The sequence below is a fragment of the Alosa pseudoharengus genome, unplaced genomic scaffold (assembly GCF_046254945.1).
Source record: "Alosa pseudoharengus isolate Yale_2024_CS ecotype anadromous, Long Island Sound unplaced genomic scaffold, YU_APseudo_1.1 YU_APseudo_1.1_scf_8, whole genome shotgun sequence".
Lineage (NCBI taxonomy): Eukaryota > Metazoa > Chordata > Actinopteri > Clupeiformes > Clupeidae > Alosa > Alosa pseudoharengus.
Genome location: NW_027468870.1, coordinates 21,514,556 through 21,586,644, shown reverse-complemented (window position 1 = coordinate 21,586,644; position 72,089 = coordinate 21,514,556). Strand labels below are relative to the sequence as shown.

At 40.7% G+C, this 72,089-nt stretch overlaps 3 protein-coding genes and 1 long non-coding RNA gene across 4 annotated transcripts; 3 read left to right on the top strand and 1 right to left on the bottom strand.

Annotated features, from left to right (window-relative positions):
• The first annotated feature begins 709 nt into the window (after positions 1-709).
• On the top strand, positions 710-3,750 carry LOC143111831 (ependymin-like). Its single transcript, XM_076274089.1, has 6 exons — positions 710-802; positions 1,845-1,879; positions 2,095-2,229; positions 2,844-3,030; positions 3,366-3,453; positions 3,614-3,750. The coding sequence occupies exons 1-6, from the start codon at positions 724-726 to the stop codon at positions 3,735-3,737; spliced, it is 648 nt and encodes a 215-aa protein (XP_076130204.1). The 5' UTR covers positions 710-723; the 3' UTR covers positions 3,738-3,750.
• Positions 3,751-9,996: 6,246 nt separating this feature from the next.
• On the top strand, positions 9,997-17,429 carry panx1b (pannexin 1b). Its single transcript, XM_076274662.1, has 6 exons — positions 9,997-10,177; positions 11,273-11,409; positions 12,154-12,356; positions 13,735-14,254; positions 15,068-15,233; positions 15,906-17,429. The coding sequence occupies exons 1-6, from the start codon at positions 9,997-9,999 to the stop codon at positions 15,989-15,991; spliced, it is 1,293 nt and encodes a 430-aa protein (XP_076130777.1). The 3' UTR covers positions 15,992-17,429.
• Positions 17,430-37,186: 19,757 nt separating this feature from the next.
• LOC143112462 (uncharacterized) lies at positions 37,187-38,724 on the top strand. Its single transcript, XR_012984757.1, has 4 exons — positions 37,187-37,314; positions 37,955-38,022; positions 38,267-38,377; positions 38,508-38,724. It is a non-coding gene; the product is annotated as an uncharacterized LOC143112462 (long non-coding RNA).
• An 11,633-nt stretch (positions 38,725-50,357) lies between these two features.
• Positions 50,358-64,609, bottom strand: LOC143112645 (G-protein coupled receptor 83-like). The gene is made up of 6 exons (XM_076274923.1): positions 64,517-64,609; positions 64,032-64,132; positions 52,344-52,614; positions 52,088-52,213; positions 51,300-51,433; positions 50,358-51,063 (listed from the first exon to the last, which is right to left on the bottom strand). The coding sequence occupies exons 1-6, from the start codon at positions 64,607-64,609 to the stop codon at positions 50,358-50,360; spliced, it is 1,431 nt and encodes a 476-aa protein (XP_076131038.1).
• Positions 64,610-72,089: the final 7,480 nt, after the last annotated feature.

Genomic DNA, 72,089 nt, shown 5'->3' with positions numbered 1-72,089 from the left:
ATGGCCATCTATTTTGTTTCCAGTTTAAACATAGGCCTACTGTATTTTCAAGTAGACTTACAGTTCGGAGGAAACAGTGATGGAAAGTAAACTTTCTGTTATGTTGTAGATTAAAAATCCATTGTAAAGTCTTTCTGTCAAACTTGTTGTAGATCTGCCCAGTGAATGGACATGATCTGTAGGTAGCCCATGTATTGTATGTAGCCCTACATAGGCTAATATTATTGCCGTTTAATTTGAGCGGTGTGATATTCAAATATTTTTTTTTCTTATACATATGACCTGTAGTATTTAAAAGTGAACTAGTGGTTCGAAATTGAGCACAATATAGTGACCAATCTTGCTGGTTTACGTTGGCATGTTCTGATTGTAGTCAACGGCCATAGTGGCATGATCAGTCCAAAATGGCGAAAGCGCGACAGCAGCGCCAACTAGCGATTGTTGTCAAAACTGCAACAGAGTTTCGCCTCTTGTTACTTCTATACTCTTTGTCAGAGCCCGTCTACGGACATTCTCTGCCAGTATCATAGAGTATGCATTGCGTCCATCCCAGTATGCATTGTGTTCAACCCAGCATGCATCACATCAAGTCAGATCTGCACAGATCTGCCGCAAGTCGAACTCCCCTATTGGCTGATAAAGTGGGTGGGTGTTTTGAGAGGCATAAATGGGGAAAGTTTGGACCGTTCCCTTCTAAACTGCAGCTCAGTTAAGAGGGAAACAATGTCTAAGTTTGGACTCCTTTGTTTGGCAGCTTGGTGCATCATTGTTGTGGGGTTTGCTGAAAGTAAAAATCCATGTCGTAAGTACATTGTTTCACCATTTTGTCTGATTTTGTTGATTTTTAGGGTTAAATATATACTCTAGTTAAAGGGGTGGTTCAGGATTTTGGACATAAGACCTCATTTCCAAGTAAGCAAGTGTGATATTTATCAGTGGAGACCGTTTTCAACACGTTTCATCCAGTCCTTCTAATTGCAGAGTTCGCAGGTGCTAGGCTAGCGCAAGTCAACGGTATGTGCTAGCCTGCCACTAAAGACAGTCTTACCCACTCTAAACTACACCTGAGGCAAATTCCAGACAATCGATGTAAATGTCTGTGTTGATAGAATAGTGAAAGAAATACAACTACCCTTGCATCGCGTTGCAATAGTTATACTTTGGTCCCTGAAGTTGTTAGTAGTCATTTTGCAACTCAGCGGCGGACTGCTATTACCAAGGCTACTACTAGGTATCCCCATTGGAGTGCGCTTTATTGTTTACTTTTCGGCGCAGTACTACTAACCGGAGAAGTATAATTCCGCCGCTGCTAAGAAACTAGTCCCTCAAAATGTAATGCGATCGTTGAAATGCAAGGATAGAATAACGTTAGAAATAACACTATCAATACAGACATTTACATCGATAGTCTGGCGTTATAATTTATTTGCCTCGGGTGTACTTTGGAGTGGGTAAGACTGTTTTTAGTGGCAGGCTAGCACATACCGTTGACTTGCGCTAGCCTAGCACCTGCGAAATCTGCAATTAGAAGGACTGAATGAAACGTGTTGAAAACGGTCTCCACTGATAAATATCACACTTGCTTACTTGGAAATGAGGTCCTATGTCCAAAATCCTGAACCACCCCTTTAAGCTTAGCGTATTATACTCTAGATAAGCTGTGGTAAAAATGTACTGTATAATTAAAATAAGATGCTCTTTGACTGAGCAGATGAGTATAGGTGTGTCTATTATGGATGCCACTCTATTCCAAATTACTAAACTGAATGGAAGTTCAAGTGTAGTATTTAGGCTTTGCTTATTATGCATGCAGATTTACTCTTGTCAACATGCTTTTTTGCCAGAGCCACCACCATTAACTAGTGGAATTCTTTTTGTGGTGAGTATTTATTTATTTGTAGGGCACATTCTTTGGAGACACACAAAGCAATAATAATATGAAATTGGTGCTCAGTAAGCTGCCGCATTGCTCTCTTGCCCCCCCCCCCTTTCCCCCTGTGACCTTTCCCACCACTTACACAAACACACGTGCACACACACACACACACACACACACACACACACACACACACACACACACACACACACACACAGACTGCTGCTAAAGGATTGCAGGCAGGAGGAGGCCAATTCAACTATGATTCTCCAGGGAAACGAGTTCGATTCACAGACAGCGAGAAAATTGTGAAGAAGGCAAAATACCTAGATGTCCTGTTTCTATTTGAAGAGGTAAAATAAACTACAGGTACATTGTATGACTGTCACACATACATATTCATGTATGGACCAACTGGTCTATATCTTGATTTTCGTTCTCCTGCAAATAGTGGAAACTATTTAGTAGGAGCTGTCAACACGTTGTTTATACAGTATGCCGTCATGAAACAACAACTGAATATTTGTTTTGCCGTCCATATTTTTTCCACATTCTGAAAGCACACAAACACACAATAACACCTTTGAAAAACAATATTTATGCTGCAAACTTTTGAGAGGCAGTGCGATTGGCCAAAGAAGTCATACATCTCACAAACTGGCCATTTAGACATGCTATTATGCAGAACGTTGGCATTATATCAGTGGCATTAAACTGTCTAAAATGACAATGGTATCGTTTAACATTATATTGTCCAAAAAATAATTGTGACAGGTTTTGTTCTCCTGGTGAACTGCATGTCTCTCCTCAACCTTTCCTCATCGATCCTCATATGTCACACTATTCTCTCTGTCTATCTCTCTCTGGGTTTGTCTGTCTGTCTCTCTATCTCTCTCTCTCTCTCTCTCTCTCTCTCTCTCTCTCTCTCTCTCTCTCTCTCTCTCTCTCTCTCTCTCTCTGTGTTTAGGGCATTTTCTATGAGATCGACAGCAAAACCAGCACTTGCAAGAAAAGGCCTTTACAATCAACGCTTCATCCTATGGAGATCCAACCAAACATGACAGACCTCGGAGACATGTATATGGGCAGCAGGATAGACAGTGGCCAAGGGCTCAGTATGAACAACTGGGTAGAGATGGTACCGCAACTTAATGGTGAGTGAATCCATAACTAATGACTGGGATAGAGAAGGAATAAGAGACTCTGTGAGAAATGATGAGTGTGTGTACTGTACTCATATTCCACAAAGTGTATGATTTCACACACATTAGTAATCCTTTTATTTATGATATGTTATACAGGCATGTATGCATGTTAGAAGAATGGGGTGGGTGGGGGGTTATGGATACCTACTGGAAATGGGAGGGCTTCCTCCTTGAAACGACTTTCTGCAGGTTGGGGTGTCTGTTAGCATGCAGATTTGTCTTGATACTGTGTGCCCGAGTGTTAGTGTTGGTGATGTTCATGTCTCTTTGTATGCGATCCACAGGTGCCTTTTCAGTCACCGTTAGCAAAGTTGGCTGCCTCACTCTTAGCTCAGTGCTGTTCACTCAATCAAAGGACCTGCTGATATTCAGGTGAGCAGATTTACCTTTCAATTTGTATTTATTTGAGATCACATTTTACATATATGGTACAACATACTATTTAGCAGTGTTTTTGTCACTACATGCATTTGTTATGGTCTTGTTGTGCAGCTCTGAGTATATGTTTCCCTCTCTTATTGTCTCTCTCCAGTTTTCTTGAGGTTGTTAAAGAAGTGAAGGACCCACAGGCGTTTGTGCCTCCAACATTCTGTGATGATGTGCTTTTGGAACCTGAAGGAAATACCTTTTTTGGGTTCTTCTTAAACCAAGCATAAAGACATAATTCCTGTTTGGTTCACAGTATGTTTGCAGTCAGCTCAAACAATCTAACCCATAGCTTTAAGGGAAATGTTTCATATTAGTTCTTCATGCAAATAAATAAATTATGCATTTTACAACACATTGTTCATATACATACATACACAGATATATATACATATATCTGGCATTACAATCTAGTAGAGTTAAGTTTTAATGTACCACATTGTTCATAGAATAATCAATGATCCTTCTCACCCAAGCGACCACTTTTTCCAGCTTCCAGCCTTTTAGCCTACTTTATTTCTAAGAATAAAATTCTACAACAGAAGCCTAATAAAGGCCTGCCTCGAATATGACCCGGCCCCAAATAAAGACCTTTGCGCAGTTTAAGTAAATAAAAGACCCCGGTCACAATTTCAGGATTTACGGTAGGCTATCTCTATCTCTATCTCTATCTCTATCTCTATCTCTATCTCTATCTCTATCTCTATCTCTATCTCTATCTCTATCTCTATCTCTATCTCTATCTCTATCTCTATCTCTATCTCTATCTCTATCTCTATCTCTATCTCTATCTCTATCTCTATCTCTATCTCTATCTCTATCTCTATCTCTATCTCTATCTCTATCTCTATCTCTATCTCTATCTCTATCTCTATCTCTATCTCTATCTCTATCTCTATCTCTATCTCTATCTCTATCTCTATCTCTATCTCTATCTCTATCTCTATCTCTATCTCTAGTCTTGTAGTCGACTAATAGACTCCTGCCACAAAACTATCCGGGAAAGAGTTGACTTCTTTGTTCTATGTAGGCTAGGTCAGTGTTTTTCAACCACTGTGCCGGGTAACACTAGTGTGCTGTGAGAGATCATCAGGTGTGCCGCAGAAAATTACCCAAATGTCACTCACTGGTCCAGAAAAGCAACTGTTGCATCAAAGAATTTATAACCACATGCTCTCATTGATTGTATGTTTGCACTATTTGTGGTATGCAGGCATTGTACAACGGGGGCCCCATCACAGAATCATCACATATCCAGTTCATAACAACAATTAAATTAGATATAGTCACCTACAACAACTTTATTGAGCAGGTCTTGCATAGAAGCCATAATAAGGCCATATCTGTGTATTATTTGAAATTTTAGGCTATGGTATGTTTATTTTTTCTTCACACAGGATGTTAGTGTGCCGCGGGACATTTTAAGTGTCAAAAGTGTGCCGTGGCACAAAAAAGGTTGAAAAACACTGGGCTAGGGCAGTGGTTTTCAAAGTGGGGGCCGCGAGGGGGTGCCAGCGGGGCCTCAGAAAGTTGGAAGGATAAAATATATATATATATATAATATAAAAATAAAAGCAACAAATAAATACATTTGAAAATTTTTAAATATACCTATTACTATGAGGGTTGTCATACAATGCCATTTGAGAGAAAGTGGAATAGAACATTATGTCCAATATTCCAATATATGGTTTAATGTTCTGCATTATGTCCAATATTCCAATATGTGGTTTAATGTTCTGCATTTCTCATTAGTGGGTCACTTTGATACTAAAAGTATGATTCTATGTAATGACTGTATGATATCTGTACTGTCCCTGTGTATATCTCTGTGTGACTGTGTTTAGAGATAAGCAGGAATATTATGACTTTGCAGTGTTTCACTGTTCTGCATGGCTGCGTCAGTAGCTATCTGCTCCGGATTGCCAGGCTGCCACTAATCAGGGTCTGATTCAGTGTAGTCCACGTGAGATGGGATGACCAACGCCATCTCCTGTCAGCCTGGAAGGATAGTTAAACTCTAACTATTTCCTTGTCTAGTTAGAGCAGCTGATGGATCTTTAGGTGAAGTCATGCTGTCTCTCCCTTGATGCGCATCATTGTAAATAAACTCTGTTCCTGATTTTTCATACTATTGGTCTGACTGGGTCTCTATTAAATCTATGGTATCAAAATTACCATCACATTGTAATAATTTGTTGCATATCTGAAGATTAATTTTCCATGATAATGACTGGGAATAAGTAGAGTGATAGCTCTCGTATAGCAGAAAGCCCCAAATGGTTGTGGCTAAAATAATTATTTAGGTAATAGGTTTAGTCAGATTTGTTTTTATTTTTTTCTTTTTTTTCTTTTTCGCATGTCCAAATTTCTGTCAATGATTCCCGGGACACTGAAAGACCGGGGTAGACGAAACTTGGTGGGCATGTAACCCCATATGGATAGCATGGAACCATCGTTTTTCGTTTTGATCTGTAGCCCCCCCGCTGGACTGCACCCCCCGAAAGGAGGGTAGGGCAGACACAGTTTTCTGTGAATATCTCGAGAACCGTAAGGTTTAGGAGGACCATTTTTTTTTTGTATGTTGATCTCAAGGGGCCATGTCAACCCATTCCATAACCACTCATTTCATGTATAGCGCCACCTAGTTAAACACAAAAAAGTAAAAATGAGGTGTTGTAATCGCAGGTATCTGTGACCTAACATAGTCAAAACTGCACGAAATTGGAAGTGTAGGATCATTATGACACCCTCTGAATGCACGCCAAGTTTCGTGGAATTCCGTTCATGGGGGGCCACACAATAAATTAATTTATGTTACTATACACCAACTGGCCTGTAGGTGGCCGGAGACAGTTTTCTGTGAATATCTCGAGAACCGTAGGGCCTAGGAGGTCCACCTTTTTTTTGTATGTTGATCTCAAGGGGCCATGTCAACCCATCCCATTACCACTTATTTCATGTATAGCGCCACCTAGTTAAAAATTAAAAAGCAAAAAATTAGGTGTTTTCATCACAATATCTCTGGCTGACATGGTCAAAACTGCACGAAATTGAAATTGTAGGATCATTATGACACCCTCCGAATGCATGCCAAGTTTTGTGTACTTTCGTTCATGGGGGGCCTTACAATAAAACAATTTATGTGTACATTTAGTGACGTACACCAACAAGGATTCCCGGGACACTGAAAGACCGGGGTACACAAAACTTGGTGGGCATGTACCCCCACATGGATAGCATGGAACTGTCATTTTTCGTTTTGATCTGTAGCCCCCCCGCTGGACTGGACCCCCCGAAAGGAGGGTAGGCCAGACACAGTTCTCTGTGAATATCTTGAGAACTGTAGGGCCTAGGATGACCATTTTTTCCGTATATTTGCCTCCAGGGGTCATGTTAACCCAGTTCATGTGCACACATGTGCACAAACAGATACACACACACACACACACATTCACAGTAATCATACGTATGACCAGGGCCGGCCCGAGGCATAAGCGAACTAAGCGGCTGCTTGGGGCCTCCTGGCCACCAGGGGGCCCCCAATCGAGTTTTTTTTTTTTTTTTTACATAATAAATAACGTAAACAAGTGACATCAATGAATGAATAAATGAAACAATTATCATTCAAATCAAGAAAATTATGATTTCATGATCAATATGCCTGCCTACTGCTACTGTGTCTGCCAGCCTTTGAGTCACGCGCATAAAGTAGACACCTCGGGTGCATATACAATTCGTGCAGACACTGCATCAAGTTCAACAATCGGAAGAGACGGTAATGTTAAGACAAGTCACAAAAAAGGACGTATCTCTCTGGTGCCGAAAACAGAACGAAGAAAATGACAGAGGAGGAGAAAAACGAGCAAGATACAGGTATGTTTTGCATGATTATTTACAGTATGTTTTGTGCTTGAGGTAGCTAGCTAGTTGTCATGATCTAATATAAGCCATCACCAGAGCTAAATCTCCGCCATCAACAGAGAAATGTCTCCCATTAATATATATTTATCTAGATGTATTTCAGATGTCAAGGATATTGGGATTGTTTTGGATGTTCAATCAAGCATGTACCCTTGCTCTAGGTGGGCTTATTATGTCGTAAATTAAAGTTAGCTAGCTGACTGAAGTGGACATTAGCACTACAGTAGCTACATGAAAACGTAGCTGAAGGCAAATTTACCACAGAGGGATTGTTTCTGATTTCGTACCTGAAAGTGTTGATAGTTTATTACTGCTCTATAATATGTGACATAGTGGTAAGTCTGATAGCAACAACAGACTAAGCCCAGGCTCCCAGTCCCAACCCAACCCACTGACTAGCGCGACTCTGGGCATCGGTAACGTTCCAGCTTCATAGGCAAAGATGGAACAGCAGTGCGCTCTGCTCTAAGATCTTTGGAGAGAGATGGTAGTGTTTGAGAAAATATACCATGTTGGGTGGGGAGACTTCTGTGATGAAAATAAACTTACATTTGATTAAGATAGTGGCAAGTGATGTAGCGGTGCTACCCTAATATTTAGGCTGCAGTAGATCACCATGTTAAGCGTTCACCATACTGCAATTAAGTATACTCTTTTGATTATGCCTCATTTGCCAATAGAATATGAATTGTTACATGTGGAATTGCTTGTTATTTGAGTGTAAGTAATGATAGCAAAATAAATCCATTCTGCTCGATCAACTATGCACTTATGCAATATTTTTTTTTTTTCAGAGACACTGTTGAAGTCCTTTGGAGCACATCTCTACCTCTACCTAACTCTACCTACCAGAAGGTGAGGTTTTCTTGATGGCAAATGGTTACATAGCCTGTTAATATGACACGACACATTTAACATCGTTTTTTTATTTTTTTATTTATGTATTTATTTAATCATTGCAGGTTCGTCCACTGCAGAGTTGCAGATGCCTAAAAACCAGGAACGAAGTAGGAATAATTATCTATTTTTTGGGACATTTTATTTTTGATTATTAATGTTTGTCTATTTTGTTTTTATTTTGTAGTTGAAAAATGCTCATTTAATGCACATTTGCGGATTTGTTCAGCAAATCTGTTGAAAAACAAGTCATTAAACTGATGTACTTGTTTACAACAAATACAAATGCTGTTGTATTTTGTTATTTGTCAATTCAACTTCAGTAAACCACCCTTAGTGCTTCACTTTGAATATGAATGTTTCAAATAAATCTGTGATTTTAGTACCCTCTAAGATTAAAAGGTGACAGGGTTGGTGTAAATAACAACTATATTAATACATTGGTTTACCAAGCACATGGGGCCAGAAGTCTAGATTGGAGCCCCAAAACATTTTTGGCATGTGAGCAAGGATGGATTACTGAATGAGCCTACCGAGCCCAAGAGGTCAAGGGACCCTGAACCCCAAGTAGTTGTGTGAATTCACTACCAATAAGTCAAAAAGCAAAAGGCTATGAATCTGAACAAATTTAGGTACTGCCCTTCTCCAGCTGACCATCCCAAAAATGCACCAGAATACAGGAAATCACATCTAACCCCCCCCCCCCCCCCCCCCACACACACACACACACACACCCGTTTGTACCCACATTTGCACAAACAGGGTAGGGGGAGAGGGTCCTTATGCATCTGTGTCCAGGGGGACAGTAGTTCATAATCAGTCGCTGTATTAATACATAACCTCACTGAATTAATTTATAATATGACATTATAGTGTGAAGTTGTCAATTATCGCCAAGCACAGGTGACTGCGTTGTGGGAGGGGGCCCCCAAATCAAATTCTGCTTAGGGCCCCCAAAAGGCTTGGGCCGGCACTGCGTATGACACATACTCACACAGTAGACATATGTACGCTTCCATGCACAGGCACATACGCAGGCACGCACACACACACACACACACACACACACACACACACACACACACACACACACACACACACACACACACACACACACACACACATAACATAAACATAACACAAACAATCAAGAATTTCTCATAATTATGAACAGGCAAGATGGAGGTGGGGTTGTATAAAATGAATTTTACATGTGAAATCTATGAACTAATCATGTTTTGGTACTTGTTGTCTAGCAGATACCAGTGAGAATTGAGTGTGGATAATGCAATTTAGTGAGACAGTTAGAATCATATAGGCCTTTCAGCGTGATTTCTTTTTGTGGAAAAAATGTGCTGGACTGGGCGGCGGTCATATTTTGTACCGCTCTGCGGTACATCTAGTTAGGATTAGCTTAATGTATTTTTACATTTTCCGTAGTATTGTCGATGGGTTTAATAACATATCAAGGGGGTTCTTGGCCAGAACCTTGTGGTATTTGGGGGGCCTTGTGGAAAAGTTTGGGAACCCCTGGGCTAGGGGATTGGGGTGTGCTCCATAGCCCACTATGCAAGTCACTTATCTGAGCAGCTTAGGCAACGCTAGACCCAGCCTTACCGGAACTGACCTATAAGGACTCCCACACACCGGTTGCTGTTTTCTGGAATCATGGCAATAGCTCACGTCGCAACGGAATATGTATTTTCTGACTTTTTATTAAAGGAACCCAATGAATCGAAGTACAAAGGGGTGCGGCTCGAACTGGCGGTGGATAAACTTGTCACGTTCATTGCGGTCGGCCTCCCTTTACTGCTCATATCTCTCGCTTTTGCTCAAGAGGTGTCAGTCGGTAAGTATGACATACCAATGAATGCCTGTGTGACTGTTGGAATCAGGCTGTAGCCTACCACAAAAATAGTGAATGAGAAAATTATAGCCTAGCCTACTGGAGGGAAAGCCTGAAAGAAGCCTAGCCTATGCATGATATGCAAATAACTGTCCAAAGTGGACTAAAACTGGCACCACCATACTGTGCTTATTTTTAAATAAAAGGCAGAACATAGTCTGACATGCAATAAACGCGCAACTTCGTTGAGAATTGGCTACCTATAATTGTCTCGTTTTCCAGTGCGTTGTCTGTGGTCCTTTGTTATCCAAAAGACAAAAGATTATGCTTCAAAACGGTACAGTATGTCTGTCTGAGGAATACGCACACAATGGGCAGATATGTGTCTGTCTGATAGCGGGTTATAGGCTACCTACGCTCTGTGTCGTTAGGGAGCGCATCTGTTTCTATTCATTGTTTTACATGGGAGGGTTTAAGTAGGCGAGCTGTTGAGACAAATAGCCTAGGATGATGGTGTAACAGTCCTGAAATAATGAAGCCGGAGGATGAATCAGCGTGGCTTTGTTTGTCGCCGGCTTAAGAGCGTAATTCAGTTTATGTCCCCAGTGACAGAATAGCCTAGGTTAAGTTACACATTTTACGTCGCATTTCTTTGAGTTGAGCAAATTAAATGTAGACACCGTGCCACTATTTTTGTTACACTATAATTCTTATCGCTTCTCCATACGTTACTTGGTCCTTGTGTTTATCTGTACAAGTGCATGTGCACTACTTGGTACCCATAATGCATTACGGCAACATTCTGGAGACCTGGCATTTATCCTTTTCCTAATAGGTTAGGCCGCGGTCAGGCCACTCGATATTTGTTATTAGGCTATTGGGTTATTTTTTCCGGATGTAATACGAGGTTAACAACTATATCAACAACATTCTACCTTAATTACACTCACAGGCTTGCACATAACGCTCACTTGTCTCTCAATTGTATTCACTACTCACACAGACAGCAGCCTTGATAATACACTGTAAAAAAAATAAGAGAAACAGTAAGTAAACTGTGTTGACTATGTTCACTTTTTCTTTATCGCTCTTCTACAGGGACGCAGATAAGCTGTTTTGCACCAACCAACTTTTCATGGCGCCAGGCATATTATGTAGACTCCTACTGCTGGGCGGCCGTGCAGGATCAACAACCAGAAAATGGGCCCAACAGCTCACCCCTGTGGTTGCATAAGGTATTACATGGCCAGTCAATACATCTATCACTGTTTAGGAATTTCTTTCCCGTGCTGTGCTACATTTTCCGTTAACACTTGACGGCGGCTTTATTAGACTGATTGTCCATGTCATAAACATGTAATGAAAATGTCATAGTCCTACACAACATGAAGGTTGGTGTTTGACAATATCGTTCTATCACCATTATCAGTGGTCCAATTGGCAGCTCTCTTCATGTCCAACACAAGTATAGTATAAGTATATATACTGTTTTGATCCCGTGAGGGAAATTTGGTCTCTGCATTTATCCCAATTCGTGAATTAGTGAAACACACTCAGCACACAGTGAGGTAAAGTACACGCTAATCCCAGCGCAGTGAGCTGCCTGCATCAACAGCGGCGCTCGGGGAGCAGTGAGGGGTTAGGTGCCTTGCTCAAGGGCACTTCAGCTGTGCCTACTGGTCGGGGTTCGAACCGGCAACCCTCCGGTTACAAGTCCGAAGCGCTAACCAGTAGGCCACGGCTGTCCCCGTAAGACCTGTCACATATAATTATGTTTATATAATTATGTCACATATAATTAAGCTTACATAGATAACATCATACAGTCATGACCATTATCAGTTGCATCACTGAATCCAGATTGTTATTATGTATTATTATTCATAGATTATAACAGCAATCAATTATAACATAAAATGTTACATAGCCTTATGAGGAATGGCTCAACTCATTTTCCTTTGTGCCGCTGTTCCCTCCAGTTCTTCCCGTACATTTTGTTGTTGGTGGCGATCCTCATGTACGTTCCTGCCGTGTTCTGGCGCTTCACGGCAGCGCCACACCTCTCCTCAGACCTCAGCTTCATCATGGAGGAGCTGGATCGCACCTACAACCGAGCCATCCGATTGGCCAAGAACTTGGCCTCCAGCCTAGAAGTACAGGAGTCTTCAGAGGATGCTTACGGGTAAGAACTTTCGGAAGAATATTGCAATGCACTTTTTACTGGTTTCCCCAAAAAGCGTATAAAGAAATTGGAACTCATACAAAACTCTGCTGCTAGACTTTTAACTAAGACTAAGAAAAGAGAACACATCACCCCTGTGTTAGCTGAACTGCACTGGCTCGCTGTTTCCTATAGAATTGATTTTAAGGTTAGGTTAATTACTTACAAAGCTCTGAATGGCATAGCACCTTCATATATCTCAGAGCTTTTAATATCTTATCAACCACAAAGAAAACTTAGATCTTCTAATGCTAATCTTTTAATTGTACCCAAAGTGCTCCACAAGCAAAGTGGAGAAGCTGCTTTTATCCATTATGCCCCAAAGCTATGGAACACCCTGCCTCCTACATCAAACAGGCAAGTTCAGTGAATATCTTAAAAAAAGACCTGAAAACATACCTGTATAAGAGAGCCTTTAGTTAACTCATCTTATCTTGTAGACTACTGGATTATTCTACATTTGATTGCTGCCATTAGAGCTGCAGCCAGCCAAATGCAGATGGGCTCCCCCTATTAAGTCAGGTTCTGCTCAAGGTTTCTTCCTGGAATATGGGAGTTTTTCCTTGCCACAGTTGCGTGCTTGTAGGGTGTTAAGAGTTAAGGCTGCCAGTCTTCCGGTCGTTGTGTTGCTTAAACGTCTGTATATAAATTCATATCACAACACATACTAAGAACATACTAAGGCAAAGCGCAAAAGAGTCCACATCAAAGGGGCCTAAGCATTTGTTAGCCTAAGCATTTGTTAGCAAAGCTTATATATACAGTATATATACTGCTAAGTATTTTTGACATGTTGGTGATTGGATCATAAACGGCCACAGCAACGAAGAGGGATGACTGATAATGACTGATAATTTTACAAATTATTATTATGTTACATGCTCCAAATGTAAAGCACTTTGAGTTGCATTCTGTGTATGAAAGGTGCTATACAAATAAAGCTTATTATTATTATTTTTATTATTATTATTATTATTATTATTATTATTATTATTATTATATTATTACTGACTAGGGCAATGGAGCAGCTCTGATTGGCTAATGATTTAGTCAGGATTCTGCAAACTAAGGAGACCGGAATAATAGAGACAATCCTTTTTTTATACCTTTACTTTACTCTTCACTTTCTTTACTCAATCATTAATATTATGGCCACGGCAGACAGATGTTGTACTTATTGTTCGTTTTGAAAATGACATGTGACTAGAAAGTGACTAGAGATTGGACAAAAGGATGTTAGTTATACAGTAAACAAATGTATGAACTGTTTTTTATGTTCAATCTTACTTCTCCTCCTCACCATTTTCACCATCGTCATCATCGTCAATGTCATCATCAGGGCTCTGGACCTGACGGAGGGCTGCTTTAAGTACCCTCTGGTAGAGCAGTACCTCAAGACCAAGCGCTTCTGCCGGGCCCTGGTGGTGAAGTACGTGCTGTGCCGGGCGCTAACCCTGGCCACGTTGCTGCTGGCCTGCCTCTATCTGGGCTACTACATCCGCTTGGCGTCGTCCGCCCGCAGCGACGAGTTCTCCTGCGACATCCGCTCGGGCGTGCTGCGCCAGCGGGATGCCAACGACACGCCGCTGCCTGCTGCCGTGCAGTGCAAGCTGGTGGCCGTGGGCGTGTTCCGCCTCCTCAGCTACATCAACCTGGTGGTGTACGTGCTGCTGGTGCCCGTGGTGGTGTACGCCGCCGTGGCGCCCGTGCGACAGGGGGCGCGCTTCCTGCGGCCCTACGAGATGCTGCCCGCGTTCGGGTCACTGGACCTTGCCACGTCTTTCTACGATGACCTCAGCCTCTACCTGCTCTTCCTGGAGGAGAACCTAAGCGAGCTCAAGTCATACAAGTGTTTGCAGGTAAGATATGAGTGAAAGAGACCATACTCTAGAAGGCAAACACCATTGTGTAATGCTGGAGAGCTGTGCTTGTGTAACTTCCATTTCTGAGATCAGGGGGTCCTTGGGACTTCCCATAGCATTGTGGGTTTATTGGGTTAGGGTATATGTGAGTGTTTTTACAGTAACGTGTATGTATGTGTGTGCGTGTGTGTATATGTATGTGTGTGTTTGTGCATGTGTGTGCGTGTGTGAATATGTATGTGTGTGTGTGTGTATGTGTGTGTTTGTTTGTTTGTGTATGTGTGTGGCTGCGTGTGTGTGCGTGTGTGAATATGTATGTGTGTGTGTGTGTTTGTTTGTGTATGTGTGTGGCTGCGTGTGTGTGCGTGTATATGTATGTGTGTGTGTGTGTGTTTGTTTGTTTGTGTATGTGTGTGGCTGCGTGTGTGTGCGTGTGTGGATATGTATGTGTGTGTGTGTGTTTGTTTGTTTGTGTATGTGTGTGGCTGCGTGTGTGTGCATGTATATGTATGTGTGTGTGTGTGTGTTTGTTTGTTTGTGTATGTGTGTGGCTGCGTGTGTGTGCGTGTATATGTATGTGTGTGTGTGTGTGTTTGTTTGTTTGTGTATGTGTGTGGCTGCGTGTGTGTGCGTGTGTGGATATGTATGTGTGTGTGTGTGTGTGTGTGTGTGTGTGTGTGTGTGTGTTTGTTTGTTTGTTTATGTGTGTGGCTGCGTGTGTGTGTGTGTGAATATGTATGTGTGTGTGTGTGTGTGTGTTTGTTTGTGTATGTGTGTGTGTGCGTGTGTGTGCATTGCACTTGCTCTCAGGTGTTGGAGCTGCTTCGGGAGGGAGGTGGGGAGGCGTTTGACACCATGTGTCTCCTGCGGACGCTCGGACAGGTGAAGACGGATGTGGTGGACGTGGTGGATGGCAAGAAGCCCTCCGCCAGCAAGTCTCAGTCAGAGGCAGGAAATAACACACAAGAAGACAAAGGTAAACAGAGATTACACTATTCATACAAAAAAAAAATTGATTTTTTTTTTACTGTGGATTCTTAGCATTTTTTGTAGTGCATATGAAATGTGGGTCAATAGATCAAATATCATGTTCACATAAACATGAATAGAACACTATTCTTCACTATAACAAATACATTATCATGTTCACATAAGCCTGAATAGAATGCTATTCCTCACTATAACAAATACATTGTCATGTTCACATAAGCCTGAATGGAATTCCATTCCTCACTTTTGCTATGGATATTTAGCTCTTATTATGCAGTTACCAACATATTGCATGTATTAGTAATCAGATTGATTTATCTTGTCTTAAAAATGGCATTGTGCATCAATACATAAATACAAATGCCTAGACACATATTAAACCAAAAGGGGAAAAAAATAATTTGTAATGTTGCATCATCCAGCTACTAAGTCAGCTTTATCCATAGTTAATCTACAATGGCTTTTATAGGAATACCTTGTCAAATTGAAAGAAAATTATTTTGATTTCCAAACTTAGAGGTCCTCTCTTGACTCTCTTGAAAGATATCATTGTGCCTTTGTATTACTGCAAAAATAGAAACCAAAGACACACGTAGGAAAATGAATCAAAATGCAAGCTCAAGTGACTTTTCTTCATAAATATCTTTCCTTCATCTAGACGCCGCGCCTCGACTGAAGGAGGACACCGAGACAAAAGGCACAGCGTGTGACTGCAGCAGGGATGTACGTCAGAGGCTAGTCTGAGTAGAAGAGTCTGAATACATGTCTGTCTGAATGCATGGACCCGTCTGAATTTAGATGACTCTGTGTGTATGGTGTATGTGAGGGACAGAGTTGAAGAGAAGGCTATATGTGCTGGGTATTTTGTTACTCTTTAGAGTTTGCTGACACTAATGATGCTGCAGTCAGTGTTTGGATTGAAGGAAAGGAACAGGAACAGAGAGAGCATGTGTGCCAATGTTTACAATTAATTCTGATTCTGATTCTGGAATTAGTCGATGTGCACTGTTTAGGTTTACTGTAAGAGTTCCCTGCTACACTTGACGACGACAATAATAATGATAAGGAGGAGAGAGAGAGAGAGAGAGAGAGAGAGTGTGTGTGTGTGTGTGTGTGTGTGTGTGTGTGTGTGTGTGTGTGTGTGTGTGAAGGAGAGAGACAGGAAGAGAGGGTGAGAGAGAGGAGGAAAGATTGTCTGTCTAGTGAAGGCTGTTTTAGGATGTGTGATGCCTGTATTTATATTTTACGATTGGCTGTAAGAATTACCTCAGGTACAGGATAGTGTACCCGCTGCAATATATTGTATTTTTAGGATGTTTTTATTTCTGGTGTGTAAGTATTTCCATGTTAGTGTTTTAAAGTATGTTTTTTTACATGAATTTCTATTTAAATTACCGGTAAGTGATTGTTTATTTAGTATAAGGGTATCAGGTGGATTGTTCATGAATATGAATCATCTTTCTATCATCACTCAAATATTCTTTTTCAAACATTTTTGCATATTATTTTAATCTTGAAAGTAGCATCACAAAGACACAAAGACATTAGATGAATATGGTAAAAATTTCATTACAATGTAGCAGTTCAAAGAAAGTGATAGTCCAGCAATTTAAAGGATTTGGAATGCTTTGAATATGTATTAAGAATCTTTTTTGCATGGGGCGGTGGTAGTGTGATTAAGGAGCTGGGCTAGCATGCAGTAGCCTGAAAGATTTGGGTTTCATTCCTGGCATCCACCGCTGTGCCCTTGAGCAAGGCACTTAACCCCAAGTTGCTCTGGGGGACAGTGTAATCCCTGGTAATATAGTTGACATATGTAAGTCACTTTGGACAACAATGTCTGCCAAATGAACAAATGTAAATGTACTGGCACCAGAGAGGGTTGAAGTGGAGCAGTAATTAAGGTTCTTTGCTTGCATTCTGTTTGCCCAACATTCTGTCCAGTGCTTAAACTATATGGTATGCATGCTGGAAACTAACAAATGATGTAATTGATCTATTTCCCGGGAAATATAGCTACTTATCTGAAGGCAGATGTTGTAAAGACATATCTGATTATTATGCGTCATGACTTACTAAGTGAGACACATGAAGTCATTGATTTGATGCTCTCATGTTTGGCAAATATATGCACTTGTCCCTTACACTAACATCATAATCACTAACAATGAAATAAACTTTTTAAAAGCAAGGCATTTTGCTGTATTGCCTGTGTCTGACTCCTTTGAAATATTTTTGATGGATGAGTGAAATGGCTTGGTGTTCAAGTACAAGTACAACTGCTGTAAAAAAAAGCAAGCAAATAATCTAATTCCTAGACCTAGGCTGATACATCTTTTTTTGTAATTTCGGCAAACATCATAGACAGACATTTTTCAACAGTTTTGTGTCTGCAGCAAATAAATGAAAAAGCAATCAAGCCTACTTGTTTTCCCATATGAACGTAAGATGCCCGAGTGTGCACTCTGGTATGGGAAACCTGAAGATAATTATAACATAATTATGACAAATTAAACCTGCATCAATAATTAAACTGGTGATAAAAATATGCTGTGCTGTGTAATTTGAAAAAAAGACGATGAAGGACCTGCCCTCCAGGTCTTGCTGTGAAGCGCTTTCCACAACGATGTGGCTCTGCTTGGCTTAGTGATGAGGGTGGATTCTTTTGGGTCTGATAGTGAGTGGGGACATCAGAGACAGAGAGGTGCAGGACAGACGTCGTCTGCCTTGCAATCACTAAACCCAAGCCTTTGATAAGTTTCAGGCCGTCTGACCTTAGGGCATTTGTCTGATTTTCTTTTTATCTGTCTGTTTAAAGCCTTTAACATGTTCTCTCTCTCTCTCTATCAGTCTTTTTCTCTCCCTCGCTCCCCTTGTGACTCCCTTTATTCTCTACAATCTTTAATTTGTTGTTTGCTTGCCTTGTCTGTTTCAAATGAACAAAAACTTCTGAGAGTTTCTCGCTCTCTACAGAAATCCATGCGGACCCATATTCACTGCTACTTTGACACGCTGTGAAATCAATGAAACAAACAAAGAAATGAAATTGTGCTGTTCTCTGTATGGCTGCCATCTCTCTCTCTCTCTCTCTCTCTCTCTCTCTCTCTGTCCCCTTTTCTCTCTTTGCCTCTCTTTGTATCTCTTTCCTTGTCTATGGTACTTCTTCTCTTTCTAGAAAATGTATATTTGGTTTATGAGCTACACATGTTTATTTACTCTATAGACATTATTCTATTCATAATCTCATTTCATCCAAGCATTTGGTCCTTTGTTGATTTGTTATGCTGTAGGCTTCTTATGTTCAGTTCACCTTAGTCTATTTGGGTAGTCACATTACACTATAAGGAACAGCGTTGATAGACAAGATACTGATTTTGTCTGTCTTCAATTCTCTTGTTCAGTCTTGCTTTATGGTGAAACAACAAGAAGAAAGAGTTTGAAAGGGATTTAGAGGGGGTTTACACTTGCTTGTAAAATCCTGTAGGATCTGTGGATTCAGATGGTGTGACCTGGACCTGGATATGCATACCGATAGCAGTGCTGTTCTGATCAATTTCCCTCTATTCCTTTACTATTCTTAACGATTTACACAATCCGTGTAACTTTTTGCTTTCAAAATTAAGGTAGTCTCTTTATTATTCTGTTTGCACTATCGTGCTGTGAGGAATGTTTTGTGTCTTTTGACAAACTTTAGTTGAACGACTCCACTTTGCTTCATTATGTAATGATAGTCCTAGAAATATTGTCTGAACACAGTGTGTGAGGCCAGATGATTGCTTCTATTCCCAAAGATGTCTGTCAGCACACAAGGGAACCCTCTTTAGCTCCATTTTACCAAATTATGCTCAGTCCAGTTGGCACAAATGCAATCACCCCCTCTTGTTTTAATGGCCAAGCACATTTCCCAACATGCTCTCTTCATCTCGCTGAAATTGGTCCATGTCGCTCCACCTCCGGATCTCCTGGGTATATCCCAGTTTCCCTCCATATCAAAATGGCCAATTAGGCTAGTCCATGGTTGTGCTATTGATGCGAGATAACACATATTTGTTTCATAGTTTATCATTACGTTCCAGTAAGGTATTGCATAGCAATTGACAAAATCATTCATACAAATAGCAACACACACAATGTATTACCAGCTAAAGTCTGTGTTTAGCTCAGAATACTTAATTTATGACTCAAAAGTAGATATTCATGTGGTGCGTTCATGTTGTATTTACAACATGATTATACTTGATGTTCTGATCTGAAGCAGCAGGCCTGACATAAATGTTGATAAACCTTTCTGTACATATTACATATTGATCTATTTTGATTTGAGCCTTTCTAAGGATGGATGTAAGTTCAACAGTGATCATGTTATCAGTTTTATGTTTTTTAAGCTAAGCTCACCACTATAAAATATGCAGATGTGCAGGTGGAAAAAAATCACTGAAACTGAAATATATAGATGTTTTGAGGGATATGATCATTCAACAAAAGAAGCTGCATGATATATTGTGATCAACACACCATATGCAATTGATAATGTACATCCAAAAATAACTCTCAATAAAACTACTCTTCATGAATGTACAAAGGACTTTGCAATCTTTTCTAAAACGCCTGAGAATGACAGTGAGGTTCCAAAAAAGACCTGCTTCAGCCATTATCCTCAGCAGAGCATGCCTGGTGGCATTGAGGGTTCAAAGAGGCAATCGTCAGTACATTGGGAGCTACTGCATCTTGCCTTGGGACACATGATATGAAGCAGCGAGGGGATTATTGTCAAGCAGGTACCCATTGGTCACGAGAAGAGTTGTCTGCCACCTGAGCCATGGTCAGGCACATAATTTTATACTGTCATGTGAGATAGCAATCCCTGTTTGCCCCAGGTGTGTGTGTGTGTGTGTGTGTGTGGTCTCTGTCCATACACGTTTGAGATGTAATAGCTGGACTCCTCTCATGTTCCCAGGCCTGCAGTGAGCCCACACGAGTTCTCCAGACAAGATGGACATTGCAGTGGAATTCGGTTCCTATAGCGTTATTAGAGTGCCAGCTGTGGTGTGGGCCACAGAGGTCCATCTGTACTGGAGCGTTGGTCTGGCCGATCCATCAGCCCAGCACTGCATGATACCGCAACAGCACTGCTGAAGCATCTGGCAAATTAAAGCACATTTTAGATGAAAAAGTGTGTGTGTGTGTGTGTTCAGGTGGTTGTGTGTATGTGTGTGTGAAAGTGACAAGACATCACTTTCGTGAAGGAGGAGAAGGAGATCACTTTATCCATAGAGGGAGGCTACTGGATCCATTGTTTGGATCCAGTGTCTAATATTTGGAGAAAATCTGTAGGCTGGATTGATTTCTGTATGGGGATTAAGAAAACTCACTGTAACTGCTATGTTCTTTTCATGTCTTATCATAAAAGGTAATAAGTGCCATGTTGTCACCCTGTATGATATGAATGTAAACGCACCTCTTTGTTGATGATTGCAAGCTCTTTCAGAGTTCCCATCGAATTATAGGAAATTACTCAATCATTACAGCTTCCTGTCTCTGACTAGCAATGTTTCTTCAGAGACCCTTTGGTTGCACTCTTTGACAATCTTTCAATGGGATTTCCTTTCTGTAGTCAATCAGTGAGAACATACAGTACAGTAGCTACTGAAAGTAAATTTAGCATTGGATTCAATGGTGCAGGTGTTAGAAAAATATCAGTTTAATCAGTTTATTTGTTATTTTGCATTCACCTTTGAGATTCTGTGTAGGTTTATTAAATAGCATCTAGAATCTAGAAACACTCTCCTTTAACTTATGGGCACCCATATCTGTCACAATGTTTCCTGCACCCAGAGCACCCATTTAAAGCAAATCAAACTTGTAATGTCTAACCAATCATATCTGTGATTTACTGTGTGGCACTTGGTGAATTACACACTAAACAAATAGGCTACTAACACACATTGTGAAAATGTGTTATTTGAGGTTCTGTCATATCAGTCATATAAGTGGAATTAAAGGTTGTGTTGGTGAACTGTCATGTTACGTTCATATTTGCATGAATGACATATTATGACATATGAGCCAGAGATCTGTGTGAGAATATAGTGAGTGGTGCAAGTTATCCACTGTAAATGAGTTAACGTAAAATGTCCTGAGATTTCATTTAGTTACAGTAACAAGATATTCCAGATGGCCCTGGTGGATGGAACCATGCCTACCCATGGATGGAAGCCAAGATTAGCTGACCAGAAAGAGACAGACATCCAAAAACAAGCTGCTGTGCTGTGAAGCTATGCTTCAACAGAGAGGGGCCCCAGAAGACTTATCTTCTTCAGTTGCAGCTGGCTGCCAAGGTTGCTAAGGTCTCTGGTTGACAGAAGAGATTGGCTTTCAAGTGCCGTTGGCACTACATAGGATGACACTTCAGGTAATGTGTGTATGTGTTATAATACAGTAGTTTATGTCAGTGACATCACAATGCCACTTAAAGTTATGGGGGTGGGGTGGGAGCATTGTCTGTTTGTTTTAATGAATTGTTTTGTTTAGGAAGACCTCCACATGGTTTCCAGTCAAAGTTAAATTTGACAAAGTCGCAGAGCTCATCAGTCAATCAAACAACAAGTTATTTTTTTCATCATCCCAATCAACCAGCCAACCAAGCATCAATCACAATCAGTTCATACTTCCTCCATCATGTCTATGCTCAGTCTCTCTTTTCTTACTTTCTTAGGAAGTCATCATTTATCCAGAGAAATCCTCTCCATATCAGCGAGAATTCTCATTATACATTCAAATACATTAGTGCTTTGTGAACGTTCCTTAGCAACAGCTCAACAGTGACTGACTCTTCCATCCATTTGTTAGTGCTTTCTGTCTGTTTGCTATTCCACCACATGCAGCTGCTATTGATTATACTTTTCTTTTCTTTTCAGATCCATACTGTGTTTTTTATTCTGCTGTGGAGAGTGTGACAAAACACTCTCCACAAGACACACAACAAAAGGTATCATAATAAAATGCAATTGTATCCTTGCTGACGTACTGGTTTTCGTTCTGGCTTGTCTCTGTGTGAGTGTTGAGTATTGTATCTTTCATTTAATACAAAATTGTATGTTTAGTTGAATACTGAGTAGAATTTTTTAATTAAAAACAAATTCCTCTGGGGCGCTGTGGCGCAACAGGCTATAGCGCCCATACCATGTATGGGTCCAAGTGCCCACGGGGACCAAGGTTCGAGTCCAGCCTGCGGTCATGTCCCGATTCCACTCCTTCCTATCTTCACTGTCCTATGCGAATAAAGGCAAAAAGCCCAAAAAATATACAACCCACCCCCCCCCCAAAAAAAAAAACAAATTCCTCCAGGTTACACCAGATCAATCCCATGCCCTTCATCCATGTTTTGATCACTGATCACAAATGTATAAAAAGTATATGTAGATGTTTTTGATGCTGACACTTGGTGGTCGTCTGTTAATTTGTCGTCTGCATTTTCAGACATTTCTTATGCATCTAGGCCACAGCAGGCCTTTAATTAGACACTCCTCAGCTAATCTGTGTTTTGTATTCTCACACGGGCATGCAACTTTATCGGAGGTGGTCCAGAGGACGAAATGTTAACTAACGAGGACTGAGGGATTAGTCTGCTCTTTAAAATATTCATCTGTCATTTGTTTATGTAACCGAGCATGGGCACCAGACAAACTGAGTTTAGCGCCAATAAAGAGAGTGCATGGATGAGTGACTAGACCTAATTAATGTTGTTTTGTGCTGGTGCTCACATATTTGTCTACAATCACTGAAGTGTAAGTTAAATTGCCATTGGAATAGTTATTGTGTTAGTGTGTCCCATGGCTTCATTAAGCTATGCTAATCGGAGCTTGATCAATCATGTCTTCAATGTTGGCTGCTTTTGGACTTATACATGCATCTCACATTTACATCATTAGTGGTTTCATGAAGTTGTACATCAAACTTAAGCAATGCAACTATCAAAGGCTTATTCTGACAAATAGCAGTCGGGTGAAACGGAAACTTAAAGATTTGAGTTAGGCTCCACCATCAGGAAACATAATATGATCCCTTGCATTTTACATTTCAGTGTCCATGTTAAAAGAAAATGTTGTGAAAGTGTTTGTGAGGTTACAGCACATTTTCCAACTGAAGGTTTAAGCACTTAAAAATGATGCTAATTAGTTTGGAAACCATAAGGGTAATACCCATTATCATATTAATTTAATCATATTAAGCTATTATTATTAAGCCATTAACTTCAGTGTGTTATAGTTAGTTCTCCTAACACTAAGTGTGCAATTATTTCCACTTTAGACTTTAGGACCTATTAGGAAGATAGATAGGTAGGTAGGTACAGTAAGTAGGTAGATACAATAGATAGATAGATAGATAGATAGATAGATAGATACTTTATTAATCCCAAGGGAAATTTTAGGGAAGAATAATATAAATGACTGACAGCAATTTTACTGGAAGTGGTTTTAAAAGCAGCAGTCATACAACTTGACCTAAAGTAATCAGTAATCAGGACAGAGAAGAGAGCTCGTCTGGAAGAGCTGGGAAGCCAGGAGAGGGCAACTGTGTCCACACACACGCACACCCACACACACACCAGGAGAGGGTAACTGTGTCCTCCTTGACCACGTGCTGCATGGTATTCTGTCATTCTGTCTTCACACAGACGCACCTGAAACAGTATGCAAACACACAGACATGCACACACACACCACCACACACAATCATGCACACACACACACACACACCCACAAGCATGCACACGCACACACACACACACGCATGCACGCACACACACACACACGCACACATAAAAACACTGCCCTTCTGTGGCTTATTTCTGTATGAGATGTGAAAGTGGAGAAAAGCAGATGGGAGCACTGCCGTGTGTGTGTGTGAGAGAGAGAGTGTGTGTGTGTGTGTGTGTGTGTGTGTGAGTGTGATTTGTGTTATCTTACAGCCGGGATTGAGGGTCCATAATTACAGTTTGGCAAGTTCATTTAATTTTGCCAAATGGGAATTTACTACAAAGTGATTGCTTTCCACTGGTTGATTAGGCACAAATGCCTGCATCCTGCCTCACTAGTAACGATGGGATGTTTTTTAGCACTTGGTTTCATCGGAGAATTTCTCTCCTATATTTGAAAGTTACTGTTTTTATTGAAACTTCTCCATAGATGAGTTTCCACTGTCTGCCTCAGGCTTACCAGGCACGTATTACATGTGACAAATATGATTTCTACACGTGTACAGATCTATTTCATGGTCATATAGGACCCCTTTTCGGTGTGGTCATTCATCATCACATTAAGTAATTAATTTCCTCCCATCACAAGTCCATCATGTACCAGCATGCCTGTGGGCACAAAATCACTCATGTTCTCTTTTCCTTAGTCTAAGTGCAGATGAAGGATGTCATGGTTTTAACAAACAGCTCCTGGGAATGTTCAATAGTGATAGTATATTTTTTACTACCATATTTCTCTTAAGACTCAGTCAGGACGATGGAAAATCAGGATCCAGGCTTTTATTCTTTTCAATAAGGGGTCAGTGCCCCTCAAGGGAGAGATGCATGTTTTGTGGTGAGGTGTACAGAGGTGTATACTAACCTTATTTTACAAACAAAAGAAGGAGTGACCTCTAGGTCCAACCCAGTTTGAATATGCAATAGAAAGGGAGGATGAGGATTAGGCCTTCATCAGGTCAGATTACTCTTTGTTCTGGGATGTCTCTGAGGCCTATGTTTTCACACCTGGAGATAGGCTCCTATTGAATTCAAGGATACACAGGCTACAAACTACAGACACAAGGGATACACAATAAAATCACAAATGACCATAAGAAGTACACAGTATGTACATTTACAGAAATTATTCTGATTCACAACACTTTCAAATCAAGTCTAAATCTTATGCAAGTTATAGCATTAAATGGAAGGCATGATTACTTCTAACTCAGAGTTCTAATCTCAGAGAGTCTTTCCTTCAAAGACGGTAGTTAATTAGGAGCACCCCAATCTACACTTGGCCAAATGTTGATGGCCATGGGGGGTGTGCTCCCACAGAGTATACAATAGAAAGTCACACCTGAGGATAACCCAAAAGGTCTCTAGACAGACCCTATTGAATTATAATCATTCAAGAATAAACAAGGGATGCTTGCATAGGACAAGGACAAGAGAAATACAGTAGACTATAATGCTTATTCACAATTCTTTTAATAGGGACCATTTTCTGTCATTGTCCCATTATCTTGAGTTGCGTGCTGAGAGATATGTGATGCACCTGCAATTATAAGTATAGTATATATAAGTATATATACTTTTTTGATCCCGTGAGAGAAATTTGGTCCCTGCATTTAGCCCAATCGGTGAATTAGTGAAACACAAACAGCACACAGTGAACACACAGTGAGGTGAAGCACACACTAATCCCGGCGCAGTGAGCTGCCTGCTTCAACGGCGGCGCTCGGGGAGCAGTGAGGGGTTAGGTGCCTAGCTCAAGGGCACTTCAGCCGCGGCCCACTGGTCGGGGCTCGAACCGGCAACCCTCCGGTTACAAGTCCAGCTGCCCCCGTGCTAGCTGTGAAGCTTTGTTATGACACACATCTGTGACAACAACAAGACACAAGACTAGATCGGTTGGTTGTCTTTATTATCTGACTGCTACTTTAGTTATTATCTGACTGCCTCCTCACTGATTTATACTGTGTGCTTTATGAATTCACTGAGGCTGATTGACAATAGACAAAAAGAATTGTACAGTAATTTTCATAGGACTGAAAATGTATTTACTATGTTCTATCAGAAAGACTTAAGGAGGTATAATGAAAGTTAACGCATGTCTTAATCCATCAAAGGATACACAAAATACATAAGCAACAATAAGAGTCTTTGGCATAGGCCTCGTCCTCGATCCAGGTCACTGAATGTGCAGACCCTTGCAGATCCTGCCGGAAAGCGACGGCAGGTGGCGGAGCCTACCCCTTGGACGTCTGGACAAGGCCAAACTGGTGGTGGTTAGGGAGGGAGGATGGGAGGGAACATCGAAAATCGGCACCTGAAAGCAACAGGCAGCTGCAAAGTCATGTCATTATAAAGACTGATGCAGACAGTTGATTGGTCGGAAGTAATGAATGAATGAGTGACCAATTAAGTCTTCCTGACAGAACTTAAAGCTGACACTTCCATTTATATCAGAAAGACTGTTGTAACCTCAACAACGATAAAAGCAATGTCCATTCCCAGATGCTTCTCAATACCGGGTACAACTCCGGTGCTTTATTGAACCCGTCGTAACATACAAGGAGTTTATCATCACCTGGCAATCAGCCCCCACGACACCCCCATCCATCAAAGGATACACAAAATAGATAAGCAACAATAAGACAGTCTTTGGCATAGGTCTCGTCCTCGGTCCAGGTCACTGAATGTGCAGACCCTTGCAGATCCTGCCGGAATGCGACGGCAGAGCCTACCCCCAAAGAATAAGAAATAAAGATACCCACCAGAAATGTTTAGATGGTCATCATGGAAACAGACAAAGGGAAGAGGAGATGAATAAAGTAAGATTCAATTTAGATAATAGCCACCACCAGACATTTGCAAGAGAAAGTACATGATTACAAGACAGAATATATCCGATTTAAGGACGACCCCTAATAAAATGTGATGAAGCCGCATCCTGCAACAGAATGAAGCTAAAGCAGACCCAAGGGCAAGGTGAAATGAGTGAGGCCATGCTTTTGCACCTTGCTCTTGGAAAGCCCCCAAAAATAAGATGGGCAGCATAGGTAACGTTAGCTAAACAAGACAAAAAAAAACAAGACAAGAAAACATGAATATTAGACATTGTCCATGGGTAATAAGTTCAGAAGCGATTTAGAAAAGGTATTGAGAATAAGACCAGATGATAGAAAGTTTGAGCTCTCGAGTGAAAACATGACCAGCATTGGTTTATGCAGCGGATGAAGCGAAGTGCAGGAGCTTACACAAGCTCGGAGCTTGTGTAAGCTCAGTTCTTGTGATGCAAGAATGTGGTGCAAATGTGGTGTAAGCACCCGTGGTTTTGTGCTGATTTGAAGAACGATGCGATTCGAAACGACTGCCGAGTCATCCATGATGAGGCCTATATGTCGATGTCAATTGAGAAGTATTCCAAATAATACCAAGGTCCACGCACAGCCTGGTTAGGTGCAGGTAGATTGCAGGAACATACTTAATTAGAAAAATTGAGATAGTCCTACCGCACACTGTTTTGACGTTTCACTTGATTTTATTCAGAGCGAACAACGCGTTTCGCATATAGCGTCCTCAGGTTCGCTCAGGTCAATTGAGAAGTGTGGTGCTTACTAAGTGATATTGAAGAGGCATTAATTGTTGTGACTAGCTGTGCCGTGGTTTGAATTACAGAAGCTGACCAGGGGCCTGTACTACGAAGGGAGCTTAACCTACCCAGATGTAACCCAGGGTTACTTTGTTAAACCGGGGTTGACAAAACCTGGTTATCTTTAGTGGTGTTAATCGGTACTACGACGCTGATTATGAAGTTGATTTGTTGAGCCGGGGTTAACCTCATTGGAGTTTGTGTGCGTTCACATAAAAGGGGCGGGTTGCAGCGCAAATCACCACTTTCAGTGATGACGCGTTCACCTTATTTTACGGATGAGGAATGCACAATTATTTATGACAAGTTATGAGGCATTAAAACCCACTCAACGACAAAAATCAAATACGTCGGCAGTGAACAAAGCAAGCTGGCAAGGCTGTTGGCAACGTATTGCAGATCCTAAATGCCTAAAAGTAAAGTTTTATTTCCACATGTTCTTCAAATAGCCTACGGAGGATTAATAGCTTGCGGAATGTATTTAATGAGTTGAAATAATTAAATTACTTATTTTTAGTTCATAGAAATGCCTACAGATGCAACACAATTTAGAAGTGGGCATATAGATTACAGTAATAAGGATAATTGAATGTTTAAGTAGCCCCATTGACTGATTTAGTGTGTGAACATTTCAGATGCAACACCATTGCCAAACGCACATGGCAGCAGGTGAAAATGAAACACAAACACATTATTCAGAATAGTGGTTTATATAGTCATAGCTTGCATTAATATTTCTTAATTATGAAAACATGTAGGCCTATGCTTATAGCCTTCACTTGGCCTCTGTTTTACAGCTAACAAGAAAAAGGTAGGCCTATATAGGCTACTGTAGGCCTATGTCCGATTTATTGTAGGCCTATGTCCGATTTATTTTAGGACATACAGTATTCTTGCACCACCGATTGAATACATGAATGTCCACGTACGGGCATTGCTACGAGACGTCTTCCTAGATCATCTGACAAAGATAACGAATTCACTCGGATGACAATCTATATCTTCATAGAGAATATCGTCCGGGTAGGCTATATATATTTTCTGGCGGTCTCTAAAACCCCTCGCCCTGCGAAGAGAGTCCCTCACGATTTGCGCTCCAATGTCGTATGGATCATCCAGGTACGCCGACATGTCTCGGGAGAAATTGTTAGTGGAGGGGTGGTACTTATAAAGGGTGTGGTTAACGGAAACCTCGGGTTAACCAAGAACATAACCTGGTCGGAGCAGGTTTGAGATGCAGCGTAAATTGCCATGGCAGCATACCTCGGTTAAAACCTATCCACCTTTCGTAGTACGGGTTAATCGGGAAGTTACGCCGCACGTGATCAAGTTACTCTCGAAGTTACCCAGATAAGCCAGAAACCCCGCTTCGTAGTACAGGCCCCAGGGCAGCGGTGCGAATGTGACTATTATGTAGAAATACTTAAACTCTGTGCCTAAGTGCCGGCTGTGCGAAGTGACTGAAATAAGAATGGCTTGGGTCGATCAAGATTATATATGCTTTAGCTGAGCTGAAGAACCACCACCAGACCTTTGCAATGTAGCTTACCTTAGATTTTTGAGAGTTCTACTTGAGCATCCAGAATGGCTCGATCCTGAGGTCTTATATATAATTCATAACACGAGGACCATCTTCCGAGCGACTTGATTGATGAAGCAGGTAATCCTAGTGCAGCTGCTGTTGTGGCAGCACCAATACGAAACAAACGACCAGTATAGGCCTATTGTAAGGCTGAGAGGCCACATCTCCCAACAATGGCAGTTAATTGAATTGTGAACCATTGTTTAGGCGTAGGCATAGACAACCAGCAGGTAGAGAAAGGGGTGCATTAGTAGCATCAGGTTAGTAAACGAGACCAGAACCTCGTGAATGTAAATAAGGGAAAACCTTCCGTAAATCCCATATGCAGAATGAATACCATTGAGGCAAAGCACCTAGTTGAACCCATTGAACACACAGCTGCTGAAATAATGCTTGCAGAGCTCAGAACCAGGGTTAACTAACCAGCAGCAGACCTTAGGGCACAACATAACTTAAAACAAAACAAAATACAATAAACAGATACATAGCTGGAGTACACTGGCACTTATGGATGGTCGCTGAGGATGATTTAGCACAGCGGTTCCCAAACTTTTTTTGCCGCGGACCACCTTTTACATCCTGACTCAGCTTGCGTACCCCCACCACCCGACACATAAAAACGGAACACATTCTATTGACGCATTCCAGGCATCATGTTTAATTAGCCACCCTACATGATAACAAATAACAAAATCAAAATGTGCAACTGGTCTATGAGCTCTCACGCTAAAAAAAAACAGTGTGAAGAACATTAGACTGGTTAGATAGCACCTCACTGCAAACCACGCACTGTGGCTTTGGGGAGTCTGTCTATATATGCCTCATCATACTTTTGTTTACTTTGCGCAGTCTTTTCTGTCTCATCCTTTCTTTTTTACCCACCTCCGCCTTCATCATTCTTTCTCCCATCCCATCGTTACCTGTCTCTTGCTCTGTTTCTCTTGCTTCTCCTCTTCGACCGCTTTAATTAGGGCTTTTGGACAATGTCCCTCTTTTTAGCCAGTTTTCCATGTTTGCATAGCCTTCTACCCATACTTCCACGAAACTAACGTGCCAGATATTCTGACTGCCCGCAGGAAATCACGTGCATTGTGGGTATCTTATTTTTTAATGAAAACATAGCCTATTATAGAGTTTACAAATGATTTCCTTTAAAGAAAATTTCCTTTTCACGTTTCCATATCATTATAACCGGATTCGAAATGTATTATTTATTAATTAATGAATCATTTTAACACCTTTCAGACATTGCCCTTTTCCTCTCGCGTACCCCCTAGTGACAGCTTGCGTACCACCGGTGGTACGCATACCACAGTTTGGGAATCCCTGATTTAGCATATAATTTAAATAAAGAGAAGAGATGTAAGAGTAATCCTATCATGCTGACTAAGTGAATAAGATTAATGTTAAACAAGCACTGCTCCAGAGCAAAGAGTAAATAGGTGTTTAGTATATGTGAACCAGCACCACAGTCCCTGTAAAGAAGTAGATAGTTACGAGTGAATTGGTGATGTAGCCTAATAATTGCCAATTGACAACTGATAACAATGTGATTGGCATGTTTGAGTAGCCTACAGTATGCCTGTTGGCAGCCACTCTGAGTAGTCAAAGGCGATTCAAAACGAGTCAGAAAGGTCAAGGCAGGACCAATCGTCAAAATTTCAGTGTCCACAACTCTAATTCATCCAAAACAAACCAGAGAAGGGACTCAAAGTGCTAAATACCTGAATTTTCCTTTAAACATTTATTTAAGTATTATTATTAATATCATCCTCACAAGTGATATCAAGTCGTGTTAATGTTGAAACTACCACACATGATCATCTTCAAAAACAGTCATGGTAAAACAAACAAAAAAGTTATAGCCTACCTAGAAGCTAATCTTCTTTCCACTTTTCTGACCTGCGGTCTGTAATATTCACTGTTGTCTATGTGAATTAAACAGACAATATAATATAATACTGTTCTGCTCATACTGGCGCTGTCATTCTTTATTCACTTCCGATTGCTACTGATGCGCACTTAATTGACGTCATTAACAGAACATCCTAACAGAAGATTCTAACGATATTACACCCCCCTTTTGAAAACAAAACTGGTCATAAACATACAGAGTAGCTGCCATACATACTTATGAACTATGTCATCTTAAGTGATTCAACTCATTTAAATTTATCTTGCATGGCAACGGTGTGATTATCATGTCAACATAGACCCATAGATTTGAACTATTGGGACAGCACAACTGAAGTGTAACTATCAGGTATTTTTTCTGATAGAACTTATTTGTCTCATTTCGTAAACAAGTAAAAGTATTCATCAAGTAAAACATTTTCACAAACATTTTTTTTTCTGTCTCACATTTCTTAACCAAGGTAAGTATTCAAACAAGGTAAGACATTTTTTTTTTGTCATTTTTTTAACTTCACAAGTCTAACATTTCTCTTGGCCTGACCTTGTGGTAGTGTAGTGTGCTGACCCTGTCGGGGCTGGTTGTGTGCCTTGTGTGTGTTCTGTGTTTTGCTGCAGAGTGACAGGCTCTGGTCAATGGCAATTTGGTGGACCCTCGTGGTTTGTACCACCCTCTTGAGTCTGCAAGAGGTAACGCCTGTTTCGCCTGAGCGTGTGGCCTTCATCAGTGCAGATGTTGTACGATCTTTGGGTACCTGCTGTTTCGGTGACTGTTGCAAGTTTCCACGTCCCAGCTGGGAGCTGGTAGCGGACTGTGGCACCCACTGGTAGTGCAGGCAGTGTCTTGGCTGTTCGGTCATAGTACTGCTTTTGCCTCCTTTGGCACAGTTCTCTCCTGCTGTGGACTGTGCTGCGACAGGCAAGCTCTGGCTGCAGTTGCCTTTCAGTGACCGGGAGGATTGAGCGCAGGCGCCTGCTCATCAGCAGCTGAGCTGGTGACTTCAGTCCATCAACCGGGGTGTTTCTGTATTCCAATAAGCTGAGGTAAGGATCCGTCCCCTGTGCATGCGCTTTGTCCATTAGGACTTTGGCAGTCTGGACAGTCTTTTCAGCCAACCCATTGCTCTGTGTGTACAGTGGGCTGCTTGTGACGTGCTCAAAATCCCATGCATGAGCGAATGCACGGAACTCTAGCAAGCTCCATTATCACTGATTATGGTCTGAGGTATTCCAAACCTAGCAAACATGGCTTTCAGCTTTTGGATGACGGTTGTGGAGGGGAGGCTAGTGATTTTCTCTATCTTAAAATATCTGCTGTAATAGTGAACTGCCACTATGTAGTCAGTGTTGTTTCATGTTAATAAGTCTGTGGCTATTACCTGCCAAGGCCTTTCGGGGATGGGATGTGGAATCATTGGCTCCTTTGGGGCGGAGTTACGTCGCTCGAGGCAGATGTTGCAGGATCCTACTAGCGCCTCTATTTGTCTCCCCATGCCGGGCCAGAACACCACATCTCTTGCAAGCATTTCAGCCCTGAGTGAGTGTGGTATAATGATTTTTTATCCTTTTAGCAGGATGCTGTTTGACTTGATCTCATCACGATGATTCCAGTATTCTGTGACAGCAGATGGGCATTTTGTCTTTGACTCAGGCCACCCTGCCAAGGTAACCTGAATCAGTACTGAGACCTGTTTGTCTTGGGTAACCTGTGTTAGTACTGAGAGCTGTTTGTCTTGGGTAACCTGTGTCAGTACTGAGAGCTGTTTGTCTTGGGCTGTTGCAGCTCTGATCTCTGCCATTTTCCTGTCGCTCACCGGAGCGCTGCTGATCACTGTGTGTATTTGTGAGTCCATACCTTCACTCAGTGACTGGTCATTGCATTCAATTGGCTTTCTGGACAAAGTGTACGCAACTGGGATTTGCTATCCGGGCTTGTGTGTAATGGTGATATCGTACCTTTGCAGCTGTAGTATCATGCGTTGTAACCTGGGCGGTGCAGCTGCCAGTGGCGTTCGCATGATTGCCTCTAGTGGCTTTTGATCTGATTCAACAATTACCTGTCGGCCATATAGGTACTGGTAGAACCTCTTACATCCAAAGAGCACTGCGTAGAGTTCCTTTTCAATTTGTGCATAGTTCTGTTCAGTCTCATTTAGTGCCTTGGATGCGTATGCAACTGGTTTTGGATGCATCAACTTGCAGTTTCACATCTTTGGTATGATCAAAGTATGTAAGAACAGGGCCGGGCTCCCGTGTTATGAGGTCTTTTACCAGTGTGAATGCGCTGTTAATGTTTGAGTCCCTTACAAATTCATTGTCCTCCTTTAGCAACTTTCGGAGTGGATCTGTGGCCTCTGAGAGTTTGGGGGCAAACCTTGAGAGGTAAGTGATTATGCCCAATATGGTCTCCAACTCTGCTCTGTTGCGTGGGGGGGGGGCATGTCTTTTATGGCTTTGATCTTGTTGGGGTCGGGTCGGATGCCTTCTCGTGTCAGCCTGTGCCCAAAGTAACTCACCTCTGGCACACAGATGACACTTTTATCCTTGTTCAGCTTTATGCCCTTCTCTCTCGTTCTCTCCAGCATGCCACGCAGGTTGGCGTCGTGCTCGTCGTCTTTGGTGCGGCCATACACCAAGATGTCATCCACAATGGCGGTGACGCCTGGAAGTCCCTTGTAAGCCTCGTCGACTCTCCTCTGAAACTCATCCTGTGCCGAGATGATCCCGAAAGGGAGCCTCTTGAACCGATATCTGCCATACATGTAGATGGTGTTGAATGTAGTGAGCATGGATGACTTGTGGCTGAGTTTTATTGCCCAGTACCCAGCTTGTGCACCAGCTAGTCTTGGTGTGACATCATCTAGGGTGGGGAGCAGATAGTGGGGTCTTTGAATAGCTTTATTCAGGCAACGGGGGTCTAAACATATTCTAAGCCTCCCAGTTTTTGGCTTTTCTACCACCACCAAGGCATTTACCCACTCAGTTGGCTCTGTGACTTTCTGTATAATGTCCATTTCTTCCATTTCTTTTAGTTCGTCTTTGAGTCGGCTTCACAGGGCATACGGGATACAGCGAGGCGGACACACCACTGGTGTTGCAGCTGGTTGGAGGCGAAGGGTGCACTCCCCAGGAAACAGTCCAATGCCTTCAAATACGTCGGCAAACTCATCTGTGATGCTAGTGTGTGGCAGTGCGTTGACCATATGTACTAGCTTTACCATGTTCAGATCTAGGCATGCTCACATTCCCAAAACAGGATGTGCATTTCTTGTGACTATGTCAAAGTCTAGCATGACTATTTGTTCTTCATATCTGCATGTGAGTTTGCATGACGAGCCACTACGAGCCTCTGTCCACCATATCCTGAGATATTACTGTCTGGTGGGCTTAACACTTTATTGCCAAACACTTTGTGGAATGTGTCTGCTGGTATTATGTTGGCTTGGGCACCCGTGTCTATTTTGAATTTCAATTTGTGCCTCTTTTCCCCTAATTCCACCTCTGCATATGCCTGTTCTTTGGCGGTGTTAGCATGTAGCTTTGGGATAGTGTCGATATACAGTTCATCTGGTGGCTGCTAGCCTGGCGAGCCAGACCCACATTAAAATGTAGGGTCTGGGCACTCACCGTTCGCAGTGCTCAGTCCGAGGGGCGGGATAATCAGTTGTCTTTCAAATTCCCTCTGCACGCAATAGGACGCAATAGGATATTTGTTTTCAAGTAGCAGGGAATTCAAGCCAAACCGTTGCAACTCTGCCATCAATCATTATGTTAAGCCCACCAAACGACTCTATACATGATTTCAATGTCCTGATTAAGTTTCGATTTCTGGAGCTCACAAGCCAACGGAGAGTTGCTAGACTAGCCCTGGCAGCAAATGTAATTTGCTGCCGCTAGGGGCGCGTCTAGATTTCTAGGCTAGGTGGCTGCTCCTCTCTGTCTGAGATAACATGCACTCTCTTGGGCTTGTATTAGGTCTTTGGTTGCTGTGTGTGTGTCCTGCACACTTTAGCAAAATGGTTGAGCTTCTTACATTTGTTGCATTGGCGTCCTTTGGCTGGGCATTCCTCTGTGCGTCCGTGTTCTCCCCCGCATGCTCCACATTCCTTGTTCCATACTGTATTTTTAGGGTCAGTCCAGTTTGTTGTGCGTCCATAACATGTATGCTCTGATTTGAACCGGCTTTCTGCTAACTGCATGAGCTGACTGGTTAGCTGTGCTAGCAGTGGGACTACGCATGGTCTTTAGCTGCTGCTGCAGCAGCTCATATGTCCGTGCAATATCAATAGCATTCTCTAACGTTAAGTCTGTGTGGCTTCAGTTTCTCACGCACTTTAGGAGAATTTGTGCCAAAGACGATTCTGTCTCTAATCATTTCGTCACTGTTAGGAAAATTGCAGTCCTTCACAAGCAATCGTAGCTCGGTTACAAACAGGTCGAAATTTTCACCCTCCCACTGTACTTTCTGGTGGAATTTACACCGCGTGAAAATGGGGTTTGCTCTGGGTTTAACATATGCTTCAAACCTGTCGTAGTATGTATTGAGTGCTTTCCTTTCATCTGCTGTAAGTGTCCATGTGCTAAATATATCCCTTCCTTTTTCGCCAATCCATAGAAGTAGATAGCGAAACTTTTTCCATGCATCGGGCAGTTTGGATGAATCCCAACCCATCCGTGGGGACACCTGTGTGCTCCATCTTCCGTCGTCAGGTTGATGTGAGAGACACTGGTCTATAATTCTGACACCATGTAATATTCACTGTTGTTTATGTGAATTAAACAGACAATACTGTTCTGCTCATACTGGCGCTGTCATTCTTTATTCACTTCCGATTGCTACTGATGCGCACTTAATTGACGTCATTAACAGAACATCCTAACAGAAGATTCTAAGGATATTACACGGTCAATTCATCGAAAATCTCTGAAATGATTATCTTAGTGCCATTTTTCATTAGGTTTACTTGCCTCTATGCAATGCTTTACCTTAACATAACAATGGTAGGCCTATTGTAGGCTACAAAGCAAGGCTTTGTTCATGAGTTTCATGAGTATGTGTGTGTGCTCATGAGTAGTATGTGTGTGTGTGTGTGTGTGTGTGTGTGAGTATGGCTTCAGAGACAGGAAGATGTCAACAAAAGAAGAGCTGAATCACAATGGATGATCCGTATGCCAGTGAGGTTTTTGTTCTTTCTGAAGCAATATTGCACATAGAATATCTCATGCTGCTCTGTAACTAAAAAAATGAAGAGCAAGTTTTGAGAGCGCCTTAAAAAGACTGTTTGTGGTGCCTTTTGAAGGACATTTTAGGACAACAAGTTTTCAGTGAGAAATACACTTGCTCTACTGAAGGATTTAAAGTAAGTCTTTTGATTATATATAGACATGGGATATAGTAGTCTAGTATTTATAATTAATAGGATGTTTGAAATACAGTATTTGAAGAGTTTTGTTCCAAAACGCTATATCCTCCATTTTAATGAATTGTCATGAATAATTGTTTTTAAATGTTGTTTTCCAGGTAATTGCAGCGGAACTGTAATTGTGTTATTGTGCTATTTGATTTCTCTTTACTCAATCAAAACAACACAAATGTATTGATATTACCTGAGATACACAATTAAATAACATGGCTATAAAATGGATATATAGCGTTTTGGAACAAAAGTCTTCATTTATACATTAAGAAATGTATTCATTAAGAAATGATATAGTATTCAGAAACTACTGTAACTATAAACCCTTACAGCCACTCAAATGTAATCACTTACAGATGTCAGTTAAGTCATGGACGGTCCAGGACTTAGACCCATATACACTCTCAAAAATAGGGGTACGGTTGGGGTACATTTTTGTTCTTTTAGGTACAACTTTTGACCCTGTACCTTAAAGGGAACAAAATTGAGCCCCTAAAGTACTAATACCGTTCCTGGATCATTAATGTACCTTTTCGCAAAGGGACCATATTTGTAGCTAAGGGTACAAAAAGTACATGGCCTGTCACTCAAAAGTTGTTGGGGGAGGAGATTCGGGACGGGAGCAACTGTTATTTTCCCCCTCAACTTTGTTCATCTCACTCACCAAGAAATGGAGCAACTTTCAGTGAGGAGCTTGGTGTGAGAAAACACATGTGCAGGATGGAATAATCTTTGTGGAAGAGGAGGCAAAGCTATTCAGAGGTAAGGTGTAGTTGCAATTTATCAAAATGTGGTTTGTACATTGTAAATAGCTTACTGTTACAGTAATGGAGTCAGATTGTTGGCTTAAAGGCTAACATTAGCATTCGCTAGCAACTTAGCCTAGGTTAGCTATGAATTCAGATATTTTTAAATGGAGTTCAAACTCCTTCAATAATGCATGACTATCGTGATAAATGGTAAGGAAATGATTTGTGTGTGTGTTTTATCTACTATTTCCCATGTCAATGTTAAGTTTTTGTGGAAGCCATTAAAGCCAACTTTCACTAGCAATCATTATCCTAACTAGCTTAGCCCATAGATATATGAGCATATCCTAGCACTGTTAGCCATACATACTTGCTAACTTCCCTGAAAGGCTGGTTTAATATCAACGGTAGTGCAGGTGAAAGAAGCCTGGTAAGTGCATACATGCAGTAAGCATGATCACTCTCAACACTGTCATTTTGTTTAGGTGAAAATTAATTAGTTGAGTTGCCTATGTTCACCAGAACATCCTGGTTGTCATTGCTTATCTAGTTAGAAGCTAGAGGGAGCAACTCAAAACCATTCTATAATGTTATAAAGTTACTCAGAGCTTGATAATGGTCTAAAGTAAATCTAATGTTAATCCTTCTCACAGATACCCATCAAGGCAGAACATGGCCACTTGGAAGTAAGCTTACCTTTCCTAAAGGATCTAATGGCTACGTAAGTTACCCATCTTGGTGTTTTTTTTGTAATGGTATTTTTCTTAATGATGTTAAATACATATAGAAAAGTATTGCATAATAAATTATGCAAATTATAATAATACAGACAACTTTTAGATTTTTTTTTTTGTCCAATAGCAATTTATATATTGGTTAAGATTATCTTTGTGCTATTTCATTGTTGTGTCATTTTGTTTAATTATATTATTCTATTGCATGGCATTTGTCTCTCAAACACATAGTGGAGCAGGCAGCTTTTGTTCATGAAGATACGGTGAAAAGGAGTAAGGAGAAGTTTGGGAGAGTCAGCCGGTCCATGGAACTTGTAATGACTCAACGCTGATCTATGCCAGGTGAGCAGATTCATATAGTTACATACATGTATTAGACAAGGTATTTTACACAATCTGTCTGAGGCTATTTATTTGTGTGGTTGAAAAAAATCTTATTCTGAGGTTTGTGTTTGCATTTTGCTTCCAACAGATGTAAAACCCCTGCTGTCATTGGTGAGGCTACCACTGCTATTGAAAATATGTGAACGTCCTGTAGATCAAGTAAGGTTCCAGTCTAAGTCAAAGTGGATATATGCAGAGGAACAGAAGTTGAAGAGGGGGAAAACAGCAGCCTCTACTGCTGTTGACCTTTACTAAGCACACTCTCCTGAAGAATATGTTGGATTTCTGCCAGTTTTTGAAATTGAACTTTGGTGCCTTTTGAGACTACTCTTGCCTTTTTAGTGGCTCGCCTCATGATTGGAAGGATTGGAGTGTGTTTTCTGATTGATTGATTTATTGGTGAGGTAATGAACATTGTAACAATATATTGTACATTTTTACAGGCTTGCTAATATTTCCCAAAGGCTTGCACATTGTTTTCTGAGATACTACTCTAAAATGTCGCTATATGACTCATTACATCACACATATCGTTCACTCAATTCTATGGTGTATGCACTGTGAATGAGATCTAAGATCATAGCTACTAAGTTACTGCAAGGACTTTGTTAATTTTGCAACGTGTAATGGTTATGGCAAGCAGATACTGTATTTTCATCACTGTCACTTACACGAGTATTAACATGAACTTGAAAGCATACAAGGTTTGTTGGAGTAATTACTAGCTCAAATATTGGTATTTTATAGATCATATAAAGGTGTTATTAGTGCTATCGTGCAAATTAATATATTTTTTTCCTTCTGCGTATAAACACAATGTGGCTATTCAGGCAAAATATTGTAAACCAAAGTGTTTTATTATTTACACTTACATTAAGAGTCACATGTTTTACGTGAATATGTATATTGATATGGATATAAGATATTTTGATGTTTTGATATGAATGTGTTTTTAATATGAACATGTTAACATTTATTGTACCTGTATTCATGTGAAGTATTGTGTGTAATATCCCCCCAGAATAAACATTTAAATGTACTTATTGGTTGTGCATATATTTTAGTTATACCACCTTAAATTTTCACTGGGGTTGTACCCTTGAAGTACAGAATAGTACCTTTTAAGGGTACTATGTGATAATGATATATACAGGTACATTTTAGTCATTGCAGGTACACAAGTGTACCTTGATGGGTACAGATGGCTAGGGTACACAAATGTACCTGCATTCATATGTACAGTATTGTACTTCAAAAGGGTACTGCCCCAGCGACAAGCATTTGTACCGACTTAGGTACACACTGGTACTTCCATTTCTTAGAGTGTAGGGGGGACATTGAGATTCAGCCATTGTGTCTTCATAGGCCCATGTTGCTACAGTAGCCTAGAATGGACAAACAACACAGGGTTTCACATTTTTATGCCACCTGGCAGCTTCAGTACGGTTTCCAACATTCCTGGAAAGGGAGTTGGTTGCAATCTTTAGTCTCACCACTAGATACTACTAAACCCTACATACTGTACCTTTTAACAAATCAACCTTTTGCTGAAGTTTTATTCTTTTTTTTAATTAAAATCACTTGGAACTGGTTGTCTTGCCTTGGGATTCTGCTGTTCCAGGAGGCAACTGAAATGACTCAGCAATGAATCATCACCAGTGGCATTATTCTCAACATGACGTTTGACTGTTTACTCTTCACTTAATTTATCACAATTCAGTGCCTTTAAACCTGTCATGATCTCCAAGTCAATTTTGTGTGGAGGCATTTTAATCAATAAGTTAAGTATCTCTCATCAAATCTAGCTTGCCTTAATGAGCCATCTAAAATACTGTACAGACATCATTGTACCTGAGGTCAAAATTTCAGCACTCAATAAGACAAAAAACCTCCACTGTTGAGAAATGTAATGTGATGTTCTTAAGGAGAAGAAGTCAGGCTCTGATCACAAAGCTGTGAGGTATTTGTTAAGATATTATCTGTTTGTCAGGAGATATGGATATATGCATACCACATAAGTATCTATGGTTACTGTCTCACATATGAGTATCTATGACTATGCTGTTCTGTGTTCACAGATGATATAAAGCATATGGAAGCACAAGCCTTGGGTATGAAAAGCGCTATACAAATAACGCTGAGTTGCCTTGCCTTGCCCTGGCCACATGCAGGAGATCCCGTTTACAGTAAGCACTCTCGACACACTTGGTAAAGATCAAAAGATGTATTCAAAAATCATATTTTGCCATTTAATCTTTGTTTCACAATGGAAACATTGAGAAAATGAAATCAAACCTTGAAGGGAAGCAAATATATTCTCAGAAGAAACAAATCTTCAAAAAGGAGTGTAACAGTTCCATTTAAATGAAACTTCTCAATTTAACTGTTCATATGAGTATCCAAGTATCTGGGGTTTTTTTTATACCGATTTCCTGATTTACCAAGGTCAATACATTTTCCCCTTATTTGAACTGTGTATTCTCTGGTCTTTCTATGTTGAGTAATGACTAAGGCATATGCCTCTGTGTGATCAGTATTGAAAAACCGGTCCGTGTAACGCTTTGCAGTGCTATGTTCTATTTGCAGAATTCACATGAAAACATATAAAAATAGGCTTAAAAATCCGTTATCCATTCTTTAGGACGGCACAGTAAATGGGTTATTGTTGCTTATTTTGATTTTCAATTGAGCACAGTTACGGTTTTCTGTTCAGAAGTTAAAAATTGAAATGATGCGTCAATTTTCTAATTTTCCCTTTTTGCCCTTGTGGTTGAACACGAGCACCTGGGGGGAGAACACCATCTAACTGGGCCAGGCTAGATGGTGGAAGAGAGCGCCGCCTGAAGTTGTTTGTGATTTTGACTCATTACTTTAGAGATTAATAACTAAAACTTTTTGGGAGAAGACGTTAAACATAACTTTTAGCCTATGTTGAACATATCTACAGTAGCCTATATTTGAATACCATGGCCATGCATGCCATACCATAGCAAATAATTCCCCAAAGCAGAATGATTTGCCATCGACGTCAGTCTTGGCTAGGCTATACCGGGCTATACAGGCTACCCCAAGCACTGTTTGACATGGCATTTTTGCTTATTTAACGCTTTACGCTAGACTAGGTTTCCTTAGGCTAAACGAAGACACAACAGTGAGCCTAATTTATCCGTTTATCCATTTATTAATTTCAACAGCAAATAGCCTACATTGGCCTGTAGGCTATAGGGCTCAAGTCCATTGGTAATGCTCATGTAGGTCTTCAAAGCCTCCCAGAACATAGGCTAGAACACGTAGGCCTACTCATAAGTGTCAGGACGCAGCAATGTCTCCCTCTGCATCTGAAGTTCTGATCTCGTGCTGACATTATCAATCGCTTGTCACCTTGATGCAAGCTGAACTGTGTTTGATAGCCCTCTCTACATCCGCTGATAAAATGTGATCACAAACACCGCGCGCCATGTATCAGGTCACCCCCCCACACGCGTGGTTCAGCCCAACAAAAACAGTAAAAAAAAAAAAAAGGGGGGGGGGGGGCAAAAATCCAATATTAACTGAAACAGTTTCTGTTTTCTTTATCTTGCGTGACTAATGACATTTAGTAAATAGCAGCAATTATCTATTTGCTGACCAGTTAAAACAATTTAAAATTGGATTATTGAACACATTTTTTATTTGGATCAGATGGATGGAGCAAATAGAACAAAGCACTGCAAAGCGTTACACGGACCAAAAACCTTTGGCACTCTGCTTACCTAACTAAGTTGAACATATTTAAAAAAATTAACAATAATTTTAGTAGGCCTATGTATGTTTTTGTTAAAAATATTTATTTATGAGGATTTATCTCTTCTGAGAATAAATTTGCTTCCATTAAAGGATGGATTTTTTCCCCATTGTTTTCATGCGAAACTAAGATGTATTCCCAAAAGATTTCTGTATACCTCTTTTTACTCATTTACTAAGGGTGCTAATAAATATGGAGTAATAATAATCATAATAATAATTGGTTGCGCTGAGTTATATTGAAAGACACTCTTTCAATCAAACAAAAGTTCAAAAAAAGTCTGACTGTTGATTAAACAGAACCAATCTAGCCACCAAGGACCACTGACCGAAAAGGTGAGAAAGCTGTGTGAAAGCTGGTCTGCGGCATTTGTTGTGATTTGTTATCGTCATTAGGCAGTTGCACATACACACACACACACACACACATACACACACCACACACATCACATGTACATGCGCGCACACACACACACACACACACACACACACACACACACAAATATAGAAAAATCACATATGGCTTGCCACTGTGATGCACCACGGTGCTGTTCACCTTTGGGAAAGGGCAGAAAGCAAACCCATTTAGCCCCTACGGTGAGAGGTGCCCCCCCCCCCCCCAAAAAAAAAAGCTTGTTATGAAATGTGGGAATGGGGAGCTGCGCTTTCAGTAATGGGAATAAAGGGCAGTGATTTCAAGATGCAGGGTGACAGGAGGCACACAGGGGAGATAATGGGGCTGAAAAAGGACTGAGTTTCCTGAGTGACTTTACAGAGAGAGAGAGAAAGAGAGAGAGAGAGAGAGAGAGAGAGACCGAGTATCAGTGATTGAATGGAAGTGAGAGTGAAATTGTTGGATGCATCTGTGATGTTAGATTGACATACTTAGACAAGATATAGTCATTTAGATGTTCCTGACAGAATTTGTTCCAGGGATGTATTATCTTGTGGATATTCACATATCAATTCACAAGGAAAATAATATGTATAATTTACTGTAAAAAATATGAATTTATATTCTCATACTCATCACAATACACCAGGATAAAAAGGTTACAGCAATTTAGGAAATGTGAGCACACCAAATTTCATATTTGCAGAGTAAAGGAACACGCCAGCATTTTGGTACATTAGCTTATTCGTCTCCCCAAAGTTACATAAGATGATACATACTTTTCTCATCTCTGTGCGTGCAGTATATCAGTCTGATGCACCCATCATTAACCTGTCTTAGCATAGCTCATTCTTGTGATTGGTACTAACTAGCCTATAGCTCCGAAAAGAACACATTTTTCCTGTTTACATGTACAAATACCAATGAAAATGAGACAAGGCAATTGTCTTATATTCTAAGCATATATTTGGAACTATATACTTATATATACTTGGAACTATATATATACTTTCTTATTCAGGCAAAGCATTGCTACTTGGACGTAGTGATTTGCATTCAGCACCTGAAATATGAAGGTATATTGGGTGCAAAAGTGGCGAGCACATTTAACTGCAGATTTTGCATGTGCACACTAAAGTCATAAATGTGTAACAGTATAGTTGAAGTTGTTCATATTTTTTTTATATCTTGTTAACACAAAATAGGGGCTACGGGTTCACAAATCCTTTTTACAGGTACACAAATCCTATCCTGTGAGTCACAACTTTCAAGAGTCACGCACTCGACACTTTTGCTCCAATCGTTGCAGCGCAGTTGGTGCGAAACACATTTGCACATCCGTGTTTCATAATCTGAGAACATGCACAACATTCGTGCATTTGTAAACCCAAGTGTGAACTAATGCATCCGAAGTTGTGCATCTGAGAAATAATTTCTCATTAATAAAATTCTACAGATCGCTTTGATTTTCTTGCACGACTACAAGTCAATTGATACAAGTGCTCTAATCTGCTTCTACGAGTGACGATACTTTTGCTCCTGGCTAGGTGATAGGAGCAAAAAGATTTGTATGTGTGCACATCGAGCGAATCGATCGAGAAAACAAGGCGGCCGGATCTGGATCGTGCTCAGACTACCATTGCCTGCTCATAAGGTAAGTAACATGATAATAATATGAAGAAAGTTATCTTGTTTGTTGGTTTACATTATCATGACAGCTATGTTTAGCTTAGTTTACCTTAGTTTACCCATGTTTAGCTTGCTAAATCCTCCAGTGCCAGATCAAGTTAGCTATCGCTAGATAAATAACTCGTTTAGAAGTACTGCACTGTATTAGGGGTTTGCACGGCGTGTCATCAGATCTGGACATCGCCATATTGGAGATACTCGCCTCATTAGAAAGCATTAGGCACTGAAGTAAATCCCTAACATCGTCAAGGAAAATGGTTAATTATTGCCGTGTGTTAGGTTGTACCAATAGGTCAGACTGAGAAAAACATCTGGTGTAGGTATCGACTTCCAAAAGTTATTAAAAAACCAGGGAGAAGGGACAATAATGCCAGAAGTTATCAGAGGAAGGGGGGCGCTTGTGGTTGAACTTGGTACTTCGTCTCCCTCACCCAACTCATATGGATCTGCGCTGCCAATAATCCGTAATTTCTCGAAATATCGCGCCTTTTCTTGTGATCCAAGCCCTGCCCTATATGCCTTTGCATCTTAGACGCATTTTGATGAGCTTTTCTGTTGTTTAGACACGGCTACAATCACGTAAGATATCCAAAGTGCATAATACTCCATTGTACTTCATTCACTGAGTATCGCCAATATGGCCGCACGTGCTGGGTTACCATAGTTACCGGCCAGAACGTGACATCGGTGCAAACCCCTAATAACACTGCCCGTCCAAAATCGTTAGGACACACAATCTGACACAATTTTCGAACAGCTGACTTGTATCTTGCACGAAGACTATTGGATAGTGCTAGGCAAGTTATCAATTGTTTGCTGTGCAGACATTATGAATAATAAGGTCGTAAAACTCATTGATAAGGAAACATGCTGAGGTTACTTACTTTATGAGCAGGCAATGGTAGTCTGAGCGCGATCCAGGATCCAGATCCGGCCGCCTTGTCTTCTCGATCGATTCGCTCGACGTACACACATACAAATCTTTTTGCTCCTATTATATCACCTAGCCAGCAGCAAAAGTATCGTCACTCGTAGAAGCAGATTCGAGCACTTCAATTGACTCGTAGTCGTGCAAGAAAATCAAAGCGATCTGTAGAATTTTATTAATGAGAAATTATTTCACAGATGCACAACTTCGGATGCATTAGTTCACATTTGGGTTTACAAATGCACGAATGTTGTGCATGTTCTCAGATTATGAAACACGGATGTGCAAATGTGTTTCGCACCAACTGCGCTGCAACGATTGGAGCAAAAGTGTCGAGTGTGTGACTCTTGAAAGTTGTGACTCACAGGATAGGATTTGTGTACCTGTAAAAAGGATTTGTGAACCCGTAGCCCCTATTTTGTGTTAACAAGATAAAAAAAATATGTACAACTTCAACTTTACTGTTACACATTTATGACCTTAGTGTGCACACGCAAAATCTGCAGTTAAATGTGCTCGCCACTTTTGCACCCAATATACCTTCATACTGAAAAGCCCACACACACACACACACACACACACTTGAACTTAATTCAAGCAGTACAGACGGTGTATATTGTTGTTTTGAATTGTTAAACACTGATTGAGTAGCCAAGGATAGAACAAGTAAGACTTGATGCTTATGAACTGTTAAGTAGTGGCTGGAGAGGACTTGTAAAGCATGGCTTGCAGTTTACAAATTGCAGTTGCAGAAGTAGGGCATAGATTGAACGGGGGGAAAGTCCTTTATTTTCTTTGTGTGGCAGGTGGCAACACCATGCGGCGTTCACACAATGCAGTGGTCAGGTACCACTATGCGGTAGTTTTGTGTCACGATGCCCTGAGAATAAAAACTATGGAAGGCAAAACAGTTTCACAAACTCTGCAGTGTAAGTGATAGAATAGGGAGTTGAGATCATGCAAGGGAAGAGATTGTGAAGTGTGAGGGACTGTGAGAGGGATGTGGAGAAAATTCCCCATTTTTTCTCTGCTCTCTGTTACATACTTCACAGAATGCTGGCAATCGATAACGAGAGAGAGAAAGAGAGAGACAACATTTCCGTTTCAGATATCATTTCAGCTATAATGATGTTATAACTCTTTGTTATAGAGTAGCCATTGCACTCTAAGTTCTTCACAAATATTTTGCTTTAACAGTTTGTTATAAATCAAAAGATTCAGAGGAACAAACGGCCCTTTATTCGCCCTGTTTCTGTAATTCAGAGAGAGAGGGAGGAAAAAATGTCTTGTTCTTTGTGTTCACCGTGACATAGGACTTCACTGGCCATATCCAAACAGTGGAGGCGGCCTCTGGGGGACTTGTTAGAGTGGTGGGAAGCACAGTGTGATGGATGGAGACCTCTGACTCATACCTCACAGGAGTTGGAAGTGACCAAGAGAGGTCTTTAGCGGGCAGAGAACAACAGCACTGCTCAAGAGGGTCCCAGCCTTATTACTTTGCCACTGTTTTGCCTTTTTTTATTTTTTTATTTATTGTCTATATTATACTGTATTGTGTTGTGGATTCTGTGCATACCCTGAAGTGAAATATGCATTGCAATACCATGCATTGCTCTCTGGTAGCTGAACCATAGCTGGCACATTTCTCTGCCCACCGAGCGAGGAAAAGAACATTGCCCCCCCCACCCCCCCCCCCTCCCACTTCTATAAATCCATTAATTGTAGAGAGCTGTGTTAGAGGATCAGCTGGTGGTTCCCATCAGGACACTCACAATGTCCCAACAGCTTGTGGTGAAATGCAGTGGTTTTTGTTTAGCAATTCAATGCAGTGGTTTTGTTTAGCAATTCAGAGCAAAAGTTTAGTTTAAAGTTTAAAAGGCTTAGGTTTCTATTTATAGCAAGTCAAAGTTATGATAGCAGCTAATCAATATGAAACAATTTATTAATTCTCCCTTAACCATCCATATCTTAGTTTGCCCAACGAATATGACAAAACAATTATTTTGGTCGTGAATTTATTCAAACCTGTTTTCCAACTCACAGAGGAGAAACGACACAATCAAACACTGACTGGACCCATTGTACAGACACACCATGACATTTCCAGTTATAGTTTGTCAAAGTATGACAGTAATAAAGAATAAAGCACAAGAATATTCAGAGACTGGCGTCTTATAAATGGGTAAAATTCATTTAAATTCATTCTGTAATGTCAGGACTTATACAAAACAGCTTATTTGCAAAACATTGAATTTAATCTGTGTCTAGTTTTATTCATGTTCTTTGCTCCTTCTATGTTTAATAATTCAATAGGCTCGCAATGTTTAAACATACACATAAAAAACCTAAACTGAACATTTTCAAACTGTAGAACTATTTGCTACTTTGAACCCCAGTTCATTAGATGGAAAGCTTTCCCGTACTCTGTATGCATATATTATACATAAACACAGAGCCGGGAAGCACTGAAGGCCCATATTCGCTTGATACCATCACTTCACATTCAACAGTAAATGTTAGAGCAAACCCATGGCAGTAACGTGGTCTCCAGCAAGATGACATACTTCAGTATGCATTTGCATGACTTGATACATTCTAGGTAGATAATCTGAAGCATGTTGGGTCATGACCATTATCTTTTCAAAAGAGCAATTTCAATTCTGTCATGTTTGGATGACGTGATGGATGACACGAGATGTGAGAACTGTATTATTTTATCACATAGATTCACTGCATACAGAAAGTATACTCAGGTGTGTGCATCAGATATGGACATTGTCCTTTCACACATTTGAGTGTATATGAAATTAAGGGTGTTATCAAGAAGCTAAATGGAATCTGTACACACGGCAAGTGGCCAGTGCAGAAATCTTTGAGAATGGCCAATTTACCACAATGGACACCATTTCTACCATTGATGTCATGTTTTCAGTTACTGCCAAGTCTGCCATGCATCCACATTCGCTTTTGCCACACAGATGGATGGAACAATATGAATGGTGTGGTGAATTGATGTGTGGCATTACATATACTGTATATGCATGTTTTATTTATTTATTTTTAAAATTAAAATACAAGGTGAGAACACATCTCGAGAAGAATATCCTCTTATCTGCTGAACAAGAGAGCAGGCTAGTTCTTAGGTCCCTCACAGCGGTGTACTGCTGTTTCCAGTTATTATTTTCTATCACATAATCATAAGAATGGGGATCAAGCTGTTAGGCAAAGCAGAATTTCATGTTGTTGGTGGCTTATGTACAAATGCAGGAGGAGAGAAAAAACAGGTAGCAACTAAGACAAACCCAGAGCACAGTTATGAGATATGTGAGGCCTATGTGATGGTGACAGTGCGCTTACATGTGCAAAACAATCAGAATAAAGCACCAATCGGAGTATTAGAATTTGGAATATTTCAGTTTACATGCTAAGTGAACTGTTAAGCTAAGCAAGATTCCATAGAACGTTATAAACTCCAACTGTTATCTCCTCCGATTTTATAAAATTTAAGTTCAATCGGAGAACTCAGTTTACATTCCATTTTCAATTGGAGTAAAGAATTTAATCAGAGTGAAATCTGATTGTTTGCTTGCATGTAACCACCACACTGATTGTGATGCTGTCTGGCCAGTTGATTCAGGGGGACTTTCCTGGAAACGTCAGTTTGACCACCATGCTGTGGCTGTGACTTGACCGTAAGAGTTTTTTCAAAGTCACAGGACAGGTGCCTATTCTGTGTTGACATTGGTCATGTGGGGTGAGATACAAAAAGAATAAAAAGACAAAGTTACAGAGAGGGAAGGTGAGAGACTGAAAAGATAAACAGAAAAGAGAAGGAAAGAAAACACTTTGGACATTTATCAATGTTCAAAATGTGTGTTATCAATGTGAAGCCACTGAAAACTGAAAAAAGGAAAGAAAAAAAAGAAAGACCGAAAGCAGCAAGGGTAAACAAAAAGAGGGTGACACACGAACAACAGATATGGCAAAAGGAAAGACAAAGGATAAAACAAAAACAAGTGAAGTAAACTAATAAAGAAGGACAGAGGCAGAGAGATGGGGGCTCTTGTTTTCCAGTGGCTGAGAGCAGACAGCTTACTAAGGAAGCCCTGGGAGGCAACATATGGCATCGAGATGAACATGCGCCTGCTTCTATTTCAACCTCTGCCAGCATCAGGCTGTCAGTCAATACCTTGGAGACGTGTAAATATGACTGTATATGCTGCCATCACCACCACCCTAGATTCAGAGGATATAAGATCATAAGATATAATATATATATAAGATCACAGTAAAGTAATCACTGAGTGTATTTGTGACGTCCTTACATGGAATAATACTGACAGCCAAATCCAGAAGAAATGTAAGCCATTTGAGAAATTGACAGCGAAAGATCACCACTGTGTATAAGGCATAATCTGTGTCCTTGAGTTAGTCGTGCTGAGAGCGCCTGTGTGAAAAGCGTCTGTGTGGTGTCTTGTCTTCTTATACAAAGCTGGACTTACCGTTATGAATGCAAAGGTCCTTATACCCTGTCTGTAGTGATTCCAGTATAAATGCAAAAGTCCTTATAATTGTAGTAATTCAAGATTTGTCAGGATTGTACCTTTCAGTTAGTCAAGCTGATGTAATGATTATCTCCATGTCAAGACTACAAAGACAAATATACTCAGAAGTTTTTTCAACTGCCTGTTGAGAGTACTAGGTCAGAAGAAAAGAGATTTTTGGATTCAGTTTGGTTTGGCTCAATTGTGTAGATTCTTTCGATTTATAAAGGCAAAGGTACTCATTAGTAGGAAAACCAGCTCAATGACACAATACACAGTACATAGACAAGTGAAGTGTTCAATAATTTTGAGATGCTTTCCTGGTGCTTAAGGACTTATATGGATGTTAATGCTATGGGAAAGACATCGGCCCACAACTAACCATCCTTAAGTGCTCAGGTGACCAAAATGAGCAGTTGAGCATTCAGGTGACGATCCCCTCCACTGACATGACCACCGATCCTCAATGTTCAGTATGTCTTTGCTGAGGTGTCATCACCCCCACAGGTACAGAGGGAGCACCCCCCAAAAAGACTCAGTCTTGATGTCCTCAGGTCACATGTGAACGCAGCCGCCACTCCATCTTCACGTGCAGCACAGTCAACTGCCCACCATGATGGGCTCCACCGTGAGAATGTCCGTTCGACCCGTCCCCGACAGTGACAACAACTGCGGAGCGGAACTCTTCTTAAGGCTCGGACGGGAGGGGCAGGGTGCTCCCCCCGCCTCCCTCTCGGGCCAGGCAGCGCGGTGATGCCCATTCTGACTGCTAGGGGGCAGCAGGCTCTGTCGCTGCTGCTCTCGCTGCTGCTGCCGCTCCTGCGACGAGGCATCAACAGCGGCGGCCACCCGCTTCCTCCAGGGACACACGGCCAGCAGGCGCTTGAGCTCGGCCCTGAAGCTGTGGTTGAGCCAGCAGTAGATGAAGGGGTTGTAGCAGGTGCTGCTCATGGCCAGCCAGTGGAAGGAGAAGTAGAGGATGTTGTTGGAGCGGATGGCGCGGCTGGAGAGCAGCAGCACGTAGCAGTTGAGCGGGAACCAGCAGACGGCGAACACCACCACCACCGCCATCAGCATCTTGATGGTGCGCTTGCGCTTGCGTCGCTGCAGGAAGTACTGCTCGCTTGTCACGTCGCCGATGGCGTTCGGGCGCCACAGGCGTCGAGCCACGCCCAGGTAGGCACCGCTGATGATGAGGAGGGGCAGCACGTAGAGCAGGACAAAGGTGGCCAGGTCCAGATACTGCCAGAAGATGTCCGAAGGTTCCGGAAAGTCAGGTACACAGAGGCAGCGGACTATTTCTTTACTGGTAGTGATTTGAGCGAAAAGTAGGATGGCAGCAACGGGAGCAACATTGTGTTGGAGAGAGAGAGAGAGAGAGAGAGGGAGAGAGAGAGAGAGAGAGAGAGAGAGAGAGAGAAAACAGGATAAATTACATAACTTCCCAAAGTGGAAAAGGAAGTCATTGCGGTCTGTGAAAGCACTGCACAAAGCCTAATAACACTGAAAGGACATATGCATAGTATCGTGATGTGTGCTTACCTGTATACAAATGTAAAAAGCTTCTGATAAATGGCATGCGGTAAAGAGAAGGAGCCACCCATCAGCCATATTACTGCAATGTAGATGAACCCTCGAAGAGTGGAAATCCTTGGTCTCAGAGGGTGCAAAATTACCTGCAGCAAAAGATTGACCAAAACAATTTAGCTGGAATTATCAGCCTGCAAATTTGTAGACTTCATTGACTGATTGATTTGAAAAGCAAATGTATTCACATTTGCATTGAAATGTAAAAATAAAAAATAGACACATATAAATACAAACATGTGCTAAACTATATGCATGAGAGGAATTAAATTCGGAGCTTTTATATACAGTATCTGGGAGATTTAGCTGGACACGCATTTTCAGCACCAGTGGGGTGGACAGCGCCCTAGGCTTAAACCGGTTGCCAAATAGAATCAATATGCTTGAAAGCAAAGTACACGAGTTTGCTTATCTAATCAGTTCCCGAAGGAAACAAATTTATGAGATTAATCACCACAAGGATGGCCATAAGCAAGTAGCAGTATAAAAGTACAGGGATATAAAAGTACCCATGTGTGCCGTAGCTATTTCTTGGCCGAGGGCGATTTTTTAATCATCATTCATTAATTTACGCTGCATCAGATTAAGCTGTAGTTCGGCTGCCAATGCATCTGCGATGCTGTTCAGTCACGCACCTATAATGCTGTTTTTTATCAGTGTTGAAAGTGCGTTATTAATGTAAAGCCACTAAGAACTGTCAGCGCAGAGATGGTAACCAAATGAAATTAACAGTTTATACCCACCTGACGTCTGTCCAGAGCTATAGCCGTGAGGGTGAGAGTGGACACGTGCAGGGAGCAGTACTGCACGAAGCGACTGATATGACACATGCCCTTTCCGAATACCCAGGTGCTGATGACAAAACGAACCTGGAACAGGCAGGGGACTGTTTACAAAAATACACAAAACAGGCAAAGACACAAACAGATTCTGCAATTCCTTCATTAATCCATCCATCCGTTGATTCACTCTTACTTTACTAAGGTGATTCATACTTACTAAGGTGAATGGAGTGTTCAGCAAGGTGATAAGAATGTCCGCTATGGCCAGGTTGGCAATGAATAAACTCGTGACAGAGCGCGTTTGTTTATTCTTCATTACCACGTGGCAAACTAGGGAATTCCCGAAGAGCGATATGACAATAATAAAAGAATAAGCGATGATCAACAAAACTTTCGTAGTGGGATTTTGAGACTCAGCGCCATATTTTTTCTTGCCTAGCAAAGTCTGCCAGTCAGCAAGGGCATTCTCATCCAAAGTGTAAATCGACCTGTTCAAAGAAAATTGAAGAATTTCATCTGTCTCCGTTGAGTTCCGCGCGAAAGACTCCATCTTTTCGAGACGGTTAATAAAAACCACCAAAGCTATCCACACGCTCATAGGCTACTGCTACTCTACTCGGCAGTAGGACCTTATGGCAGAGGTGCGGTTCCTGACAACGCAAGAACCTACGCACGAGAGCGCCCCGATTCTCCGTTGGTTATATGTACTTGACAGGCAGATTGTTGCGATTCATTCTCCTCTTAAACTTTCCCCCACCCCTCACAGCCGTGATCATGGCAAAGTTATCAAAATGTAAATAGTCATATTTGACGACAAATGGGAATGCAGACAGATTATGTTTTATATAATCTTTTAAACCTGATCAGGTGTTAAAAACGAACACATTTATATGATTTGCATAGCCTACGTGTCATTATACATTTTGTTTACAACAATATTCACAGTTCTGTGATTTGCAGCAAAATATCTCTATGTATAGTATGTCATGTATGCAATGCACAATAGGTAAACATCTTTAAAATGATTAATTAAATAAAGATACTGGTGATATATTGACACTGATCTCTGACAAATTGGAAATTGAAACAAAGTGAAACTGTCATAGACAGTCAAAGAAATGGGCAGAGCCACTCCATAGTACTTAAATGAAGATAAGTGAAATCAATTTGAACCAGTTCCATGTTGGGCACTGATTGAAATGCAGCCTCAAGCTCAAGTTTGGGGACACAGATGTGCCATCGAGCAACGGAATGAAACATGGTAACTCTTCTGGTAGCTGTGCCCAGAAATGAGGAAAACATGCAGGTGGGCGATTTGTTCCAACACAGCTTCTAACAAAGAGTATATTATAAGTAAAGAGAGGCGAAACTCAATAGAATGTTACTTCTATACTCTATAATTTTAACATCGGTTTAGAAAAGTGTTTATCATGGTCATAATGTGAGATCCGAGGCTATGAAGTCAGTCAGATAGTGCTGCATTTCTCTGAAAATAAACAATGGTCACAAAAAAGTATGTAGAATTGTTGAGAAAATTGCTTTAAAAAGCTTAAATTGTTAACCATGTTGTTAGTCGCTTTGGTTAAAAATGCGTCTGCCAAATGTAATGTAATGAAAAAAATGGCTTAAAACTCAAGTTATGGAATATCAAAGTGATGACAAAATGAATGGGGGTCAATGTGGAGCTACTGTTGGGTTGAAGTCGGCAAACCAGTTTCCTGTTTGCTGACATCAGTGTCAAGGAGGAGTGCTTCAGTTGTACCATGAAGTGTGCTCACCGAAAATCCTTTCCTCCTTATTTTATGCAGCCACTGCACATAGGCTGGCATTTTTATGAAAAAAGGTGGAAGCTAAAACTGCTTTTATAGCGACTTGAAGCCGAGCAGAGTGGCACACAGCAGTTATTGTGTTTCTTACATTTTGGTTCAACTAAAGCACTCATCTTTGGATGCTTGTTGACAGCCATATCAACGAACAGGAAACTGGTTTGCAGACATCCCAACCTGCAAAAAGCCATTTCAGGGAGGTACCTAACCTGGCCCTAGCCAGGAGGTACCCCCCCCCCCCCCCCCCAAAAAAAAAAAAAAAAAAAAAATTAAAAAATAAGTAAATAAATAAAAAATAAAATAAATATCAATAAAAAATTACTTTAGCCTTCTTAGATACTGAAATAGTGATGAATAGCCTATGTTTGTTAATTAATTGTCTCTACTCAGCACACCAAATAAGGAAGGCCTATTAGAAATTGTGATAATAAAATATGTAGATTTTGGTAGTTTGGTCTTTATGTAGCCTTGGCAAATAGCCAGTAGGCTAGTCTGGAATAATATGCAGATGAAATGACACTTGTTAAACTCACCTCAGCATGTCTTTTGCAATCATTTAACCCGCCAAAGTCACTGTTAGCCTACAAACAGTGCAGCATGCAAGACTTGTTATTTTAAACTCTTATGAGACAAGGGTACACTTTCGTGTAGTCTGATGTGAAATGGGTCCTTTTTGGGGGGCACTCTGCCTCTGCCATGACGCTCCTGTTCCTACTGAACTGAACATGAAACAGGCCAATCAGGATGCTCTCTGTCTTGAACAGCCACAGACGCACTACCTCTCTCTCCTAGCGTTCATGGGCTTCGTAAAAACCTTTCTCCGAGTGAAAACATCATCATTCCGCGTCATTCACGTCACGTAATGTGTGAGTCAGAGGTCAGAAACTGGGGCTAGATTTTGCTAACAGAGTTGCCCAGTTAGGGGCTCGTCATCACTTTTGTCGTCACGTTGTAGTTCGTTTGTAGTCCATGTGGCCTTTCATGTCCAACAGTTTTAATGTGAACTTGGGAATTTGCCCTTTTTATCACTTGAAAAGCTGCATATCTTTCTTTCACGAGCATCTTACACTATATTTTAAGCAAATACAGTTGTTTGTTTAGGATTAGTGAGTGTATGTTTTAACCTTTGTTGTGGCATCCGTGTTTGTCACACATTCGATGGCAAAGCACTTGAACACTTGCTGTCGGAAAAACAAAGTAGCCATGGGGGCGGTCCTTGTCATTCCGAGGTGCTCTGAATGCACCATAAGTTTCGGTCTCGTGTGCTCGCTCTAGATTCCGGGAGATTTTATCTAATTTGCGTGCATCAGGGAGCCGTTATCAATATGCGGGAGACTCCCGGAACTTCCGGGAGACTTGGGATGTCTGGGTTTGTCGACCTCAAGTAAGCTAGTGCACAGCGCCCATGAGGTAGTCCATCAGCCTCAGACCCTTTCATACAGTAGATGGTACGCTTTATCTATTAACACTCATCTATCCCCTTGGAAACTACCCATTACAAATCCAGCCAAAGTAAAAAAACATAAAACCCAAAACCCAAAAAATGCAGTTTTTCCTAAATAACTACCTGAACCGTGGCACTGAGGATGAAGAATTTTTTATGGTATGTTGGTCTCAAGGGCCCACATCAACCTGGTCCATAATCACTCATTTGTGATTTGCAACATTTCGCCCCTATCTTCAGTTAACATGTTCAGAACTGCGGCAAATTTTATGTGTATGATTAACCTGGCATTCTCTGGGGGTATGCCAAGTTTCGTAGAATTTCATCCATGGGGGGGTCTAAAAAAATTTAAGTTATGTGTACATTTAGTGACTGTACACTCATTGGTCTGTAGATGGCGGTGCACACATATACACACGCACACACAAACAGGCACGCACATACTATCGGTGTCGGCAATTAGAACGGCCAATAGACCTCTCCGGAATAAGTCCCGCCTCCGAAGCAGCCGTGTCCACCCAACTTCCGGGCGTCGAATGTCTATGGGAAATAACATGGCGTTTCGAAATATCATACCTGTCAAACATCTGTAGGTGGCGAAGTAGAAAAAAATGGTTGGCCGATTGGCCTACACACTTCTGCCATCTAGTTTCCACTGGATTATTTTGATTGTCGGTGCCGTTAAAGTAGAAATATATCAGCAAGAAGCACTAAGCTAACGCACGCTTCAGACGCCGCGACTCCCCCAGTCAAGGTTGCATAGCAACGGCAATGTTTCATAGTTTGTCTTCACCGAAATGGAGTTCGTGGCACCAGAGCCTGTCTACGAAGGTGGCACTAACCCTGCGTGAAATCATCATGTTTGATAGGTTGTTAATATATTCTGAAAATGTTACTATTCTGATCAAGGTCATGCAAAATAAAGCTATCGACTCAATATGACTCTACCTCTGATTCCTAGTCTGCTTATCATTATCTGTTTTTCGTGTTTTTCTCGTCATGTCTTTAGTGTCTTTGTCGGCGATTTCTTTCTTTTTCAAATATCTCAATAACAGCCAACAAACTCGCACAGTCAAACCAAAGTTAAGTCGTGTTGAAAAGAGGCTGAACCTTGCAAACGATTTACTTTTATAGACCACTGAAATCACGCATGAATCACACGTGAAAATGACCATCACGTTAGGTTGTGACCAGGCACGTGCAGAGAAGGGGGGCTACGCTACAGGGGCTCTAGCACCTGCCCTTTTGCCCCTTTGATGTGCCCTTTTGACAAGACCCGTTTTTTAGTTTTTAAAATTTGTAATACTTCCGCTAGTTCCAACGTTCGCTAAAATGTCTCATTAATAGTTTGTGAAATTAGAAATTTACAAAAATAAAAATGTTCTGTGTTAATTGAAATGCCTTGTTGCGGCCACCAATCCGTGACGTCATACATTCAGTGAACTCTCAGAAGGTGCACGCAGGCACAGTGCTGCAGGAGACGTTTGGGAGCACGGTAAGGTCACTTGGCAGTTAGCCCAAAGATTGTTAAGGCGGAGCAAGATACTTCGTCGTAGTTCATGTCTATGGGCGCGAAATGGGGATCGAATCCTGTCTGCATAAAGAGGCGTGTCGATGACGTATTGATGAGCGTACGTTGCAAACCGCCAACAGCAGCGGCATAAATAACCGGCGCACACCTGATATAAAGTTTTCTCCAGACTGGAATGCTCAAAAATGCTAAAAATGTACCTGAAATGTTCACAAGGGTTTGAGGATCATGAAAACGTGCCCGAAATTCACATTCCTAACTCTATAGAACTAAGACCTTAGCATATGTGGTAAAATTCTGAGCTATGCCCATAGACTTCAATGGAGCAGTCGCTGCCTCTGCTCTGCATAAAGGGGGATTTTGACCCCCCCCCCCCCCCCCTCGTGCGATCCGGGTTCCCGGAAGTGGCTCCTGATGAAGTATCTTGCTCCGCCTTAACAATCTTTGGTTAGCCTATCTGAACATGCAATAGTATTCAGCTTAGAGATAGAGAATAAAATGTTTAAAGTTGTTTCATGTTTAATGAAGTAGGCTATCAAACCCGTTTTAACCATGTCATGGTCCATCCATTTAAATAACCTGGCAGCTTCGAAAATCTAAGGCTGAACGTTCATAACATATTCTGTTTAGGTTACTATGTTAGCTTAGGTTAGTAGACCTAGTTCATAAAACAGAGTAGGCAAACCTTTTCTAAATCGTCATAAGCCGACGACTAGGCCTACTGTAGTTGTTTAACTCAGTGATTCTTAAACTAGGGGTCGCCAAAAACTTCCATGGGGTCGCTAATTATTTTCTGTATTCAGTCTGAAATTATTATTAGGTGAAACAAAGGAAAATTATATTGGCCTTTTCTGCCTTTTTCTTATTTACACGCAGTTAAGAGAAGAGAGAGAAATGTTTTCGTCTTTCAACGAGATCTGGTTCAGTCTATGGGCTACTGGTCCGCTGATAGAAACAATGTAACTATCTGCTCCGACTATGCAAACTGAACTTGTTCCCGCTATTTTAAGTAAAACAAAACAAAAGACATAGGTAGCCTACTAGCCAAAATGGACAGGTGGCTGCTTAAAAAATGAACAAAAGCTCGGAAGTGCCATCTACCAGTGCGTCTACTCATCAGTGATCCTCAGATGGGACAAGTCTACAGGCCGGTGAGAATAAAAAAGAACAAACGGCGCGATCGGCTTTATCAGAAAGAATTTCTGAAATATGCATTCACTTGCCAAGTTAAAGATAACCTCGACCACCCACAATGTGTGATTTGCGGCGATGTTCTGGCGAATGAGAGCTTAAAACCTGTCAAAATGAAACGACATCTTAAAATACAGATGTCGGCTCAGCACCGTGGAGGAAAATCTCTGTGTCGCCGTATGCAGCATTCCTCCTAGAATTAACTTGCTATGTTCACGGAAGCATGCCCACCCTTCCCATTGAAATTGTTAAAGATAGTAAACCAGAAAAGGGAAATAAAAATTACTGTTATTGTTATCGCCATATAATTAATGTAACGTTGTAGGCCTAATGCTGCATGTGTATTTGTGTGTGCGCGCTAGCACATATCGCTCTGATCTGATATGGCGGCAGCCTACACTTGTTTAATCGTGATTGTTTGGTTTTCTCGGTTCTTGTTCATATGGAGTAAATAAAACAAATGACTTTGCTTTCTAGTTTTTGCTTGATTTAGTTGTTAACGTTTGAGGGGGGTATTTGAGTAAGGACTTAGGGTAACACTTTATAATAACTACACACAATTCATCATTTATTAAGCCTTTGTTACTTATTAGTTAATGGTTTGTTCATCATTAGTAATTTCTAATTTATCATCAGTAAAGCATTTGTTCACACATTTATAAATAGTTTGTTCATAGTAAATAAGTTTATATCTTTAATATAAACTTATTACAAGTTACGTATAAGTTACAAGTGGTTAGTTAATGATATTTTGTGAGCTCATCTAAAGTGAGGACGTTTTATGCCTTGCAACACATTTACAAATGAGTAATAAAGTTTACACTTGCATTTATTCATTTAGCCAACACTTTCACCCAAAGCGACTTACACATATCAATGAAATTAAAGGGCAAGGCCACATTGGTGAACGCCGGGGTTTGAACCCCCAACTTTATGGGTTACTGCATGTTAACCTGGCTCCCTATCCACTACACTACCTCTGTCCAGTGGTATTACAACCGTCAATTCAAAAATATAATATAGATATGCGCGTTTACTACGAACAAACCATTTTTAACTGTGTGTAAACATGATTTACAGATGAGAATTAATGTAGGAATAATGAAGAATACAGCATTTAATAATAGTTTACTGATGTTTAATAACAGTGTGTAGTAGAAGAAAACAGAAACTCTTGCATAGTTGTAGGGTTTTCTATCTGGGCCAAGGTAGTGTAGTGGATAAGGAGCTGGACTAGTATGCAGTAGCCTGAAAAGTTGGGGGTTCGATTCCCAGCTTTCACTGTTATGTCAATGGCCTTCAATTTAATTGACATGTGTACGTCGCTTGTCTGCTAAATCAATGAATGTGAATGTAATCTTTACAACTCATTTGAAAATGTGTTGCAAGGCATAGAAAGTCCTCACTTTAGATAAGCTCACAAAATATCATTAACTAACCACTTGTAACCCCTGAGTTAATCATGAATTAAAGTATTAGGAAGTGGTTTATAAAATATGTATCCTCACCCTAACTAATCATTAGTGCATGTGTATATTGCATAATTTATTAAGTATTAACAATAATTCTTAAACATATTTTAGATATAGGCTTATTTACTATGAACAATCCATTTATAACTGTGTGTACAAATATTTTATTTATGAGAATTAACATAGGAACAATGCTTTACAAATGATGAACAAAGCATTTTGTAATAGTTTGCAACTGGTTTATAATAAGAAAATGATTTCATTATAAGTGGTTGTTTCATTACTTATTAAGTATAAATCATGTACTTACAAACATATTTTTTGGATAGGCTTATTTACTATGAACAAACCATTTTTAATTGTGTGAACAAATGCTTTACTGATGATAAATTATGTATGAACAATAAATTACTAATGATGAACAAACCATTAACTAATAAGTAACAAAGGCTTAATAAATGATGAATTGTGTGTAGTTATTATAAAGTGTTACCGGACTTAGAATGGGTTTGGGGCAGGGCCGTAGTCACCATAGACATTGAGGGGGACGTGTCTCCCCCAATATTCAAATATGACCAAAATGCCCCCCCCCCCCCCCCCCAATATAAGGACATAGAAAAAGAAAGAAAGAATAAAGCGCTATACTAGGCCTACAGGAAACCAACACGCATCAGAAATGTAATCAAACGTAACTAATGCACAAATTATGACCTATGGTTCCAGAGGAGCCTACACCCCTGAGTGGTTTGTCCTGGTGATTTTCCGTTTTTCGTTAGTGGCGTGCGCTATCAAAAGCTTCCTTTTACTGCACCCTACTGCGGTGAGGTGGGGCTGTCAACAATATCGCAAAAGCTACCGGTACAATTTTCACAAAACTTATTTGAAAGGTGTAGCACAGGCTAAGGAAATCCCATACATTTTTGGAGCCGATCAGACTGAAAGGGAACATTTTCCATATTGTAGCCTATTCTCGTAATGATGGCGAAAGTGAAACGTTTTACTTTAAATGATGAATTTGTGCAAGCCTGTGTCATTTCTTTCACGTCTTTCAACATAAATAATGCATTCATATGCTAGTAGTAATGTCAGAAATTACCGTTTAGCTATAGGCCTCTTAGAAATGATTGTTGCATCTTGCATATTATTTAGATGTGCACTCAATCGCGCATCCATGCAGGCAAAACGTGATCAAATGTGGCGACAGCACACAAGTTGGAAAAAACTTTTACAATGTGATGATAGCCTACAGTTAATGTGAATTGCGGACAATAATCAAAGAAAGGAATTTGCACCTCCATTCACCAATTAAAAGCTGTAGTAGGCCTAGTGTTTACATGTTGGCACAAAACGTAATTTCTGTCAAAAGCCAGTCTATAATGCATACAGGGGTAACATGAAGTGAGTCAGACAGAAGAGGGGGCTGTCTTAGTAGCCTATTCCTGAATCCTGTCCCTTTCAAACTATGTTAAAAATGTGTGATTAGCCGCCAGCATAATAAAATCTAAATTAAAAGACAAAATCTTATTAGGCCAAACCTATGTGTCTAAGCCTTAGTTTAATCTTCAGGTGTAAGTAATAAGTCAAAGAACCACATTCTGTGTAATATAGAGGTTATCATAAGAGACTCTAGTTTCTTTTAAAGTATACATTTTGAACACAAATGGAGTCACTGGTCCAGGGATGGATTACTGAATGGGCTTACTGGGCCCAAGAGCTCAGGGGGCCCTGAAGCCCAAGCCTCTGTGTGAAGTTGCTTCTTCTCCACCCTTCTCTTTTCACAAAACTCACCAGAAGTCATCTGGTGGGTCATTTTTTTTTAAATAAAAAAATCTTCCGTGGGAGAATGCCTCAGGACCCCTCTATCTGAAGGGGGGGGGGCATCTGTGCCCAGGGGTTCATAATCCATCCATGCCATGCCTATGTCCGTCAAAAGTTTGGAATACCCTAATTGACTGACCTAACTAACGACTTGTTTGTGATTTTTAATAATATTTTTGCATGGTAGGAAATGTATTGAAATTCTGGTTGGGGGTCCCTCAGACCCCACCACAGATTTGGTCCCCCCCAATGTTGAGATCATGACTACGGCCTTGGTTTGGGGAAAGTGGGGTCGCCAGACCTCGCCATACTTTTTTGTGGGGTCGCCAGACAAAAAGTTTAAGAACCACTGGTTTAACTAACCCAACTCCACACGTCGTTCTCTGTTTACAGTAGGCTACATTACGCGTCATTTCTCTCAGTGGCCACATGCACAGCACGTGAATCTGCAAGACACCAGCTTGCTAATGGTGGTAGTTTACTGTGATAAACATTAAAATTATAGCCTGACAAGCCCAAGTATAAGCCAGACTAGGCAATAACATATTTGCTGCCGCTAGGGTGCGTCTAGATTTTTAAGCTATTAAAATTAGCTTTGAATTTAATCAATAAGATGTAGCCTTATAGCCTATGATCTCTGTATAGACAATAGCCTAATGAAAACTGAAAAGACCTATCTGTCTGTGCCCTGGCTACAGTAGGCCTACAGTACATGCACTCCTATTGAATTTTCAGAACCAAGGAGAGAAATGAGAAAAATGTGTTACAGCTATGTCTGCTATTTAGCCTACACCCATTCTTCTTGATACATAATGAATAAATATGAAAATGTATAAAATGTTTATCAGTACATTAGACTACTTTGCAAATTGCTAAACCATATAATAGCCTGTCCCACCATCATCATTGAAATAGCATAATGCTAGAATTTAAATTTGCATGTAGCCTATTGGGTTGTAATCAAAATTAATTAACATGGAATTTGTTCCATGTGCCCTTTTTTAAAATTTGAGCCCCTGCCCCTTCAAAGGTCTCTGCACGCCCCTGGTTGTGACTGGTTGTGAGCAAGATCTAACGCCCTCTTCCGCCGGCGTACATCGGCACTAGCTCCCGGTTAGCATTAATAATCGTTAACTACTTTAACGGCACCGACAATCAAAAAAATAGAGTGGAAACTAGATACTAGAAGTATGTAGGCCAATCGGCCCACCAGCTTTTTTACTTTGCCACCTACAGAGTTTGACAGGTATGACTTTTCGAAACGCCATGTTATTTCCCATAGACATTTGACGACCGGAAGTTGGGTGAATGCGGAAGTTACGGAGGCGGGACTTATTCTGGAGAGGTCTATACATAATTACAAATTCAGTAGGATTAAAGGAAAACCAAATATTCATCATCATCATCATCATGGCTGCATTTCCAGTATTGGCGATACGTAGTCGTTTGTCCACCAGATGGCGCATCGTTGCAGTGAGACGTAATTTGTTGGAAGTTAATCTAAAGTGGGTTGGAAAAACAATGGACGCTTCCTATAAGGACTGCAGTTTACCGCAGAGAACGTCTAATAAGGATAGGACGATTTTCACATGAAATGTAATTCCCATTTCTTCTTGAAGCTGAAATAAATCTGAGAATGTTTATCGGACATGCTTGGTTTTTACTGCAGGTAGGCCTACGTTAATCTTATAATTTCAATAGCTATAGGACCTACAATAATGTTACCGTTAGCATTGGTTGAGTGATGGAGGCCAATTTGATTGCATTTGTAGTAAACTATAAATGCGGTTATACCAAGCAAATTGATAGCAGCACTGTAATTGTATCTTTCGACTGTCATCTCATTCTGGCCTACTAACAAGCTAAGTAAGTTAGCCACAACGTTCCCTAACGCGATGGTTTTCTAATGGAAAAACCTGAAAGATAACCTGTCTATGATGCAAACACCCGGCTGGGACATTTCTCAAGTCAAGTCAAGTCAAGTCGGCTTTATTGTCAATTTCTTTACATGCACTGGTCATACAAAGAATTGAAATTTTGTTTCTTACTTTCCCATGCAGACATAGACATACTTTAAATACAAACATAGACATACTTTAGACATAGACATAGCCATAGACAATAAAAAATAAAAATATACAGACATACCACATACAGACATTAAAGTGCGAGACTGAAATATAGAACATATATTAGAATATAGAAATATAGAATATATATAAAAAAATAGAGGTAGTTGTGTTATATTTACATAGCAGCATTGTGGCAGAGTGGCAGAGTGATAAATAACATTGATAGCATTTACATGAAGTTTAAACTTGTGCTTGTGTGTACTGTATATTTACATAGATATGCAGTCATTTCAAGTATATCAGGCTTGATATGAAGCAGCAACATGTTAGGCTGCGCAGTCACAGTGCAGTTCCACAGGGCGGTCCTGGGGAGGTGTTGGGGGGGGGGGGGGGTTAGGGTAGACAGGATCCTAGGTTCCTAGGTTCCTGGCTGGCTGGTGGGTGGGGGGGCTGTCTGTGATGGGAGAGTGGGTAGAGTGTTCAGCATCCTGATTGCTTGGTGGATGAAGCTACTTGCAAGTCTGGTGGTGCGGGAGCGGAGGCTCCTGTACCTCTTTCCAGAGGGCAGGAGGCTGAACAGTTTGTGTGTCAGGTGGGTTGTGTCCTTGACGATCATTAGTGCTTTGCGGGTGAGGCGGGTGGTGTAAATGTCCTGCAGGTAGGGGAGTGGTGCTCCAATGATCCTCTTAGCTGTGTTAACAATGCGCTGGAGGGTCTTCCTGTTCTGATCTGTGCAGCTTCCGCCCCACACTGTGATGCAGCTGGACACGATGCTCTCGATGGTCCCTCTGTAGAATGTGGTCATGACGGGAGGCGTGGCACTTGCCTTCTTCAATTTGCGCAAGAAGTAGAGGCGCTGCTGGGCTTTCTTCGCCAGTGATGCTGTGTTGGTGGTCCAGGAGAGGTCGTCGCTGATGTGCACCCCCAGGAATTTTGTGCTGCTTACTCTCTCCACAGCATCTCCGTCGATGGAAAGTGGTGGCAGTTGTTTGTGGCCTCTCTGAAAGTTGACAACAATCTCCTTGGTCTTGCTGACATTCAGCAGGAGGTTGTTGTCTTTGCACCATTTGGCCAGCAGGTCTACTTCTTCTCTGTAGTGAGCCTCATCGCCCTTAGTGATGAGGCCCATCAGTGTTGTGATGTCCGCAAACTTCACCAGATGGTTGGAGCTGTGAGTGGTTGTGGTATTTCTGCTTGCTAAATAGGTTTTTTTTCTGCTGTTGATTTGGTCACAGTCCTTGGTGGCCCTGTCAGTGCTTTGTAAAGTGTTGCATTAAGACCACAAAAGTCTCAAAAAGCATCTGAGCTAACGTTCATTCCCAAACACCCACTAGGCTACTTCAATACTGTATTTTCAAAATTAACACACCAGTGATGATCTACATCTAAACCAAATATTTTAGAGCGCACTTTAGAGCTGTATCCAAGGCAGGGCTGTACACATAATCGTAATATTATTTGTTGCACGTGCTACAAAAATCATTCTGTGCAATGGATGATTTACCAACATTACACCGGTCCGATACAGTTTTGCCTATGGCTATACATGCGTGAGACTGAGACGCCTGTTTAATTGTTTTAAGTGCGTGCAGGGTGTGAGAGGGGAATCGATGTGCTTTGATTCCAGCATCGATGTAGTCTGTGAGATTAAAAAGCACGTGTGTGTGAAGTATCCAAACAATGACACCTTCATTATGGCTTTCATTATGGCAGCTTTAGCCACAGACCTTCAGCTACTGTGCAGTGGGTCCCATTTAGAAGTGGCTACTTCATTCGCGCTTTCCTTGATTTACGGAGCTGCGTGAATGTTATTACAACTTTTCGCCACGATGTGGCAGCTTAAGTCCGCTGATACTGTAAGGCGTAAGCCATTGGTTTCCAAAGGAGATTTTATTTGTGTCGCCAGCATAGCCTATTGGCAATTTATGTTGTAAATAGGCTACCTAATACCTAGCTTAAGGAAGCTAACAGCTTTCTATTAGAATCTAGTTTGTTAACAGTCACGGTTTTGTCATAACTCTGATGCATTTTTTTTCATTTAGAATAGCCAGAGCGTGGATATCTCAATCGGAAAATTAAACAATATCGGGCGCCTACCATGGACTAGGCTGGGTTCACCCAATCTGCCGGCAATTTATTTTTTTGATTTCTTAAAAGATTGAGCCTGGTCTGGTGAAAGCCAGACTAGCCATGGACCTCAGTTACACAATGCAAGGGAACATAAATCAGCCTATATTTGCAAGAACAATCTATTCACCTTTGCAGCGCCAGTAGGCTACTTTCTGTGCAGCCGCACACACACACACAGGCATGCCAAACAAGCATACACAAAAGTTTCAAGAGTGGGGGATGGAGTAAAAGATGGAGACAAATTGATTAGTGTGATTTATTTTCGCGGAACAGATGTACAGGACTGAGCGGCGGTCATATTTTGTACCTAGTTAGAATAATAATAATAATTGTTATATTAGAATCTATAACATTTTCCCATCCACACAAGTGCTTGGACCCAGTCATAGGCTACCCAGTCAACATATTATTTCCGGTGTGTGTGTGGGGGGGATACTCTTGAGGCACAAATGCATGATGCCATGAATGGATACAAATGGATACAAAGTTTACATTATGTTTAATTCAAGGAAACATACACATACATTACAAGTTACACCACTTTCAAACCAAAGACCAGGGTGATTTGGCCCATCTTCAACTTTTGTCAAATCAAGCCAGTCAACAAGGGTTATAGTTTTTCCAGGTTGTGGCAATTCAGTTAGACCCAAGATCAAAACCCCAAAGAGAAGCAACAATTTAGTTTGACCCCCTGTTTGGACCCTTGTCAAATCCACCTTGAGAATTGGATCAAAAAGCTGGGTCAGGGAACATGGGTTGAGTTATAAACTCAACTCAGACTGAACCTTGTTCAAAGTTATGGTATGAAAGGATATTGAAATGAGCATGGTTAAGTTAAATATGATATGATGTAATGTAATGTGATGGCCTGTTAATACACCAGAAAGTCTTGAAATTATTGAAATCATTCATAGGATTATGTGACACATGGCCCTATGATAAACAATAATTCTGCCCCCCCAGCGCCCCCCCCCCACACACATAATATATAGTTTTATTGGGAGGGGGGGGGGCTCTCTGGGGGACCCCTGTAGTGGTGCCTGTTGGTGGGAAGAAACTAAAATATGCTTGTGGGAGAAATTGTGGGAGACAATGCAAGCACTAGAGGGCTGGGGAGATCAGAGGCTTTGTTGCTCAATCACTGGTGGCTTCTGTAGGATTGCTTCTTGAGGAGTCTCTCAAATGAGCTATAAAGGATTAGCCAGAAATGCTAAAATAACTCTTGCAAGTGGTTATGGGTGAGGTGTCTACAGACTAAATAGAAGCCTGTTGATTTAACCCTTATTACCGAACAATGTCTGTCTTCACAAGATGCTCTGGAGGTTGGCTGGCTGTCAGGCAGGCATTCTTTTGAAGATGTCAGATGATGTTGTGCCAGTAATACAAAGGATGGGTCATTATGTCTAATTACTAGTTTGTGTGATGTGCTGCTCTGGAAAATATCCTCCCAAAATCACAAGGAAGTTTAAATTAAACAGTATAACTGAACTTTAGCTTTCACTGAACATCAGCACTTTGAAATGTGTTGAAAATGTAAAGTGCTTAATATAATAAAATGTATTTATATATAATAAAATATATTATTATTATGACCACCGCGCAGCAAAGCGGTCATAATAGTCAGTTTTTCTGGGGTGCACGAAACTTGGCATGTAGCCCCACAAGGATAGCAATGAACCATTGTTTTTCGTTTTGATACCCCCGCCGGACTGGACCCCCCGAGTTTTCTGTGAATATCTCGAGAACCGTAGGGCCTAGGAGGACCACCTTTTTTTGTATGTTGGTCTTAAAGGGCCATGTCAACCCATCCCATAACCATTCATTTCATGTATAGTGGCACCTAGTTAAAAATGGAAAAGCAAAAATTAGGTGTTGTAATCACAATATCTCTGGCTGACATGGTCAAAACTGCACAGAATTGAAAGTGTAGGATCATTATGACACCCTCTGAATGCATGCCAAGTTTCGTGGACTTCTGTTCATGGGGGGCCATACAATAAATTAAGTTATGTGTACATTTAGTGACTGTACACCAACAGAGTTTTCTGTGAATATCTTGAGAACCGTAGGGCCTGGATGAACAATTTTTTGTGTATGTTTGCCTCCAGGATCCAGTAACAAAGAGGGTCCGCACGCTTGCTCTCCGTTTATTTTCTTTTATTTGACTTCAATCCCCATACACATGACGTTTCGAGCCCTTCAGCTCTTCATCAGACTTGAATAGACAAAAGACCATCACCATTTTAAATAGGTCATAGGTCACCTGACCCGTATGTACCAGAGTGCACAATACATACATACATCGTCCACCCCCAATAGTGAACACATTTAGAAAATTACATTTGTATAACAGCAAAATATAAAAAAACATCCTGTATATCAAGTCTCTGTAGAAAAATATATCTGTAGAAAAATATATAGCTATATAGAAAGATAGAAAAATAGAAAAATATATATATATACTTGACATACAGTTTTAACAGGGACCTACATAGCATACAATCATCTAGACAGACGCACTAACAAGATGTATAATTAGCTAGAAAGTGATCTTATCAAGTCTTACAGGGGTTTCTTTTTATCATATACATAAGCAGTAGAGCCCGACCGATAAAGGATTTTGAAGGCCGATACCGATACAAATATTTGTTGATTTAAAAATCCGATATTCCGATATATCGGCCGATTTTTTTCAGAAACGCGCAACAAAACATTAACAGATTTCCCTAACATTAGTTATTTGTAGTTATTTATGAGTATTGACTAAAATAATATGATAATGCATTTAAAAAACAAACTTGTTTATTTTTAAATAATATTGTCACAGTGGAACAGAGGAACATCGAAATATATTAAAGTTCTGATAAATAAAATGTATAAAATAGAAACTTAAGATATGAAACTTAGTCTTTTGAACAAAAACATAATAACAACAACAACCAAATCAAAGTTACCAGTATTAAAAGACTTAGTAAGCTTCATAAATATAACTTTGAACTAAGACTTAATAATTACAAAAAATAATGATGACATTATTACTATCATCATCATTTGTATTGTCATTAAACAAGATGGTCACTAAATGTTTGAGTGTGCGTGTGTAATAATTAGTCCCTATTGCCTTATAAGCTAGGCTACCTTATAATTACAATGTCAGCTTGCTTATCCCTTTACCTGCACTTTTAAAATTATTTCCATCAAGCTACATCAAACCATTTTCAATCATCAGTTGCTGCCTGCCTTCTAAAACCTATTATTTAATGATCGATCTAAATCCATTATGTAACTTGTTAATGCTGCGCCTGAACGACAGTCTGAAACGCACACTTGGCGTCATTGGATTTCACACACGTGTAAAAGAAAAGCTAACTTTTATGCACAAGCTACGTTTGATACTTTTTCTCTATGTCTAAATGTTCACTCCTCGCACGTCTAACTTACATTTTACAATGCAGGGACTGTAACTACAGATATACTAGTTATAAATCATTACTTTATTTAGGCAGAATAAGTTCGTTGTGGTTTCCAAGCTCATTAATGTTAACGTTAGCGGTCTTCCACTGATATTCATAGCATTAGCTAGCTTTGTGGTTAGCTAGTCTATGATGAGCTCTAATTTAGCAATGGATAACGTAATACTGCAAGTTGTAAAACATACGCTTTCAAAATAACAGGCCGGGGAGAGATGATATGTCTCACTGCTATAACTGTCACGCTATTAAAGAAATACATCTTCAGTCACATTGTCAAAAGTTAAAAGGACAGACAAGTCAACTACACTGTAACAACGTAACAGAATTACTAGCTAATTCCGCTTCAGTCTCGGCTTATTTAACAGCAGCAAAACTGGACATTGTTTTCACGAATTTTGTCATATTTGAGTTAAGAGAACTGATGGGGATGTTCTTTTAATTGTTATTTCAAGCAATGTATGTCTCGTGACCAAATCACCATGAACACACTTCTTGCAGATAACTTGTTCTCTCTGCCCGACTCTGGCTGGATCAGCAGGTTGCAGGATGTGTGGCGCGTTATACACGAGTGTTGCCAGCAGGGACGGTGTAGAGTACCCTCTGGTGGACAAACTATACAACGCCAACACTCATGACATGGTTGAAGGGTGTTTCGTCCGTTTTTATTTTATTTTTAAAATATTAATTTATCGGCCAGTATAAATGCTGATACCGATAGTTTGGAAAATGCCTAATATCGGCCGATAATATCGGCCCGCCGATAAATCGGTCGGGCTCTAATAAGCAGAACGTTGCACAAACTCCAAATGAAAGGATGATCTCTAGACCTTAGACATTATAGTACCAGTATTACAGGCTATGACATGTCTTTCTCACATCTCTCAGAAATATCAACATCAACATTAACCGTACTTAATCCCACAAAAGAATTACAATTAGTATCTCAAATTATTATAAGTATGGTCTTATATTGAACTCTTCATTAAGTCCCCTAGGGGTGAGTGTATCCAGTGTGAAAATCCACCATAATTCCCGTTTAAGGAGCAAGTTGTCCATATCCCCACCTCTTCTTGGGCATTTCACAGCTTCTATACCAATGTATCTTAATGAAGCTACATTATGCTTGGCCTCTTTAAAGTGTATAGCAACTGGGGTTTTTTTGTCCTGGTTACGGATGGTACAGCGATGTTCAGTGATTCTGGTTTTTAGTGCTCTTGATGTTTTTCCCACGACTCTGAATATAGTGAATCTATCTGGTAAGCCTCTTTCAAATACATGCATATCAGCACTATCAAGGGGTTTATCTTTTGTCCCTACCTCCCAATGTGATGATTTTACTACGCATATGGACATGCAAAGATTTTTCCGTACCTTGAGGTTGAAAGAATTTTTTGGTAACCACACTCGAGAGAATACCCAAATTGTTGAGACACCGATGACCTATGCATCCTCAGAGACAATACCGGTTAGGCCAGCATCTATAAGACCTCAGCCTATGATGATGGAACTCCCAGGTACTCCCAGGGCGGAACCTGAATCTACATTGGAACCTCTGATGCCCTCAAGAACCATGTTTAAAGGTAAATCATTCTTTATACCTCCCAAACACAGAAACGCTTCTTTGGATATGTACTGTAGATTAGTGGAACGAGATGTGACTTCTATTATAAAAAATAAGAAGGAATATAGAGTGTGGAATAATTTATCAAAGGAACAGAGAGAAGAACTTAGCACCCTGAAGGAAGATAAAAGTTTGGTGATACAAAGTGCTGACAAAGGGGGCGCCATTGTGATAATTAAAAGAGAAGCTTATGAGAATGAAATAAATGGACAATTAATGAATACCAAATTCTACAAGAAATTGGATAATGACCCCACATCAGAATGTAAAGCACGTATATATAAGAAATTACAACTAATGGAGAATGGTGATATTAGTAAACAAGAATATGCATGAAAGTGAATTATCCCACCAATCCGGTCTTCTACACACTTCCAAAAATACATAAAACATTTACCGACACACTACCAGGAAGACCAATTGTGGCAGCCATTGGCTCCCTAACTGAGAAAATTTCAGCCTTTGTGGATCACACATTACAAACATTGGTCACTTCCCTTCCTTCTTTTGTACAGGACTATGGATTTTATCAAAATGATCCATTCTATTCAGCTACCAGACGTACAGCAACATATGGTCACAATGGATATAGAGTCTCTATATACTAATGTCCCATTTGTGGGGGGTCTACAGCCCACTGATATGTTTTTGAAAAAGAGACCAACTAAGACTCCAAAAACTGAATGCATTCTGGAACTTATAGAATGTGTGTTGACCTCTAATTATTTTCGTTTTGGCACTGATTTTTTATCTCCAGGTATCAGGAGTAGCAATGGGCTCAAAGATGTCTCCAAGTTTTGCCTCCCTCTATGTAGGACTATTTGAAGAGGAGGTGATCTTCAGTACAAAAAACCCTTTTTTAGAGAACATATCATACTGGAAGCGCTACTTGGATGACATTTTTTTCATATGGAAAGGTGATATAACATCTCTAAGAGGATTCCATAATTATATGAATGATAGTAACCAGCACCTGAATTTTACAATTTCAGTGGATGACAAACAGATGAACTTTTTGGACATTTTAATTGAGAGAGAAGGCAATATATTAAAAACTAACCTCTACAGCGTTGAAAAAGAACTTGCCCATTTCCCAAATTTAACCGAATCAGAAAGATCTGCAGCTCAGAGGAGGATTATCAAAGCCAGTTGAAAATACTAAAGGACCGTTTTAAGCAAAGGAAATACATGGAGCAATGGGTCACAGAGGCGTATAACAGTCTTGAAAATAAATCTCAGATTGATTGTCTGAACAGAAAAAAAAGAAAAAAACTCTGATTCCAGAATTACCTGTTGTATCCAATATTCACCTGTAAGTAGAGATATCCAGAAAGTCATAAGTAAACATTGGCATGTTATGGAAACAGATCCCGCATTGAAAGATG

Bases quoted from the DNA above. Each gene is read 5' to 3' on its own strand.
- panx1b (XM_076274662.1), top strand. From the start codon at position 9,997: ATGGCAATAGCTCACGTCGCAACGGAATATGTATTTTCTGACTTTTTA. The intron at 10,178-11,272 runs GTAAGTATGACA...GCTCTTCTACAG, and splicing joins TGCTCAAGAGGTGTCAGTCG to GGACGCAGATAAGCTGTTTT. The intron at 14,255-15,067 runs GTAAGATATGAG...ACTTGCTCTCAG, and splicing joins AGTCATACAAGTGTTTGCAG to GTGTTGGAGCTGCTTCGGGA.
- LOC143112645 (XM_076274923.1), bottom strand. From the start codon at position 64,609: ATGGGCCTCATCACTAAGGGCGATGAGGCTCACTACAGAGAAGAAGTA. The intron at 64,133-64,516 runs GTCAGCAAGACC...CCCTACCTGCAG, and splicing joins ACAACAACCTCCTGCTGAAT to GACATTTACACCACCCGCCT. The intron at 51,434-52,087 runs GTGGGTATAAAC...CTTTTGCTGCAG, and splicing joins TAGCTCTGGACAGACGTCAG to GTAATTTTGCACCCTCTGAG.
- LOC143111831 (XM_076274089.1), top strand. From the start codon at position 724: ATGTCTAAGTTTGGACTCCTTTGTTTGGCAGCTTGGTGCATCATTGTT. The intron at 2,230-2,843 runs GTAAAATAAACT...CTCTGTGTTTAG, and splicing joins TCCTGTTTCTATTTGAAGAG to GGCATTTTCTATGAGATCGA. The intron at 3,031-3,365 runs GTGAGTGAATCC...TGCGATCCACAG, and splicing joins GATGGTACCGCAACTTAATG to GTGCCTTTTCAGTCACCGTT.